The sequence below is a fragment of the Colossoma macropomum genome, unplaced genomic scaffold, assembly GCF_904425465.1.
Source record: "Colossoma macropomum unplaced genomic scaffold, Colossoma_macropomum, whole genome shotgun sequence".
In the NCBI taxonomy this organism is placed as follows: Eukaryota; Metazoa; Chordata; class Actinopteri; order Characiformes; family Serrasalmidae; genus Colossoma; species Colossoma macropomum.
In genome coordinates this window covers 15,404,334-15,475,247 of record NW_023494795.1, presented here as the reverse complement: position 1 = coordinate 15,475,247, position 70,914 = coordinate 15,404,334, and the positions used below count along the sequence as shown (strand labels likewise).

Sequence of the window (70,914 nt, the reverse complement as noted above, 5' to 3'; positions counted from 1 at the left end):
TGCTACAGCGGGTTCCACCCACACAGTCTCAGTGGTAATGACTGTCAGTACGCCATGTGTTTGAAATGTGAAGGCATCCAAGAAACTTCACAATCAGTAATAAAAGTGGCATCTCTCTCCTAATTTTCTGTAAACCTTGGTGGCATTCGTTTGGGTATGTAGTCTGCTGAATGCAATTAATAGGGCGGCACGGTGGCGCAGTGGGTAGCGCTCTCGCCTCACAGCAAGAAGGCCATGGGTTCAATTCCTGGCTGGGTGACCGCGGTCCTTTCTGTGTGGAGTTTGCATGTTTCTCCTTGTGTCTGTGTGGGTTTCCTCCCACAGCATGCCCAATCAGGCCAATTGGACATGCTAAATTGCTCCTAGGTGTGTGTGTGTGTATGTGAATGTATATGTCTGTTTGTCTGCCCTGTTATGGACTGGTGACCTGTCCAGGGTGTTTCCTGCCTTCCACCCTTTGACTGCTGGGATAGGCTCCAGCACCCCCTGCAACCCAGAAGGATAAGCAGCTTGGAAAATGTGTGTGAATGTAATTAATACCATTTTGTGATGTGTGTTTGTTGTTGAAAATAGTCAGTGAGCTTAGTTTAAAAACTATAATTCAGCACGTCACTTAAAATAAGGTAGCGTAATGACTGATACCCAGCTAGCTAGCTGGCTAATCTCAGCCATTCAGTGTGAGCTTGGTATGTACATATAAATGTATATAATGTAAAAGTAACTGAACACTGAATGTTTTTGACAGTCTAGATTGCATGATAAAAAAGGTAGTTTAGTATTTCTGATACAATAGTGGTTGTTGCATTAAGCATTTGATGATTTGCTTTGTAGTTGCTGTCTTAAGCTTGTTTGGATTCCTGCGTGTTATGTCTCCAGTAGTTCCAACGAAAAGGGCATTAAATTTTAGGGGGTGTTTTTCTGTGCTGTTGATAGTTCAACCCCTTAAAATCCTAGGCTTATTATATACTATAGTATTCAGTAACTACAAGGACTTTAAACTAGCTGAGCTATTCTTAAGCTATAGAAGTGTGTAATAATTTTGTATGGAAACAGGCACAAAAAAATAAATTTTGTTTGCTGTGATGAACATGCTCCACTTCCACTGTTAGCTCCAAGCTTCAAGCTAACTGTTAGCTCTAAGCCTAGTTTGATAACTTGTTAACTGGCGTCTGGAAATGATTGAACCTGACAGGAGATGTCTTGTAGGGAAAACCACATAAAACTCAATGTGTTTAGTTTGTTTAGTGCTCCAGCCCTCTGGTGTACTTTCCCACGTTGAGTGCTGATTTGCGTTAGAACGCACTTGTAGCCCTGTAAGAGAGTCCGACTAATCCCTACTGTAAACATCAGAGACCTATAATTCTGCACTTTAGGCATGTACATACACACACAAATGGGTCTCAGTGGAGCAGCTTAAGATGAGCAAGAGATGAAGCAACTAGCTTTCGCTTTTCATCTTCACTCCCTTTGGACGTTTCAGCTCTTAAACAGAGGCCATTAGCTTTCTTTCATCATTCACGTAAAGCACACAGCAAAATGCACGGAACACGCAATAAGCAAGAAGAGAGGATGAGTAAAATGTTCAGCATATATTAATTACACAGAGCCTAACAGCACCCTGTTTTGCCTCAGCAAGTAATCAGTAAATTTAGTAGTAAGCAACAGCATTAGCAGCAGTGTTTGCTCAAGTGTTGGAGTCTATTAGCATTCAGTGCTAACAGGCCTGAGGCTTATCTCTGACCCATCCACCACTCCGTGCACTCCATGTAGCCAACAGCATCTGCAGCACACATTAGAGAGCTGCCAAGGGACTAGTCAAGTCTATCTGTCAGAGGATATTCCCACATCCTTTTCAGTTCCCTTAGATAGCAAAGAAATAGTTATAGCTTGAGCTCATCTCTATTTTAATTGGTTATAATATATGTAGGCCTTACTTACCATGTCTAATTACCAGTGAGTAGGGCTTTCCATTAGATTTTACACTGAAATACCCTTCTATGTTTGCCTTTAGATCATTTTGTTGTTGATATTGGTGATCTCTTCAGCATGGAGAGTAAGTTTAAGCTAGTTAGCAATAGAAATCAAGGGGCACTTTAACCTGCTTGTGGGCCCTGGGGCTACTGGTGGTCCTGAGCCCTATGGATGTAGTTACACACAGTGTCCAAAAACTAAAAGTCTTTGTTTTTTATGAATGTGCACACACTATCACTGACCTCTAGTACTGCCAGTCATCATCTTTCGATTACTTATCTGCCAACTGTGGTGCTACAGTTGCATTCTAACATCTGTGACTGCTGCACCATTTAAGGTGGAACAGAAAAACTGAATAAGAAGCTGGCAAATAGGAAGTCATAGTCAAGGTTTGAAATTTGCTCTGAACTTTAACTTGAGCTTATGTGTGCACGCTGCGCTCTATGTCACATGAAGCTTTTCTAGTAGTAGGTGGTACATTTTAATCTGTAAAGCCATCAACATCACCAAAACATCCAAAGTCTACTACAAGCTATAGTTTATCATCTGACTCAGTGTTGTAGGAAGGAGAAAACCTTTGGATATGCCTATGAAAAAGTGGGTAGGCTAACTTGATAGACACAATTTCCAAATGCATGGACCCAAAGAAGACGACATGAGTTGTGCAAAGACAAGGAAAAACAACACAGCAAACTTAAAAACCTACACCTAATCACAGTAGGTAAAGTATGCTGCCATGGTGGGCATGAAAAAATGTTAATGGTCCATTCTTGTCCTACCTTTGATGCATTGAAGTCATGTCAGATGTTTGCATTGACATTTTCACAAAGCCCATCTGAGCCTTTGTACTAAAATAGCATTGTACATACCAAATTCACAGAAAACTGATGACTACAATAGTAGAAATCTCTCTACTGTTGTCTACCATAGTCACTTTACCATAGTCATCAATTTTCTGTGAATTTTTAAAAATCTTTTAATCGTGTCCAGTTACAACTTTTAACCAAAGCCAGGGCTTCAGGTTCAAACACTGGCGCACTGATAATGAATTGCAATGGTTGTTGTGCACTGATTGGAGGGCTTAGAAAAAAAGGCAGAGCTTGGTGGAGAGCGTAATAATTTGATTGGCTAGAATAGGGTGACAGCACTTAGAGAAGACAAAACAAATTTCATTATCTTAAAAAGTCTTCTTTATAAAATTTCTTTCCACATTTGATTTGGTAGGACTAATATCAATCTAGGTGGACTGTCATCTGGGTAGAGGAAAAAAAACAACACCAATCAGAGGCCCTGAGTTACTCGGTGCCCCTCAGCTTCACCCCAGGTAAGCTTGTGCATTAAATGAAAGGCCAGCACAATTAGGTGATTTACAACCCAAATATAACAGAGCTAACCTTTCTGCATTATTAGACTGTTAATATGTAAATGTAGTCACTCACTGGTTTGATGTGAAATGCTCTGTTTTAGATCCACTTACCAAGTCAGAAGTGTTCACAGTGGTGGTGATAGGAAGTGATTAATGTCTTTAAAAGCTACTTCACAGAAAACTATTACAGGAAATGGTCATGGCCATGCTGCCTGACTCCTGAGACATTGTTTGAAATAAACCTTTGGCTTAAAACATATTTTTAAAGCCATCTAAGGGAGATGAATACATGCCAACTATTAACAAATGTAAACATTTTCTTTTCTTCTTGGTAGGCTTTCTGTTATCAATATTACATATAAAAACTGAGAAGACACATATAGGTTCACTGGTCTTTTGGGTAGTAAATTAAATGGCTATATTCATGTTGTAGACATCATGACCTCTGGTTACTATCACCACCACTGTGAAAAAAATCTGAGTCTATAAGTATTCATTTATTGTACCATTTCATTTCGAACCACACTGAATGACTGAATGAAATCTTTAGATTTAAATAATTTAATTATACAGTTATACATTTTGAAAAATGAGAGCAACTCTTCTTTGAAGCCTTCAGGAGCCTTTGAATATTAAAGCCAAGGGTGCTGGAACTAAACTCTCCATCAAGACAGATCACCAGGACCAGACTTGGGCAGCTAAGGATTCAATCTTGTAATTAACTGATTTGATGAATCAGAAGCATCTAAACAGAGAAATTGCCAAACTATGCTAGACACTGGAAGCTTTCACAACATGCTAGGTAGGGAATGAGTTTAAATAAGAGATCATTCTGAGAAACCACTTCATCACAGATTGTTTTCTCATCTCTTTTTCACCCTTGCAAGTATGGACAATAATGAGAGAAAAAGAGATCATAATCCCTAAAGAACTGGAAATTAATTAGATTCTGAGATCTTTCTGATACCAACAGGCAAGTAAAAACCTGTCTTCTGTGGGATTTGGGATTAAAAGTGTTCTAGTGTGGGAGGGAAAAAACTGCTCAGGGTTTTGTTACAAGCCTCAGAACTCGTATTTGTCAATTTCCTTGCTCATCGGATAATTATCCAGACTGTTTGTGAGCTGAATATTGTATATTGCAGCAGGCAAATACAAAAATCCCTTTGACAGTCGGTTAAAGCAGTTAAATCATTTACCTTCAAATAAATACTCAGATTGAAAAGTCAAGACACTCAGGCTTGCAGAATTAGCAGAACAGTAGTGAGAACTACTCCTATAAAACATGAACTAGCGTACCACCAGCTCTGTCTCTAAGTGAGTAACGGCTGTTGTTGCTGGTGCCACTGCACTGAGAGTTTTAGTAGTGTCGCATGCTAACTCCAGTGCTTGTGTTCCCTGCAGGGCAAGCTGAACTGATGAGGGGTATTAGCATAATTGGCTAAATGTTAGCTGCTAGACTAAATGAGGGTCTGTCGGCCTGGCAGAAATACGGACCTGCAGGCCATAGCACCACTCTCCACCAGACCAGAACAGAGTAGCATGTGAGGAGAGAGTGAGAAAGAGAGCAAGAAGACGGTGGGAAAGATAGGGAGAGAATGCAACACATGATATTCAGCCCATGCCTTAGACGTGGCACTGATTATATAAAGTTTAAATTTGGGTGCATGGGTGAAAAAGATGAATCTACTCAACAAGCAACCTAAACAGTGGGAGAAAAATCATAGAACTATTAAAAGTTATTTGGCCAGACAGAGCGCTAAAGTGATATAAAAACAAAGAGACAATACACAGCATTGTTGTTGCTCTTGGTGTGTCAGATGGGAAGAAACCACTATAATAATGCTGCACACTTGGTTGTTGCAAAGAAAGAATAATAGGCGTTCAGTTTCGTTCAACTCGACTTGTACACATCGCTCTCCTCTATACTAAAAACTTTTTACGACTAATGTAAAAAGTCAGTGCAAGCTGGCATCGTTTTTCCATGGCAGTGGGTTTATAAATGGGTTCTGAACATGTTATCATCATGTTAATGAGATGTACGCATTAGTTAGTTGTTAGTAGCTCAGACATGACTTAAGGATTTGTGGTTCAACTAAAGTGTAGTCTGAGGATATTCTGAAACTAACCAGTGTTAACTAAGGATTTTGTAAAGACTTTATGCACAAATTTAAGTACAAACTAAAATGTAAAAACAGTGCAACTCAGTCCATGTGTTTTAGTATCTTTTAGGGATGCAACAATACACATATTTCAGGTTTTAGACTATTTTTGATTCTAAAGTCAAGATTCCACTCGATTTTTTTTAATATTTTAAATATTAAAAATGTCTTGATTTTACAGAGCTGTAATTATATATTATACAGGCTGGTTTGGCTTAAACACATCAAAGTTTTCAAGTACGACTTTCCCTTCCCACTTTACTCTGATAATATGCATCGAGATGCCTAGGCTGGATGTCAAAATCTCATTAACGTCTCCTCGATTTCTCTCTCCTCCCACCTTTAGCCTGTAACCCAGAAGTCAATCAAAAGCAGACTTCAAGGGCATATCAATTCTGTGAATGTGCTTGAGGAGAGAGGAGAAAGGAGAGAGGTTTCCAGAGCAAGGAAACACACATGCATCTTTCACAGAAGAGTTACTTTTTTTATTGTAACACAATTTATAGGTCAGTGGTACAGTTTCTCTGCCTCTGCTCTGTGTTTTTATTGGGTGATGACCGTTAAATAGGAGGATACTGTGAAAGGTCAATGAAAGTTTCTAAAATTGTTGATGCGTTTAAATTTCAATAGGATGTGAACAGTCAGCTGATAATAAGATATACCTGTGTATTATGAGCAGGTCCTTTAAGCCCAGTAACAAGTGATGAAAGTGACGAGTGAGTGAAGGACATCTCATGAAGCAGACACGCTTGGCATTGATTCCTCTGTCCTCACATCTTATCCTTGCATCCCTTTCTCACAGCCTCGGAGGGAGGAGCCAAGAAGCGAAGAGGGGATGTGTGGAAAAAAAAGTGAGGATGCACAAGTAGAGATATGAGATCCACCCTAGTTAGGCTCTATCTTGACTTGGTCTGGGGTAAAGTGGACCCTGAAATTGTTCTCATGACCAGCTGAGTGTGATGCCTCTGTCTGAGGTAATTTGGCACTGAGCTTTTTTTCTAATTATTAAATATCAACAAAACCTTCAAACTGAATTAAACAGTCCTTTCTCTACACATTCAAATGAAATCTGTTTGCTGCCAGTTGAAGATCTAATTGAACTTTTCCTTGACGGCTTGACTGGGTATTATTTGTTTATTGATGTTCAAACATCCCCTGAAGGCAGGATAGACCCTGGACAGGTTAAAGTAATATAATCATATTTTTATTCAATTTTTATTTAATTATGTTTATTTAATATTATATTTTATAAACATTTTATATTTTTATAAACCTTTACATTACGTGAAATTTCATGATAAATGGACCAATAGAAATGCTCTAAAATGTCTTAGTAATAGAACCTTTAACATTAACTTACATTTAAAGTATTTGCCTTCTCCTGTAAAGTTACTATTTTGGAGATGTATGTTTTTGTTTGGACAGCGACAGTATTATAAAAATGAGGGACCTTCAGAAAAAAGCCAAATGCAGTTTAATTTTTACACTAGATTTTTTTGATATTTTGAAATTTTAATGTTTCTAACACCCATTTTCATTTTTTGATACTGTATTGAAATCATTACATCTTATTTGTTGCTTTTTATCATTGTGTAACACACTGAAAGTGTGTTGACAGAAACATATGTTTTGTTATTATATTACTACGTCTGGCTAAATAAATTTTTATATTCGGGCTCTAAGATTTTTTTCCCTCTTGTGGCCTGTTTGATTCCTGTTTTGGTCTGTACGTTGTTTGCTTTCTTTTGTTGTTAAGATGAGGAGAGTGATGGATAGATAAAGGAAAACAGTGGGAGATGTGGGATTTCTTTTTTCTTGAGAGAAGCTTGAGAACACGCTGTATGTGTAGATGAACTGAAAATTGTTTTTAGTGTGAATAGACAGGCTTGTGTTGCTAGAGGCATGTGTATATGTGTGTGCGTGCGCGCGCGTGTGTGTGTGTATGCGTCAGTCAGATTGGGTTTTGGGTTAAAATCCCAAAGGGATGCAATAATCCCTGCATGGCTCTGAGATTTGAGTCTCTAAGCAAAGCTTTCTCTCTATTTATAAATCTCTTAATCTGCACACACAGCTCCGGGAAACAGACAGATACACGCACACTCACATATGTGCGTGAGAGAAGCACACACTTCTATATATATACATCCCACTTAAAAGAACAAGCTGTACGTATTCAAACAAATATCAAACAAATGAGGAATAGAGAGCAGTTTTAACTAGACGGTCAAGTGTCTTCTTTTTCAGGAGTGTCATGTGTACATTTGCGCTTTTGTGGTAAAAAGCATTTAAACCAGGACATGGAAAAGGTCAAACAGTCTCAGGTTGCTCCTTGGGCCCACTGGGGGTCATGACCCTTAGCCCATAGACCTGCCCAGCTCTTTTTACCCCAGGGTCACAACGATCAATAAGAACAAGGGTGAAAAAGAGAACGCAAAATGAGAACGGAAATAAGAGAACAGTGGAGTTTTTCATGGTACTTTAGTAAAGGCAGTATTTACACAGTGTGATTCAAAAAGATTCATCCGATTTCAAAGCGCCATATTTTTACAAGACTCCTAGGAACCAATCACTTACCAACTGTAAGAGGGGGTCATAGAGTTTCCGACTGTCACCGGAAGATGGCTCCCTTCAGTCTGCGAGGAGATGGAGACCCCTAAGCAGAAAGCATTTGTGTTCTCCACTTCAATAAAAGTGAATCCATCATAACTGTGCAACGTGATTTTCGTCGGCAGTGAACCTCCAGTGAACAGCTCAGAGCGTTCGCCGTTGGGTCCACAACTCTGGATGATCTCCGAAATTGCATTAAAAGAGTCGTGAGGACAGTGACACCCTGACATGCTCAATCGAGTATGGGATGAACTTAACTATCATGTTGATGTTGTCCGTACAGCTGGAGGAGGTTCATATTGAGCACTTATTACAAAATTACATAATAAACTTTATGCTCATTTAAACCATTTACAATTTACTGCATTGTTCTGTAATGATTTACAAGTAAAATAAATCATTTTGAAATCGGATGAATCTTTTTGAATCACCCTGTGTATCAAACCAACATTTGAATGCTAAATGATTCTTTGCAGTTGTCTTTGCCAGAAAAGAGCTCTTTGTGCATTGCCATTGAAAGAACACTTCTGGTTCCCTAAGGAACCTTGCAGTAGATGGTTCTTTAGAGAGCGATTTTTGCTAATGAAGATGAGCGAGTAATAAGAACCTCTTAAAAGTTTAAAGAACCTTCATATAATTCATAAGGTTCTAGGAAGAGCCCTAATTGATATTGAACCTTCACATCATGTAAAGGTTCTTCACAATTACAAATCTCATGGCACAATGGGGTTTTGCTGAAAGGCTTGGGCAAGTTGAAGGTCTCCAGGCTATCCACTACGGCCAACAGGGTGCTTGGCGGGGTTCTCTGTGCGGATGAGGAGCTTTGACTGTACTCTGGTGCTGCAGGGAAGCTGGGTGGAGTTCTCCATGCAGCTTCCAGGCTGTTCCGGCAGAGCGGAGTAAACACCCTGACCCTTTCAGCTGGATAAAGATTCTGGCCTTGGTCTAGCCGGTCATGGTCCTGCTTTCTCCATTGACCACCGTGCCACCAATGATGGCAAGGGAGCTTGTCATATGCGCTGGGGCTCTGACTCTCTGCCTTGATTCTGCCACCAGTTTCTATCACATGCGCTCATCAAAATGCCTTCTCAGGCTGGCTACAAGGCTGTGCCAGGTCACTGAAATATTGGTGGGGAGGCCTAATACGGCCTGCAGGGCTGGGCTGTCTAACACTAATATGGCTAAATGTGCCACCTTTGTCTGCTCACTCCAACCTTCTGCTGATGCAGTCAGCTCAAACTGTTGCACATAAGCTGCACTGACTGCTACATTTGCTGAGTCATGTCTGTGGCTATTAGCCATGGAGGACACAAGTTCAACGCAGAGCTGCCCTATCGACTGTTGCAGGTTTGCTTTTTCTTCAGTTAGCCTGTGTATAGCGGTGGGGTGCTGCAGCATCCTCCACCGGCCTCGCACTCCCCTTGGCATGCCGTGACGAACTCCCAGCCTCAGTTCTTCTGCCAGTTCTGACAGCGAGCTTAACATGAACCATATTTAAACTGAATGAACAGGAATGGTCTGACACCACAGTAATAATAATAATAATAATAATAGTAGTAGTAATAGCATGTATAATCTACATGATGGAGAATATTGTGTATGGTTCCTTAAAGAAACATTTAAAGGGTTCTATGTCACAAAAAAGAGTTCTGATATTCCTTCAAGTTATAGAACCTTTTTATGGCACTATATAAAACCATTGTTGCTAAGATTGGAGCTTTTAAGACATTTTTGAGCAGGTGCATTTATTCACTCGGGCCAATATCTGACCTCATTTAAAAGCAGGAGAATATACAGACTATAATTCTTCATCATCACACATTATCACAAACTGTTGTTTACTTCTTTGAGATATATAATGTTTGAATCTCTGCACAAGGCCTATCAAAACACATACTGCCTGCATTGACAATACAGAATACTACAACCAGCGAAACCGCAAATTTTTGGACTATTATTTGAGGGTGTTATCCCTCCAGACGCTGGTCTTCCTTTTGGATTAATGTCATTATATACAAGATGGCTGCTATGGAGTTTTAGATGTAAAGCACCTTGTGGACCTGGCTTGTAACTCATTCACTCACTCATCTTTAGCAGGTTGGAAATTCTCCACCAGGGAGTGCGAACAGTAGTTAAATAGCCTTTGATTCTTTACAAGAACAACACTTCGCATCAGTGTACTAGATGTCCTCGTTTAAATTCCATCCACACTTGAGATTTACACCCATAGCTGCATTTGATATAGCAAAGTCCATGAAGAAGCAGCAGTCATGTAAGATTGTCATAAGTTTCTATACAGACAGTCAGCTGCAGCTGATAACTCAAAATACATTCTAATATGGTGATATTTAAAAGGTCTGCTGTGTGAGCAATTAGATCACATTAAAGATGAGACATATCTTCATATTTTTCCTGTGCTAAAAAGTAAAAAAAAATGAAGTATTCCTACAATTCATATCACCAGCACCCCATCATCCCCCTAGGAAATGTTTTATGATTCAAACTCTGGGCGAGAGCATTTGGCAAAACCACACCATGAACAGTCATAGCAAACATTCATAAAAGCTGCTGGAAGGACAACAGGAGGTCCAAGCTGTTTCTTTCTGTGTTCTTCACATACACACAGACAGAGTCAGTGTTGTGTGTCAGAAGCGACGCACCATGCAAAAACCCCAGTCAGACTGTGATCACCATCCTGTGCTCCTCTGCGCTCCACCCCCCTCCCCCCCCCACCCCCAAACCCCCCTTCCCCAGCAAGCCCAGGCTGAGGTGCTGCTCAGATTGGTGTGAAATCGACATTTAATGGGAGAGTGTGTGTGTGTAGGACTGGTGTTGCGTGTCTCAAAGGATTTTGGGCCTTTGTGTGTTAGAGGAGATTCGCATTGTGTGTGTGTGCGTGTGCGCCGTTAAGCTCAGATTGGTGTGAAATCATGGTTTAATGGACAGGAAATGGTGTGTGTTATTTTTGGAGCAGAGCAGAGTCGCCTCTGAAACACCTCTCTCATCGCCTCAGAAGCTAATGAGCCACAGTCTCACCAGGAGACCAGACACACATACACACCCACACACACCTCTATATGATGCCCATTTACAATCACATCGCTATCACCTACTACACCTCCTGCCCGATCAACAAAAACTCCCTTAAGTACACTATCATGCACAATTCTTCGTTTAAATACCGCATCACAATTTTTTAAAGTCATTTTGTTCACATAAAGATCCACATATAACTTGGGCAATAATGATGCCGGATATTATAATTGACGACTCACTGTTTTATCAAGCAGTAACACAACATTTAGTTTCACTTAAATTTTTTTATGGCCTGCTACTATTTAAAAATAGTAAGTTTTGTGGGCCATGATGATTAGTTGGTGTACTTTGGAGGGGGTGGACTGCAAAACGTTTACAGGAAACAGAAGGTAGAGATGCAGAGACCCTCCCTTGCAAAATTTCAATAATTGCTTGAAATTCTATTCGCATCTACGCATAACTAAATGTGCATAAAACCATATATCCTAGCAGGTCACTCCTTGAACTGTATCTGGACTATTATTTGAGTCATCCCTCCAGACGCTGGTCTTCCTTTTGGATTAATGTCATTATGTACAAGATGGCTGCTATGGAGTTTTAGATGTAAAGCACCTTGTGGACCTGGCTTGTAACTCATTCACTCACTCATCTTTAGCAGGTTGGAAATTCTCCACCAGGGAGTGCGAACAGTAGTTAAATAGCCTTTGATTCTTTACAAGAACAACACTTCGCATCAGCGTACTAGATGTCCTCGTTTAAATTCCATCCACACATAGCATCATCTGTGCTAAAACATATAACATTTTGAGTCTTATAGCATCATCATCATCATCATCATCTTAAATTGTTGCGGTAGCAGTTAGGAGAGCGGAGAATCCCAGACGACCCTGTCCCCTGCAAATTCCTCCAGCAATTCTGGGGGACCCAGAGCCACTCCTAGACCAACTTGGAGATATAATCCCTCCAGCGGGTCCTAGGATAACCTCAGGGTCTTGTCCCAGTACGTCATTCATACAGTGGTACCATTTACCCCATTGTAGACAGTTCTAGGGACTCCCTGCTCCACACATTTCCAACTATCCCCTGCCTCAACACATCTGACCCAACTAACAAGCTCATGAGTAGGTTTTGGAGTTTTGGGCCAGGAAATATGTCAGACAGGTTTTAGGCATCCCTTATATATTTAAAAGCATTTAAACAAATATATTCTATTTAATGCATGTTATTCTTATAACTCTATTTAAACCCTTCATTTCTTGCTAGCAGCTCCACACAGAGTCACAAGAGTCCACACACAGAGGCAACACACACACTCACAGACATTTTCTAAGCCGCTTATCGTTCTGGGCCACAGGGGAGCTAGAGCCTATCCCAGCAGTCACTGGGCAGAAGGCACAGAGGCAGCAGTTACACAGAAAAAGTATTTTCTTTGGTTATATTAATTAAATATCCGAGATTATTTTTCTATTTTGCAGGTGGAACAGCCTGCAGATAGAGGCTGAAGCCCTTCTAGCATCCAACTGCACAATGCACAAACTATCAGTATAGAATCAGTCAACACTTCAGTGGGTTAATATGCCATGGAACTCTGTGTGTGTGTGTGTGTGCGTGTGTGTGCAGGTGAGGGTTCCACACATAGCAGGAAGTGTCAAACACAATAGTGCCTTTCTACCGCATCTCTCTATAAACTGTGACAGTTCACCACGGAGAGAGGAGGGGGGCTTTCAGCTGGACCATGGAATCTGGCTTCAGACTAGACAAAAATCAAGGTGACCCCATGCCACAGGGTAAACACACACAATGTTACTCTCTTTTCCCTCAGAGGTGCTCGATCATGATCACACACACACACACACACACACACACACACCATATACCAGGCACACTGAAAAACAGGCAAACTAAAAGGCAAAGAAAGTGTTTATTTTTGTCCAAATTCTTCAATTTTGCCTTCACGTCAATAAGGACACAAGGTCAGCATTTAAAAGAACACAAGCAACAGCAGAGAGTGGATCTGTGCCCTCTATAATAAAGTGCTCTATGTGGGGCAGGTGTGTGGGTTTTCAGATGGGCTCGCTTTCATGGCGTGCCAAAGCAGGAGGCAGCATGGTGCCACAAGGACCCTCAAAGTGATACCTGACAGAGAGAGAGAGTTGTTTAATCACTTAACTACAGGCTTATCATATAAACGCTAACTTCATGACATATTCAGTAACTGCTATAGTATTTTTTCTCTAACTATGAATCTAACATGCAAGTCATGTACTGGACAAACACATGTGACATGCGGTTGAAATGTAACAGCTCAGATCCTGTACTGTTACACCCTCAGTGCAAAGTACACACACACACACACACACACACACACACACACACACACACACACACACAGATACAGCATTTACACACTGCAGTAGCTGTGTGATGGTTTAGCCACACAGCTTCACTATCTTATAAACATTAGGTGATTATAAGTCAGAAAAGTCTACCACCTAAAGCAGATCATTCAGTTACCTCACACAAGAACATACTTTCACCCATCAGGCTCTCCCGTAAAGTAAACACACTGCCTCATGCAGACTGACTAAGCTGCTAAAACCCTGTCAGGTGTTTGCAGATACCCCCAAAGTATGTAAAATCCCATACAATTCTAAATAAAGCCAAAATAAACACCTGTTCAGTTTGTTTGTGGTCAGCAATGCATGGTCATCCCTCTGTTTGGTAGTGATCATTTGTGATACACTTAGTAAGTAATTTTCCTGGAACTAGAACTAGAAGCCAGCAGAAGCTTTAAAACATTCAAATGGATATTTTCTGCATTTGATTACTCATTTTTAATTTGGATTCAACAAATACTTGAATGTTGAATTCTATTTCGACAGCTCTAGTAATGTATCAGCTTGATTATGCAGAGAACTTTCATTGGGGCAAAACTTAACAAATCCCAAAAGTGTATGTGCTCATTAGTACCCAAGGACATTCTTCTGATAAACTGCAATCTACATATCATCACTTCTGAAAAAAATACATGTATGTCCATAATAGAAACTTTACAGAAGAAGGCAACAGCCTTTTTAACTTTTAATGGAAGTTTAAATATAAGTGTAAATATATTTTAATCTCTTTAATTTAGTAGCAGTTCTATTTGTTAATTCAGCATGATTTGTAAATGTAATGTAAAGCTTTGCTGTGTTCAAATTATGTAGAAAAATCATGTTTTTACAGATGGAATACAATCTATAATTGTTGAACTACAAAGCGCACCTACATGTCAAGCGAACCCGATAAAATAGAAAGTAAGTACAAGATTTACCTAATATATACAATACAAGGTAACCCTAATAAAGAGACCAATGTGTGTATAGTAATTTTGGACCATACACTTCATGTATGCACAAACTCACCACTGAGAAATGCCTGTTGTTATACAAAATAGCATGTTCTGGTCTCACATGTGGGAATATAAATTCAATTTTTAGTAAGGAGAGAATCAGATGACTCACTACAAACTCAATAATGGCATGTGTGAGAGAGACATGGATAATGTGCTGGGTGACAGAGGTGTGCGTGTTTATATGACTCACATAAAGCGCATGGTGGCAGGTGTGCACTCAGTGTTAAATTCGGCCACAGGCACTCCTCTAGCTGCCACCTGAGGAGCAAACATGGCTGCTGGGTAAACTATGGAGGAAGTACCCACCTGGTGACAAGACAACAGACACACACACACACACACACGCAAATACACACAGATTAAGATGTATTACAGATATTAAGATGCCAGTAGAGTCAACAGTAGAGTCCACAATAGAGCCTAAACCTGGATTGTTAACTGCTTTTCCATAGCCCCCTCCTTCTTTCAGCAGTGCTTACGCTGACCCTTTTTACAGCTTAGTGCTCAAGATCATGAAACCTCATGAGCCTTTTGAAGCCTGTGATCTTCATCAAGCACTACCAAAATCTATTCAAGCGAAATGTCATCCAATCAGCAAAGCCTCATCACTCACCTTACTAACTAGACTAAATTCAATTGAGCATGCAAGCATAATTACACAGTCATTACCATTAAGCACTGGTAAAGGTCCCAAAGATCCGAAATAATGAAACCCAAACTTAATTATGGGTAATAAAACAAGTTTCATATCCGGTGTCATAAGCTACAGTATACTGACAGTCTTTACATAATGCCCATGTGGAATTGCACATTTTTTGTCACTGCCCTACATTACCACTTTATTTTTTGCTTGTTTACTGGGAGTTTGAAAACCTTAAATGTGCAATTTAAATGTAAGTGAATTCAACTCATCCCTTAATGGGAATTGTGTGAAGCAATTATGTGCGTTCTCTCAAACTGTTATATGAAATGCTCCAAAAGGAGAGAAGAAAATAAAAAAGTTCATCACATTTTACTGACTTTACCATACATTTCGCAGGTTATGAATATGAAATGAACCAAAGACAGCTACAATTGCAAATAATGCAGTATTATTAAGTTACAGTCAATGTATTATTAAAATTCCTTTTAATCACTGACCTTAATATTTCTAAGGACCACTGCCCTTTTTATTGACCAAACTGACCTCTCGGATGTAGGCAGGCCAGTTTTAAATCAAAAACTACCATAAAATCTTTACCAGTGATGTACTTCCCTAGGGTGCACATACTTACCACTAAGCAGAGGTCACATTTCTCCAATTCCTGTTCCACGGTGGTCAGAACGTCAGCATCTAGTGTCTCTCCGAACCACACCACATGAGGCCTCAAAAGACCATGACAGCCCCGCCTCTCACACCTACACATACATAAACACACACCCTTTCACATTACACACATCTTATACTCTTACCCATATACTGTAATATCCTTGGTACTTCAAGAAGGCTGCAACTAGAGGTGAGCAATATGACGACATTTTATTGTTACCGTGTTAAATGTTATTATCATGACACACAATGTCCTTTTCCAAGAGCACAATTAGTTCTGTTTAATTGGATTTCGTGCAGGAAAGTATGTGAGAGGTTGAATATAATCATTGTACCTAGAGTTTTGATGGCATATTTTAAATGTGACGTTGCCAATGCATTATGTCAAAGTATTGCAATGTGTACAGTGCAAGGTAAATTGTCTTTAATTATCATGATATGATATTTTTCCCATACTGCCCACCCCTACTGCAATGCTGACACTTGTGTTCCAACAATACAGAGCACAACTTGGTTTAAAGTTTTGGGCTGGGGTTTAAGATAGGGGTACAAGAAGACAGGATTAGTAATAGCATGGTTAGAACCAGTACTTTTAGACACCGCAGTCCTCAGTGGTATCATATTAGCACCAACGATTTAAACATCACATATACATATATCTGCTGCCCCCTTGTGGAGCAGCTGGGTAAAACTTTGCTTACATCCAATAAATCACTGTTGGTCCCATTTTAGTCTCAGCCTCAAATGCTTCATCCACAGAAGTACAAGGACTGTCTGATATTTGTTGTACACTAAGATGGCTACAGCTATTGGAATTCTGTCAGTTATACTCTTACTGGTTATATGTAGGAAAGTCACAATCCAATCCGATCAGAATTAGAGCTTATCTAGGCATATTTTAATGGAATGGATATTAGCTGTATTAAGTCTGATCCAGTTCTGATCCTTTATTTTTTTTAGTTGTAGAGGTGACATAAAAAGGTATTATACACGATCGCATAAGAGAAGCAGGTCTTGAGTGCTTGAGTGCTCCTGTTTAAGTGGAATTAAAACCTGCAGCCACACTGACCCTTTCTGGATAAGACTGGTGACCCCTGATATAGTCATTATTAAAGTTTTTCTACTTTTTTCAAGAGCTTTGAAGCATCTAGTGGCAGGTAGACTAGATATCCTCATGTGTTTCCTGATGCAAGTTACCTTCTTTTATGCTGGTCTTTTTGGGTACAAGCAGTGTTTTGATAACCACGTAGCCTTACACAAAAATGAAATGGTTTGTGTTTGGCCGTTTTTCAGTTCAGTCTTGACCAAATAAAACAGAAATAAAACGGACCCGATTCTGCGATGAGAGGCACTGATTCTAGCTCGTGAGACTATTCCCTCTCTATTCCAATTAATGCATGCAAGCCAGACCACAGAGGTATGTGTGGAAATGGACCTCATGTCTCTCTATAATTCTGGAATATACAACATTTCTGACACACACATACACACACACACACACAGACACACCTGGGCAGATCATTCACTGGAACTCTTGCATCCTTGGCTTCGGGGTCAGGTGCTCTAAGGGGGCAAAAAAAGAAGAACACAAAAAAACTATAAGTGCTGAGAGTTCAGATGTGTTCTCTTGTGCTGTTGTGTTTGTGTCAGTATTTACCCTTTGCCTTCCAGAGCAGGACAAATAGGGCTTTTGTGGTTTTCCCTGACTTCACCACAGCTCATGCAGCGAGTTTTAAACAGACTACCTAGAATGAAAGGAAGAGAGGAAGTCTAAAGCAGAGCATCTGCGAGGAACCTAGCATTAAACTTTATCTGCACACAAGACATGATATTCTAACAATACTGAATACTCCTACCCAATCCATTAATTAACATATAATTTGGGACAACTTAGAGCAAGGGTGTCCAAAGTCCTACACCACAGCCAAATGCAGCCTGCAGACAGATTTAATTGGCCCGTGGCTTCTGTTTTAGAGGGGGTTTTAAGTGGCCACCAGCCAGTAGAGTGCAGTTTTCCCTTTCACCTGAAGGTGGCAGCAATACCATAAAACTTTGGCTAGATGGAAATCAGAATACTTTTCATTGAGAGCCATAGCAAATGTGTGCTTCATGTTTTAAAATACTGTAATGAATTTAATATCAATAGACATGGAACTAAAGCCACTGCAGCTCTCATAAAACTAACTTCTCATCTAAGCAATTTCAGTAGTTTAGTTCATATTAACCCTTTAAGGTGTAACAAAAATGTGGCTATTAATGCTGTTTAATCTGCTCTTCTCGTTTAATAAAGTGATTTCTAAATGCGATTCTGCACTTATTTAACATGTAAAGAACATTAACAAAACTGAAAATGTACATATTTTGGTTCAGTTTATCTCAAATTATTTTTAATAAATAAACACTTGAATAGGAATGTAAATCAAACATAAGATTTTGTATTGTTACTCTAAACAATTTATTTATTTGTTATAAATGCCTACTAATCCAAATTTGTCTGAGCAATCCAACAATACAAGAAGCTTCGTGCATGTTTTATACAGTGATAGGAAACATGGTAGCACACAGAAAGCTCAGATTTGACGTGCTGATATTTTGAAAAAGTAATATTTTGAACAATTTGTGAATAATATTTTGGCCCTCAGGTATTCAGACACGGTACGATCTGGCCCTTTTTGAAAAAAGTTTGGACACACCTGATTTAGAAGCATCTAGCCAACATTAGACGTGCTAAAAGAGCAAAACATCATTTCAACATAAGAAATACACTCCTTCTGCGTTACAGCGACATTTAAAAAAGTCACTGTGTAGAGAAAAAGCCATAAAACTGGGGCACAAAGCTCATTTAGTGCTGGGCACTAATTAGGTACTATGTAGCTGTCTTACCATGGATCTCCAGTATGTGTTTTGAGCCGGCTCGATGATGCAGCTCATCAATGTTCTGGGTGATGACTACCACAGAGCGCCCCTGCTGGCTGAGACGAGCCTCGCATTCGGCTATAGCCAAGTGAGCTGCATTTGGCTCCTTACTGCGCATTACCTGCAACAAGAAATCTGTGTAATTTCACCATAATGTTATTTCACAATGCTCATGAGCAGTGAAAAAGGTGACAAGTTCAGAAACCAATCCCCTGTAACAAGGCCCAGCAGCATGATTTCTAAGAGAAATGTTTTGGGAAAATTTTCTCCTAGAAGAAATGTGTGTACAAAATTTGGCAAACATCTCCTTTTGAGACTCCACATCTGTTGTAAATCAAAGCCAATCTAAAAACTTTGCCCTGTAGATTCTATAAAGTGTGTTGTGCTTGGACCCTGATGATCGCCATTTGCAATGTCATTTGGCTGCATAAGATATAGACTTTGACCTTAACTAGTCCAGAAAAAACGACCTTGAATAGGCCTTGTTTTCACTTAAACTGGAAAAAGAAGAAACAACCTACCCACAATAACTGGTCTCAAAAATAACCTACTGTTATTTAACACTGGCGTGTCCATCAGGCACACTTAATAGCAGGTCAGATAACAAGGAAACCTACTTTTAAAACTATATGGTGCAATACAACTAAATCTAAAATAAAATCAAGTTAAGGAAACCAAAAATTAAACTCTGCTTTATTTCACCCTCTAGGGTCCAACCCACCATAAAATGTCATGGCCAGTAAAGCTACTTTGCAGGCCTGTTAGCTAGTTAAATTATCAATATTTGTTGCTATTTTAATTAATCTTCTAGTTACCGAAATATTGTCAATGTTCCCAGAGCGCTCCCTTACTAATTGTGACCACCTATTGTATTCATTAAACTATTGGAGAGATCAGAAGCACAATTTTGACTAGTAAGAATTAGAATTGTAACTTTCTGCAACTATATTTTAAATCTCAACAACATTAAAGCTATTATGACTAAACCTATGACTTAACTTTAATTGTATACATCTTATTTTTAATTACTACTCATTCTGATGTAATTCCTACTGGTCAAAACGTAATTACAGATATATGTATCTTGCACATACAAACATATAATGTAGTTAACTAGCAATAATTCTACATTTAGGTAATAGCAATCTTATTCTTACCAGGCAAAACAGAATTCTAGATATCCTCAGCTAGACTAGACAAAATGGCTTTATAGATATGTATGCTTGATATTATAACTAGTAAAAATTGCATAGCAGATATAACAGATACATCATTTACTAGTAGAAACTGCATTGTAGATCTCCTGAATTAAATTTTTTCACAAGTAAAAATTGAGTCACGAGTTGTATCTCTGGTGTCGTTTTAGGCTAAAATGGTTTGCCATATGTATATCAGTTTTAGACACAAACTAAGTTGAAGCTGACTGTCTTGGTTGCTAACAATGATACTTTACACATACATTACTTTTGCTCTCCATTTAAAGACTACTGAAGTAAGAATTCTAAATACATAATATATTATTTAACTTCACAATTCATGTGAATGGCACATTCACCATTCAAAGCAGTGAACTTAGCTGAAAGGCAATAGGTTTGCAAGTATGATAATGATAATAGTATTTAAAGGTACTAAAAGTACTGTTTAATATTACATTGAAGTAAAAAGAAATCCATTAGCACATGGTATCACGCAATACCATTAAAGCAACATGTAAGAGTCTTAAAAAGACCCCTATAAAACTGTGTACTTTTAAGACTTGTCAGATATCTTTCTATTCGTGCCATCAATCAAGCGCAATTATTGGCATGCATCAGTGAGTGTATTACAATACATTATATACAAATAAATGTCATTGTGAACATTACAAGATGCCACAACATCCACTGCAATCACCTACCTCTCGTCTATAGTGATAAAACTCCCACACCAGAGAAGGGTCACGGGAGAAGGCACCAGGAGTGGCCAAATCCTAAGAAGATATTAAAAGATACAGTTGTTTGTGAGTGCAGGTACAATAAATACAGGTCAAAAACATACAAATACAATGTGTGTACCATTTGTTACCTGGGCCTGCCATGTCCTCCAGTAACCTCCAGCTCCTCTGAAGGTTGGCACGCCGCTTTCTGCACTCACTCCAGCTCCAGTGATAAATGCTATGTGCTTGGCCTTGGCAAATTCTTTACGAAACTCTGCCAAATCTGCCCAAACAAGCACACATGAAAACAACAACATTATTCAGGAAATGTGGAAATCTGAAACAACTGTTGACAACCTACTGACAATAATATAATGGACTAGAGTGTGAGGCATGTGTGTTCACGTATTTGGATGTCTTACTTGAACTTGGTCTGGCCATCTCAGGTACCCTACATGTGATTCTTACACCGACACACAGGGGAGAGGTCAGTGCCCAGCGGGTCACCTTCCACACGATCATTAGGGGTCAAGGGTCACCCTCACAGCTACAAACACAGACACACCCAAAATACACAGAAAACATTAGGAAGAACTCTTCCCTTCCTTGTTCCTTGTTCTGTGAATAGGTCTTTTTGTGATCTGTGAGCATCAGATGACATCACATGATCCAGCTGTCAAGAGCTTTTCAAACTTCGAAAAAAAGCCTATTCACAAATGAGTAGCATAAACGTATTTTTTTGCAAAAATTAATTGCAGAGCTTATTCATTCATTCCTGGTCCAGCATCATTGCAGATTTTTTAAATGTTTTATATTAAACAAACTAGGGGTGTAACAATGCATCATGATATCCCAATGCAGAACTGTGACAATGCATAGTGCAGAGTGACGTTCTATCAATTACGCAATCTAATGCAACTGTGTTGTTTGAAGAAAGCTTGAACAAGTTCGCCAACGATCAGCACCAATCAACAGCGTTCCTCCTACTTCCTGACCTTAGTGTCATTAGTATTTTGTGTAATATGATTGTAACCATAATTCTTCCTTATTCAATTTTTTCTTCATAATATCATGAATCAATACAGAATTGTAAATCAAATCATGAGCTGACTATATTGTTGCACTTCTAAAAAACTGAGAGATTCTGCTATTACAATAAAACACCAGGTTCCAAAGAACTATTGTCAAAAAAATCAAAACTAACCTCAAAAGGTAAGCTTAAATTATTGAATTATTAATTTATTAAATTGAATTATTAAATTATTAAATTAAAGTATAAATAAGTATAGAAAAAGTAAACGCAAAAAAAGCTTTTTGCTCTTATCTCGGTTCCATCCCGTAGAAGTGGGCATTATGGCAAAAATATATTGTGATACTTAAAGAAATTTTCATGATACATACTGTCACATCTGATCAGTTGGAACTGAGAAAAAAAAGAACTAGCAGCGCTACACTTTAAAACATACTATCAAAAACTTACAATACAATGATTTTTATTCAATATTTTGCATGCTGTGTTGCACTAAATCTAGTGAAACAAGACTAATTTTGCTCTCTCTGTAATGAATCAGGTGGCAGGTGGTCAGTGCTCTACATGTACTGATGATATACACCATATGTGAAAAGCATACTGTATTCTATAGTGATCCAGTTTATTATAATGATATATACTGTCATATTGCCCAGCTCTGCCATCCCACACAGAAATACATGGGCATGTATTTTTAGATGTATGATACATTTCATATTGATTGTGTTATTCCAAAGTATTCCAAATACTAAAGTACATTTTTTCCTACATTTGTAGGTTATACTTCACATCATATTTTTCTGTACGAGCTTCTTCTTCATTTAAAGGGCTATTGACTTAAAACTGGCCTATTTAATTAGTTATCCCCTTTAATCAAATGCGGTGGGAGGCAATATTTTGTGGACGTGAGGAAGAGCTGTCATAGCCCACCACCTCTTAAGACATAAGCTACTGCTTTAAAAGCTCTAGGTTACGTTAAGGACTACACGCTCAGTGACTACCAGTCTGTAGAATTAGGAGTTTTACCTTGAAGTAAATGTGCATTTAAAGTAGTTTTCTTACTCTAGCTGAGTCTTTTACTGTTCCTCAGTATGTTTTATAGCCCTCAGCATTAATGAAAACTAAACTCACCTGTTCCTAACTGACAAACAGCTTCTCACCTTGTAAAAAGCAGCGCCTGGGTCTGTAATAAATATAACTTATTAGTCACTCTAACAAAAATCGCTGATTCGTCACTGAGATCCACAGCGAATACCTCAAATATGTCGCTACATAACAGGTCGACCGGTCTGAAAAATATGTCAGATATATTCTCGGTTCTTACCATCTTCGCTGTCTTATACAATCCCTCGTTCACGAAACATGAACGACATGCTGGTCGAAATGGAAACAGCTACTTCTTATTTCAGCTTTGATCGGTGAAAAGGCTCCCCGCCATAGATGTAAACACAACAGATCAAAACAAGCCCGAAACTGGCGCTTTGAAATGATGGAGCCTCTAGTGGAGAGTCCACGCCACTGCCGTCCTACCAGAGAGACCAGCTGATCACCGGACAATGAATGGACATTTTTATGAGGTGAAATATGTCAATATGTCTTCTTTCTGTTGGTATAGACATTCAGCAACAACTAATGTCTTATTTTAGGGTCATTATCAGTATACGGTGCCTTTGGGACCTCATATCTTTAAAAAACGACTTAAGAGTTTTAATTCCTTTGAGTATTCATCATAGTTAAACGATTATAGACTACAGAAAACATCTGTGTCAAGCTTAACCTCTTATTTTCCAGGGTATATTTTGGTTTTTCCATCTGAATTTACATGACTATATCGTAAGGCAAATTATTCAGTAACTGCATGAAATAAATGTAGATTTTTATTTTATTTATTTATTTATTTATTGTAAAAACTCCCGTCAAATTAACAGAACATGTGTTTTATGATCATACACATATTGCTATATGCTTACAATTTACTGCTGAAAGCCAAAAATCTTAGAAGCTCCTTGTAATTTTTTATAAAAATAATTTGTACAGAGCATCACTGAAGAGACACCATCTGTTCATAGTTTATAGCCCAGATTTGAAAAATGGCTCAACTTTCAGTAGACAAAAAAAATTGTGAGTTCAGCTTCTTTTATTATAAGGGTTTAAAATTACATTACCCATCTACCTGACTGGAAAGAAGACAGTTACAGCTCTCATATGACACCCACACAAAAGGTGGATGTAGCTTATGAAATATGAAAGTTATGAAGAATATGACAAAGTGCATTTTGGAACCACCAGTGGTCTCAAGGAATTGAAAAGGTTAAACAATTTTTATTTTGCCATGGCAATAACGCAACCACAAGTTGCGTCCACTCTGCCACGGAAAAATGCAACACATATAAATTATGTAACTAAAGTATTTTAAATTATAGTCATTCTTAGAGAGATATTGTGGCCCCTCAAAATATTTTAGAGTTATGGATTTTGTTGTTTCTTCCTCCACTGTATCCACATCAGACATCTCACTCCCCCCAAAACAATAGTAAGAGTAAACATCTTTATTACAAAAATTGGAATAAAATTATTATGTTATGTGTAATACACAAATTACAATGGTTTGTTTCCTGGGGAAGAATTACTGATTAGTTTTAATAAAACATGAAGATGATGAGGTGGACAAGGACATGACAGGCTGGCCACAAACATGTGTCTGTAATAAATACCTAAGCTTATATTTGAGAGTGGAGAGTGGCTTTGGGTGAGTAAGTGATGACAGTGATCCACACAGGGTGGATATTGTTAGCTAAAGATAGCATTTGATGAATGCCTGGTTGACCTGCAGTTGCAGGTACATTGAAATGTCCAAGATGACCTTGTTTTGTTTCAAAGATATATTTTGATATTCTAAAATTATTTTAATTAACATTTGACATCGGCAGGGTGGACATCTTAGGTTTGACCTCAGCTGAGTATGAAGACAATGTAAGAAATTTGAAGTGAAATAAATGTAAAACTTGAAGAAAATTTTAAAATGAAAATAAATAACTAAATAAACAAACAGTCATTCAACTTAACCATGCAGCACCATGGACATGTCAAAATCCCCACTTTAAAGAAAATAGCATAAAGTATTATGTCTAAAGTATTAGTGAATTGAACACAGGTGTGCATGTGCACAAATGTTGTATAATCTTTGTAGAAAAGCTGCACACGAGCATAAGGTTACCACACCCGGTGCCAAGTGTGGGCTAGAGAGGTATAAAGCCCCCAGCATTGGGCTGTGCAGCAGTAAAGCTGGAGTGGTAAAGCACCATCTAATACCTTTGGGATGAACTGGTGTGGTGTTTTTGATCCAGAACTGATCATCCAGCATACCTCCCTAACTCATGGCTAAATGTAATCAAATCCTCACAGCAATGTTCCAACATGTAGTGTAAAGCCTTCCCAGAAGGGTAGAGGCTGTTACTGCAGCAAAGGGGGACAATCTCCCTATTAATACTCTTGATTTCAGAAGAGACATTGGGTGAACACATGTCTACAAACTTTTGGAAATATATGTATCTATAAAATTTTGCATGCATCTTTGGCCTCCTAGAGGGACAATCAGCTGGTCTCAAGCACAAGCCTGTGAAAGGTTTCCTTTTTAATCCCATTTCTGAGCAGAATGGTTGTACCTTTATGCTCTGAAGCCAGTTCTCCTTTAATCAGGAAGTGGGCTGAGTCAATAGGTTGGCTGTTTGCATTACTGAAGAAATGAAACTGAATTCTGCACTTCTACAGCTGTTGTTCTGTGTGTAGCTCTACTTGTTTGGCTTACAAAAATGGCTGAGGCAAGTATTTTAGTGGGACAGGATGAATTCTGCTGTTCTGTCTGCTTGGAATTACTCAAGGCTCCAGCCACTTTATCCTGTGGACACAGTTTTTGTATTGACTGTATTAATGGTTGCTGGGATCAGCAAATAGGAACCTCCAGCTGTCCCCAGTGCAGAGAAACTTTCTATCCAAGGCCTGCTCTACGTAGGAACCACATGCTAGCTGAATTGGTGGAGAAACTGAGACAGGCTGGGCCACAACCTACTGCTCAAGGTTATGCTACACCTGGAGATGTGGAGTGTGACATCTGCCCTGGAAGAAAACATAAAGCTGTAAAGTCCTGTGTGGTGTGCCTGGTTTCCTACTGTGAAGCTCACTTTAAACCTCATAATGAATATGCTCCTCTGAAGATGCACACAGTAATTGAACCCTCTGCACACCTACATGAGAAAATCTGCCCACAGCACGGAAAGCTTCTGGACGTTTTCTGCCGTACAGATCAGAAATGTGTTTGCTGTCTGTGCGTGTTGGACGAACACTGTGGCCATGAAGTAGTTTCCATTGTAGATGAGAGAGCAGAGAAACAGGCAAGTGCCTCAAATGACACGTACCTACATGTGTTTATATGCTAGCTGATATGGGTAAAAGTCCTTTTAGACCTTCATAACCATGAGTTATACCTTTTAAAAATGTCTGAACTCTTCATTAGCTTCTTTTCAGGACAGGTTTATTTCAGTTTAAGTTTTGGTACACCAAAAATAATCCTTAAGGGCCCCATGGCCTGCATTTTTTATTTTTGTATTTTATTTTTTCTCCTGAGGTCCATTTATGGCATGTTTTTTGAGGCTTTATGTACCAAAAACAATTCATTTTTACATAACTACTTTCAGACCCTATATCCTTTGGAATTAAACAGGCTGTTTTTGTTTCAGCAAAACACTCCATATAACAGAGTAAATGGGCAGAGCAAAAGTGCTGCAGTGTGATTATATACTAAAAAGTATGTGGACACCTATGTATGTTGGACATCCTGTTTCAAAACCATGGGTATTAATATGGACCATAGTACACCACTCCAGGTGACACCTGGCATTGCGCATAGTGATGTTAGGCCTGTGTGCAGCTGCTGGGCCATGGAAACCCAGCCTATTTCATGAAGCTCCTGTACATTGATCTTGTGCTGATGTTGCTTCCAGTGTCAGTCTGGAAGTCTGTAGTGACACACTATAGGCTACAGCATTCGGCAGCCCCGCTCTGTGAGTTTGCGTGGTCTACCACTTCATGACTGAGCTGTTGTTGCCCATAGATGCTTCCATTTCACAGTAATAACACTTATAGTTTACCAGGGCAGATCTAGCAGGATGGAAATTTCACAAGCTGACAATGTCACATTTAAAGTAACTGAGCTTTTCCATTTGGAGTGTTTTCCATACTACTGCCAATGTTCGTATATTGAAAATGCATGGCTACGTGCTTGATTTTACACACCTGTTAGCAACGAGTGTGGTTGAAACACCTGAATTTAATAATTTGGAGGGGTGTCCATGTACTTTTGGCCATATAGTGTATGTGTTGGTTTTCATGACATAAAAAATACAGTTGATTCCAAATGGGCTGTTTTGAAACTTCAACACTACATCAGGCTATTTTATTTACACAAAATTTCTCTGATGGTTCCAATTATGATTTCTGATATCTACTATGATTTTTAAGAGAACTGAAGAAAGAAGTGTTCAGTTATTCTAAATTCAGTGCAAATATTTCATATGGTGGTCATCTCTTTTATTCACAGAGACAGTTGACGGTGACCCAGAATGGCTACAAAAAGAGAATCCAGGAGAAAGAGGATGAACACCAGGAGCTGACAGAATCTGTAGCGTCTCTTAAGGTGACTGCAAGACCTTTGTGAGAATGTTTATTAAAGTTTTGGTAAAAGCTAAACAGTCCTCATTTTACCCCTTTGTCATTAGCATTCTGCACAGACAGCAGTGGGAGATACTGAGAGAATGTTTCGTGAGCTAATTCAGTCCATCGAGAGAAAGTGTTCTGAGATGACAGAGGTGATCAGAGCTCAGGAGAAAGCTGAATTAAGTCGAGCTGAAAAGCACCTGAAGCAAGTCAAGCAGGAGATTGTTGATCTCAAGAGGAAAGATGATGAGCTACAGCAACTATCACAGACCGAAGACGACTTCCGTTATTTACAGGTAACATGCGTGGCTGTTTGGTTACCCAGAAGCAGTTCAATTACTGTGCTGTTTTTCCTCTTGAATTTATATTGTACATTTCTCTCTTTCCCACTGTAGATTTTCCAGTCTTACCAAGGTCTCAACCTCACTGAAGACTTTTCCAGAATTAAGATTAATATGCTACAATCATGTGAAGATATTAAAATATCTGTCTACAAACTCAAAGAGCAAGTTAACAGTATCAAGCAGCATCCTGATTCATCCTCTCAATTGAAAGGTCAGGAAATAGCATCTCGGTGCCCCCCCTCTGACCAACAACCTGAGCAAAGCAGTTTACCTGAGCCCAAGTTTAACTCTGGCTCCATGTCTAAACCTGCTGCTAAACTCCAGTTCCCATTTGGCTCTGCGTCCATGTCTAAGCCTGCTGCCAAATCTCAGTCCCCTTTTGGCTCTTTGGTCCTGTCTAAACCTGCTGCTGAACACCAGGTCCCATTCAGCTTTGGATCTACGTCTAAATCTGATGCTAAACCTGCTGTTGGACCCCAGGCCCTATTCGGCTCTGGATCTGTGTTTAAATCTGATGCCAAATCTCAGTCCCCATTTGGCTCTTTGTCCCTGTCTAAACCTGCTGTTGGACCCCAGGCCCTATTTGGCTCTGGATCTGTGTTTAAACCTGCTGCCCAATCTGAGTCCCCATTTGGCTCTTTGTCCCTGTCTAAACCTGCTGTTGGACCCCAGGCCTTATTCAGCTCTGGATCCGTGTTTAAACCTGCTGCTGAATCTCAGTCCCCATTTGGCTCTTTGTCCCTGTCTAAACCTGCTGTTGGACCCCAGGCCCTATTTGGCTCTGGATCTGTGTTTAAACCTGCTGCCCAATCTGAGTCCCCATTTGGCTCTTTGTCCCTGTCTAAACCAGCTGCTGAACATCAGGTCCCATTCAGCTTTGGATCTGCATCTAAATCTGATGTCGAAAGTCAGTCCCCATTCGGCTCTTTGTCTCTGTCTAAACCTGCTGTTGGACCCCAGGCCTTATTCAGCTCTGGATCCGTGTTTAAACCTGCTGCTGAATCTCAGTCCCCATTTGGCTCTTTGTCCCTGTCTAAACCTGCTGTTGGACCCCAGGCCCTATTTGGCTCTGGATCTGTGTTTAAACCTGCTGCCCAATCTGAGTCCCCATTTGGCTCTTTGTCCCTGTCTAAACCAGCTGCTGAACACTAGGTCCCATTCAGCTCTGGATCTGCGTCTAAATCTGATGCCGAATCTCAGTCCCCATTTGGCTCTTTGTCCCTGTCTAAACCTGCTGTTGGACCCCAGGCCCTATTTGGCTCTGGATCTGTGTTTAAACCTGCTGCCCAATCTGAGTCCCCTTTTGGCTCTTTGTCCCTGTCTAAACCTGCTGCTGAACCCCAGGCCCTATTCAGCTCTGGATCTGCATTTAAACCTTCTGCTGAATCTGAGTCCCTATTTGGCTTTGGGTCCACATCTAAGCCTGCTTCAGAACCCTAATCCTGATTCACCTTTGAGATTCTGCTGGATGAATTCTATTCCTAGATTGTCACTGGGGCGTCCTCCAAGACTGCCGTTGTCCTCCATCTCAACATAAGAAATAGCTGATGCTAAAGTAAGGGTGCATTATATTTGTTTAATCTGCATTACTGCTAAATATGTATTCCTTAACATCTAGGAGTAGTGCACTAGTTGTGACCTTTAAGTATACACAATATGAACTCCCAGAACTTTGATTACTTTTGCACATAATGACCAGTGTTCCCATTTTTAGTGTGTGTTATCTAAACTGCCTCTGTGGGTAATATGAATATATGGAATGAAAGCCTTTAATGAAATGTAATGAAGTTTCTTGCACTCATTGTACAAAGCATTTATTCAGATGACTGGAGCAAATTAAAGGCTGTATCCTCTTTTCCAAAGAAGGTTTGTAAGATTTGAAAATTAATGACAACTGTTAAGTTATTGCTTACACACACATTTCCAGGTATAAAAATGCATTGCACAGTGCCCAAGTCTTCCTGCATATGCTTCTTCATGAACACCAGTAGTTGTGGAAACTATATGAAAGAGTCATGCATGAAACTATTTGTACGAACATTCTTTAAGTGGATTCATTTTCATATTATTATTATTATACATCTACTTCATAATTCCAGTCATTTCTATCCGATTGTGTTTTTGTTCTTTAAAGGACCCTCAGTCTAGCTGAGTGTACAGATGGTGGGTTAGTTTCAGAGGCAGGTTGTGACAGCCACAACTGCACCTGCCACAGTGCTGTTGCCAGCTGCCTAGCAGAAACTGTACTTTCTCCAGTATTAGTGTGAATCCCTCTAAAAACAACTCAGGAAACAACAGTATTTAAAAAACAACTGAAACTGTTCTGAAGTCTAAGAGTGACCCTGCTTCTCATTAAGTAATTGAAAATTTTATATATGTGACCTAAACACATACAGAACAAAGCACATAAAGAACATAATCATTTAGTACCAGCCTTTTTATTTTTATTTCAATTAGAAAAAGACAGGGACAAAGTAACTTCTTGCGTCAATATTACAGGCACCATAATTATGAATAAATAGCTGACCAGATGTCAGAATGACATCCTCCATTTTTGAATGAACAGTGTGATGTGGGTGCAACACTTAATATCAGAAACTGCAAAAGGTAATGATTTAATCTCTGTTCACCGCTTAACACAATGATTTAACTTTCCAACACCATAAAAAAACCTCTATACCAACATCACCAATACTATGCCTCATTCTACTGAGCAGAATTCATACTGGATATGAATAGTGTGTTCACAAGTGTTAAAAGGGCTTAAATAACATCTGATTCATTCACTTCTATCCATATCAGGCATTTAAGTTACCAACATGGAAACATCTTTCAATAGCTGCCAGCTCATTTTTGCCTTGACAATGTTGATGACCCTAAATCGGGACACACTCAAAGCCTCACCAGCATCATTGCGAAGGAACTTTTTCTGCATTATACTATACAGTCTTAAACAGCGTAACATTACTCATGGCTGCACGGTGCATCATTTCACTACACAGAACTACAGTTACATATCTTAAGCAAAATTAACACCAACAACAATTCAATGGCTGTACTATGCCAATCAGTGTTCTAGCTAGCTAACTAACTAACTCAACTTCAAAAAAATACAGCCAAAGCCACAAATGTACTGTCACCCTGTGTTGCATTGCTGGTGTGGGTGTGCAAAGAACAGCTACTGGCAGTTAGCACAGCTTGAAGAACCTGTACAACCAGATTCAGAGGAAACAAAGATACAAAGCTGGGAAAAGGCACTTAACAATCTGTCACAACCAAAAAATCCTGTTGTGAATGAGGCACTTATGCACAAAAGCCAACAAATCTCAGCTCAAAAGGGCATGCTCTCCACTTCAGTGAGAAAGTGAGAGATTCACTTTGTGAGGAAGGCACTCAGATGGAGGTTAGCAGAATAAGGCAGCACAATTCAGTACTGTCCTCAACCCTGAGATACCAGCTCCAGGGAATAGCTGCTTTATGGCTTTGAACCAAAGCCATATATTAACTGATGCATAAACTGGTCATAGGCAACTTCTAAACTTCATCTGAATTCACATGGAAATTTATAGCACCTAGCGACTGTGTGTTATTACCAACAGAATATACAAAAATGGACATTAGACATTAGTGTCTGAACTACGAGGGGCTGACTAACATACTGGACTTCATTTCATTTTGCGGTTTCAGAAAGTAAAATTAACACATGATCAATCCATTATACAAAAAATGCTTAGAATGATCTACTACTTTTATCATTATATCGTAATATTTGTCATATCTTTAGTTGTAATAAACCCTGTGATGTAGTTTTTTTCTTCTGATGACTAATTTTCCACAAACAGGGCAGTTCATCTCTTAACAAGGCTGGCTTTACATGGTGAAGCTTATATGCAACTAACTGCATGTTGAGAGCTACCTGCAGCATAATTTCTGCACACAACACATTTCAATTCTCCACTAGTTATCCAAACTAGCAGCTTGTATGTTTTATTGATACACCACATCCTTTGCACTATTTGCAGCATTTCAGTATCAGTATCATCTTCATATATATTGTTGGCTGTCACTGATGTTTTCCCTGTATATATTTATATTTACCTATCTATCTGGGGTTCTTTGCTATGTATTTGTTGTTTTGAGTGTAATTTAAGCCTTAATTAATGTCTAAATAGCCATTACAGTTATAGCCTACTTGATGTCTCACTTGTTCTGTTCTAGAAGCACAAGAAACTCACCAAGGGCTGCAACTTTTTCTGTTTTTCTGTTCTGTAAAAATGTTCATCCTTTAGACCCCAAATGAATCAGAGCTCTGTAAAATTAGGGGGAAATCAAGAGAGGAGAAAATTATCTAGCTATATAAATCATGACAATAGCAGATAACTAAGAGGAATAAATGCTGGTGAAAGCAGCACCTTAAACAACTGTTACTGTTAGCTGGCTAGTTAACACAGCTAGTTAGAAAACATTAGCTTCAAGAAACTCACAGTTGTTGTCATGACTCGCAAAACTGACAGAATGAAAAACTACTAATCTTGCTTAAAGTCAGTCAAGAGTATCTCTTTCAACCATACAATAAACCATCTTCTGATTTATTTTCCTGTCTGTTGATCCAGTGAAAATCATTTGAAATCATGTCGTCTGATGTGATCACATGCTGCTGTTTTCTGAAACTTGCTTCACGAAACTGAGACGGTTGGAACTGCTGAGGCTGAGCTTCAAGTGAGTTGCAGGATGATTTACATTACGCAACTCAAGTGCATTTTAGTTTCATGTAAGTTTCAAGCAGGTACAGTTTGTTAAAAGTTTCACGCTGTAAAGCCAGCCTAAGTGTCTATTTTATCTACATATATTAAAGATACACTAAATATTATGATGCCACACAAATAGCACAAAAACAAAGAACTAGCAGTAAGAGATTAGAGCAGACAGGGTTAACAGACAGTACCTGAGCATATTTTTGCTCAAAAAGTTTGTATACATTGACGGCTTTGTGTTGTGTTGCATTGCATTGGGCATGTAACCCTGGCAAGGGGTCAGCTATCGAGATATCACAGTGTACTGAGGTTCTCTGCCAGGTAATAAAGGCTGTAGCCATTACACACAATACAGCACAGGTTACAGAGGGACGACAGCATGTGGTAAAGCCATAGCCGTTTGCTCAGTCGCTTGTACTTGGGGTCTGTGTCACACAGTTTAGAGTAGGCCTCCCGGTTGGATGACAGCCCGATGTCCTGGCCCAGCCCACAGGCCTGCTCAATCATGTGCATGTCTGCCATGATCTCAGAAGTCAGCTGGCCAAACCACTGGGCATTTACCGCTGCCACAGTCACACATACAAAGAAAATGAAGATCTGCACAGCGATAAGGGAGAACACAGGAGGAGGGATAGAAAGAGTTACAAACATTAAACCATGAAGAACTACTGCACTATTTATCAATCAGCAAACTTATTTGGATAAGACAGTTTTGTTTTCAAATAATAAATAGGCACAATCTTAATACTTTGGACAATTCTGTCCACTGAGATGATATCTAATTAAAAGCTACTTCATGGTACAGTTCCAGAAGTACAGAAGGTAGCTGCAGTATACAGCACATGCACAACAGTGTGCAAAAGTTTGAGTGTCCTTGGTTAAATTGCATGTTTTGTTGATTTTCTAAGTGAAAATACGCACCATACACTTCTGCATAATCCAATGGACAATTACTGCTTATTTGTTGAATTTAACATATTGGGAAAATTAAACATAAAATGTGGCCTGGTTATAGCACATTTAACATTTTTTTTTCAATGTTTAATTCAGCAAAGAAATAGAAATTGTGCTCTAAAATAATTTCAGTTTGTTTCCTGTAGAGGATTTGTTCCTTATTTTCATTTAGAAAATGAACAAAATATTTCATCAAGGTTGTCTGAACATTTGCATATCATTGTATTAGCAGTTATCTTAATTACAGTATGCACTTTATTGAATTTAATGCATATCCCTGCAAGACTAAGCACTGCCTACAACTCTCTAATTTATGCTTCATCAATGTTAAAATTACATAATTAACAATCAACTGTCAGATATTCTGATAACTTTATTAGGTTGTCATTACACACTTTCTATATATCAATGCACCAATGCACTGCACATCTAAGCAAGGCAGATGAAATTTAGCTCAAAGATCATTCTGGGACAAACAGGTTGACACTACACTCATACAATTAATGTGACTGTAATGAGATAATAAAATGTATATTGCCTGTCACATTGGGATATTTCACATTATCTATTGTACTATGAAGATTACATTTCATTTAAGTATGGTGAGATTGCCTACAATTATATCATACTCCTTATTGAGTATATCATACTTCACACTGCCTATAGTCTTATACACAATTAAGAGCTATTAGTCTCATAGAAGAACCTCTGTCTTGCATACCTGAAAGGCCTCTTTGTCATTCAGCAGGTCACTGGGATGGTACATGGCAAAAATGGTAAGGTTGAAGAAGGCACAGGCTGAGCCAATGTGAAGGTAGAAGGGGAACAGTCGACTCTGAATAAAGCCGTATGTGTGCCTGTTTAGATGGTTGTCCATCACAAAGCCTAAAAAAAAAAATCTGATTTAAGACCTCACTGTTATGCTGTTACTGTTTACTGAAAAAAAGTAACGTATTGACATTTGCAGAAAATATGGCGTTCACATCATACCAAAGCTGGTTTACATGACAAAAATTCACCTTGTATCTCAGAGTTATTGGAACACATTGAACATGGAATAAGGCTCTAACCAGAGATGAAGGTGACCCATATCTGCATGCCCCAAAAGGTGGAGAGGAAGATGAGGTGAAGGAGTTTAGCAGTGACACATGGCTCTCTGTCTGTGGACATGTTCAGGCCAGACCATCCAATCTCCTTAGCACTGTCCTCTGACGCCAGTTTCTTTCCTGACCTGAAGTCACTTCAGAGGTGTGACAGAAAGTGAAGGTGGGCAAAACTTCAAAATTATAAAATCATGACACTTCAAGCACAATATACTGTTCTTCAGAGTCGTGTGAACAAATTGGAACAATAAAAAAAAGAACAGGAGAAAAAAAAAGTCAAACAATAAAAATTCATTGTTAAGATAATTAGGGATATACAATAACATTGAAATCATAAAGGTATCACCAGATGAGTTCTTGAAAAAAAAAAAACTGACATCAGCCAGATGTTTAGATTTAACCAATATCTGATGAAGTATGTGTTGTACTCTGAAACAGCAGAATGATTAATGCATTTGTGGCCCCATAGAAATAAATGCTATACCTTTTCTCCGTAATGGTAATATAGGTAAATGTAGTTCCAAATTCTACATTTTATAAATGTAGTTTATTTATGGGGATTGGCAGATATGTGAATGAAAAATATCAGCATCGGCTCTCAATTCCCATATTGGTGCATCACTAAAAATAATAGTATAATGTACTGACATTTAATCTACTTAAAGCTACTTATTACTATGCCCTATATACGGTTAGCATACAGCGTTATTGTTATTTAAAGGCTCTCAATAATATGTCTTTTTTGCATGCAGTTGGCGTGGCACGGTGGCGCAGTGGAGAGCGCTGTCGCCTCGTAGCAAGAAGGGCCTGGGTATGACTCCCGACCGGGCTACCAGGGTACTTTCTGTGTGGAGTTTAGAAGTTCTCCCTGTATCTGCATAGGTTTCCTCCCACAGTCCAAAGACATGCAGTCAGGCCAACTGGACATGCCAAATTGCCCCTAGGTGTGTGTGGATGTATATGTCTGTCTGTCTGCCCTGCAATGGACTGGCGACCTGTACAGGGTGTATCCTGCCTACCGATATTGGAACATGATTAATCACAATAACATATGTAGTAACAGAGCCATGGTCCACAACCTGCCTCCTGAAGATCTACTTTTCTGCAGAGTTTAGTTCTAACCTGCAATGTATTTGCTCCAGCCGATCAAGGACGTTTGAAGAAGTTGATGAGCTGGAGCAGGTGTGGTAGGTTGTGGTTGGAACTAGACTCTGCAGAAAGGTGGATCTCCAGGATCAGGGTTGGCTTAACAGACACCACGCCAATCCTGCAAACAGATCGGATGAAACATACAGCCGCTATTAGCCAGTGCAGCAGCAGATGTAGTCGCATGTTTAACCTGCACAGTGACAAATCACACAACAACACACCCTGAAGCGCATTGACAAGGTGGATGAAGTCACCTTTCACCCAGTAGTGACACAGCTAACCTAGCTATAGTAGGTAGGAGAAGATTACTGCAGCAGAACAAACCACTCAGAAGTCACATTTGGCTCGTATGTAACACAAAACACAGTTAATTCGTTGTTTAATACTGCAGATCAGTGAGGAAAGGCGGTTAAGGAAGAGAAAAGCAACGTTAGTTAGCATTACGAAGACGTTACACTCCAGTCCGAGCTGCCTAATGAAAAGCTACTTCTTGACTCAGAGATTTAAAATGTACGTTAACATTAACGTATTTATAGTTGGCTAAACAAATCCTGTAGCTTAGTTATCTTGCAAGAAAACATGCTAGCTACCCGCCTAGCTAAACATTAACTGAGGTAGGTTAGGTTATTTGCTTGTCTAAAAGTGTGTTAGCCAGCTAGCCCACTTAACCCTTTCAAAGAACCGAAAACTCAGCGCATAATGAAACGAAGGTAACGTAACGTTATAACTATATAAGTTACCCAAGTACACAGTAAAGTGGTGATTTATACAGATAGCGAACAGAGTGACAGATAACATGCCGTACATTTTACTAAATATAGCCAGAGGACTTACCCGGGTTAGTGTTCTTGGTTAGCTCGTGTTAGCTGACAAGCTAAAAACCTTCCTGTCAGGTTGAAACTTTGCGAGCTGGGCACGTCAACAATGTTTTAAAAGCACTCTTAGCTACATCACAGTGACGTTGTTCCTTAAAGGCATATGTTACCACATCGCATTCATCTACTAATACAACAGTTTTTCGTACTTTGTGAAAGAACCTACCTGACAGTCCACCGTAGCTGCTTCCAGCTCCTGTAGCTCCTCTTACAGCCCAAAATCACAGCTCCAACCAGCCCGGGCTGCTTCAGGCCGATGGGCGGGTCAGAGCCTGAAAGACGGAGTTCCGGGCTCTGAGAGACACAGCAGTAAAGCAGTGAGGTGGAAACCTGCATGTTAAATAGCTTTTAATAAACCTAGTTAGAACAGGAGGACAGGACAAGTACTTATAAACAGTCTGGGGTTAGATATTTTGTTTGAGCAGCTGTTGGAGGGTAAGAAAATGACATTTTACAGCATTTAATTTTGCTTTAGTTGGTGAGCATCCCCTTTTACCAACAAAACCAGAAATAACAGTCAGAAAATGCATATCTTTTAATGTCATGTTATGTTGGTGGACCAAAAATATTTCACAAAATGAATGCATTATTCTGTCTAGAGGTATTTTACACCAATCATTTCTGACGGTTTTAACCACCTCCTTCAACTTCTAAAGGCTAAAATCATTCCAATGGTTTTTGCTAGTAGCCAACTGTTTGTACCCTAAATCAATAGCAGTAAACAATTCAATAGACACATTTAGTTCTGGCTAAAACTTTAAGCCTTGTGAAAATAATTTTAATAATATTACAGAACCGTGTTCGATTTGACTTCAGCTGTGTATCCTAATGTCAATTTTACAACTACAAAAAACCTAAAACAGATCTTTACCATGGCTAAATAGACTTACATGGCTTCTGTTTATCAGAAGAGAGTCATGAATCTCCAAATGAGCCAAATCAATCCCCTTCTGTAGGAAGGACACCATAATAATAATAATAACATGTGCCATATTACTTTTTTCAACATCATTGCAATATTAATTTTCAATATCATGCGCAGTAAGTACTATTTATTACTTTCAATATCATTGATAATATGACTTTTAATATCAGGTGAATATTGCTTTTCTACTTTTCTGTTTTAGCTTATGTAATTTTAAATTAATCTTAGTTTTATTGTTATTCTATTAGGCACTGGTGTTGAATTTATTACTTTATTGTTTTATGCTATTTCTTAGGTTTTAATTTGTCTGAACGCCCTCTGGTGCAAGAATTTCCTCTGAGATGAATAAAGTTCTATCTTATCTTATCTTTTTTGAATGTCTAGTGTGAGCTGCCTGTGAAAATACTGGAGTGAGTTGTAGGAGTGGAAACCTGAGATCAGGGGCTCAGTCAGTGAAAATGTAGCTAAAGGCTAGCAGCAGGTACAGAACTCTTTGTTGCTAGGAGATGATGTATTAATTCTTTATCACGTCATGTTGTCATAGACACAACGTTCTCAAATACACAGGGGGGTCCTGTCCTGTGTGATCTCTGCAGGCAGGACAAAACCTAAAATGGCAGAAAAGAAGTTCAAAGGGGCTCCCTTTGGTACACAGTCAGCCAGGTAAGACTAAGACAATTGCTTATTATTAATATTATTATTATTATTACACTTTTTCTCTCATAGGAAAATTTCTGCATTACAGGTTTGACGTGTCAGGAGTCCATCCTGCCAGCAAGAGGGTGGGAACATACACCCAGATCCCCTACTGCAAGAGATGGACAAGTGACCTGGTGAGGACTTTACAAAGAGTTGCCATCAGCAGTGAATCAGCTAATTAATTAGTTAGCACTAGAAGGTTTAGTATGTGTCGAGTAGTCAGTCTAATCGGCAGACCAGTTGTGTTCCTGAGTCACTCCTGTGTGGTGAAGCGTGAGATGATCTAAGGTGTTCTTCATTGTCTGCATGCCGCTCCCCCTTCTTTGGGATAACACTTCTTTACAGTGCATGGAATTACAAGATTATACCAATTATGTGCAACTCAAGGAGTTAGTTAGTGTTTCCAGTGGGAAGACCTCTCGCTAACTAAGAGGTACATGCTCTGAGTACGTGTGTGTGTGTATCAGGAGAGGAACCTCGGGCCTGGCACATATAATCCAGACACTGGCGACTTCAGTGCCCGGGCAGTGCAGGAACGAGCGAAGGGTCCAGGCTGGAAGAGGGCACAAGAGGTGGCCCGTCTGGCTCAGATGCCTCACCTGCTGTACCGGGATGCATGGGAGAACAAACAGTTCCTGGTAAGTGAAAGATCATTTGGTCCCCTGAAAGATCAATGGTCATTTGTGTACGACTGGGACAAGTGCCAGCCATGCAGCACAACAGCACACATGAGTACTTTTAGCGAGTCACATTCAGCATAATTCTACTTGTTTACCATATGTACAAAAACTGTAAGTGTTATTTATAAAAAAATAATAATGTACAAGTTATGCCACATTTGGAATTAAGATCCAATACATGGAAATTATTTTTGTTGCCTAGTTGTTATAAGAAGAAATTCAACAGCTGTGAAGATAGTGGTGTACAACCCCATTTCCAAAAAAGTTGGGACGCTGTGCAAAATGTAAATAAAAACAAAATGCAATGATGTGCAAACCGTTTAAACCCTGTATTTCATTAAAAATAGTACAAAGACAACAAATGTTGAAACTGAGAAATTTTATTGGTTTTTGAAAAATATATGCCCATTTTGAATTTGAAGCCAACAACATATTTCAAAAAAGTTGGGACGAGGGCATGTTCACCACTGTGTTTCATCACCTCTTCTTCTAACAACACTCTGTAAGCATTTGGGAACTGAGGAGACACTGCTGTAGTTTTGAAAGCGAAATCTTTTCCCGTTCTTGTTTTATATAGGATTTCAGCTGCTCAACAGTTCAGGATCTCCTTTGTTGTATTTTTCATTTCATAATGAGCCAAATGTTTTCAGTGGGTGGCAGGTCTGGACTGCAGGCAGGCCAGTTTAGCGGCCGGACTTTTTAAATATGGAGCAATACTGCTGTAATACAGCCAGAATGTGGTTTAGCATTGTCTTGCTGAAATAAGCAAGGCCTTCCCTGAAAAAGTCATCGTCTGGATGGCATACATACATTGCCAAAACATGTATGTAGCATTCAGCATTAATGGTGCCTTCACAGATGTGCATGTCACGCCATGTGCACTAATACACCTCTATACCATCAGGAATACTGGCTTTTGAACTGTGCACTGATAACAAGCTGAGTGGTCTTTAGCCCGGAGGACGTAGCGTCCATGATTTCCAAAAAGAATTTCAAACGTTGATTCGTCGGACCACAGGACACTTTTCCTCTTCCCCTCAGTCCGTTTTAAATAAGATAAGATAAGATAAGATAATCCTTTATTAATCCCACAACGGGGAAATTTGCGGTGTTACAGCAGCACAGAAGACAGAGTAGCAGGAAATATACAAACAATATTTAAATAGAATAAACAATAAAAGTATAAAGATATATATGTATATGTACAAAGATTATAAGAAAAATATACAAAGTATTAAATTTAAATTTAGAAATGTAGAAATGTATGTATTGTAGTGAGTATTGCACAGTGAATAAAATAGCAAATAAATAAACTGTAAATAAATGGAGAAATATTGCACTTGACATAATTGCACATAATGGTGGTAAACATGTTGACAATGATCCGCAGTGAATATACTATGCATGGTGGATTGAGATATGAGCTCGGGCCCAGAGAAGGTGGCAGCATTTCTGGATCCTGTTTATATTTGGTTTTGTCTTTGTGTTTTAGAGTATTAAATTGCATTTGTGGATGCAGTGATGAACTGTTTTCACAGACAGTGGTTTTCAGAAGTGTTCCTTAGGCCATGCAGTGATTTCCTCTACAGAATCATTCCTGTTTTTAATGCAGTGCCGCCTGATGGCCCAAAGATCACAGCTAGCCAATACTGGTTTTTGGTCTTGTCCCTTGCTTACAGAGATTTCTCCAGATTCTCTGAATCTTTTAATGATATTATGTACTGTAGATGATGAAAAGCAGAAGTTCTTTGCTATTTTATGTTGAGAAATGTTATTCTTGAATTGTTGCACTATTTGATTGTGCAGTCTTTCACAGAGTGGTGAACCCCTCCTCATCTTTAATTCTGAAAGACTCAGACTGTCTAAGATGCTCTTTTTATACCCAGTCATGTTACTGACCTGTTGCCAATCAATTACCAGGTGTTTTTTTTTAGAATTACACAACTTTACCAGTCTTTTGTTGCACCTATCCCAACTTGTTTTTGGCAGAAAATTCAAAATAGACATATATTTAAAAAAAAATATTTTTTTTCAGTTTCAACATTTGATTTGTTGTCTTTTACTACTTCCAGTTAAATACAGGGTTTAAATGATTTGCACATCACTGCATTTTGTTTTTATTTACATTTTGCACAGCGTCCCAACTTTTTTGGAGCTGTACATTTACTTTAATGAATTTGTTTGTCAAGTTAAGGACAGCATATTTTGTGATACTTTTAAGACATATTTAGCATATCGTCAATGTCCAAAAAAAAACACGAGCCTCCATTTTTGTTGACTTTAAGCTTTTACATTGTGTAAACATTTTGGGACCTATAGAAATGCTCCAACATTGCATGGAATAAAATCTCTTTACATTAACTTACATTGAAAGTAAAAAACGTTTTTGTCCTTTCCTGTAAACTTAACATTTTGGAGACTCTCCATGTTTTGGAGACTTGCTTTTCTTTGGACACCAATAATATACAGAATGTGTTAAACCAAATAGCACAAACCCTGTGCTGTTAACTGTTATTTTGAGATTCTATGCCATTCTGAATCAGTGGTCTGTTTGTGCTTTATATTTCATGTTCAGAAAACAAAGGTTGGCCCAGGCACATACAGGATAGCTAGTTTCATTGAGGAGCTGGAGAAGAAACCTGGCAGCTTAAGAGGAATTTGTGAGACCAGAGAGGAGCGCTTCCAAGACTGCCAGGTACACAACTGAGCCAGCAGAGGGAGGCAAATGATTGCCATCTGAACAAGAGTGCCTCAAAAGCCTGTTTTTCCTTTCACACCACATAGTGAGACCTTGAACAGTTGAAGTAGATGTGGGTCATAAATCTTGAAACATTTTCTGTAATATGTTATATTTCTGAGTGACACATGGTCTCACAGGGGTCTCTGAGCTAGTCTCTGAGTGTCTTTGCTTGATGATAGGTGGGGTGGGATAATGAGGTAAAACATGATGCTATTGGTTAATATTATTTTGTCCAAAATGTCGTTACATTTTGATGGAAGATTAGTGGAGAGCAAAAATTGTCTTCTAAATGATATGATGAATTTTAAACTGATATTTAAGTTGAAGAAACTGGTCTTGCTTTAAGTTGTCATTCTGGATAGTTTATTTATTTTAGGTTAGCCATTTCAATGTGAAAATGGCTAGAGTGGAGACTCGGTTCTAGTTAGTTACCTGGACTTGTCACATGAATGCGTATGTGGGCACAAGTATGCAATATTTAATGTGTGTTCCAGAGTTCTACCCCAGGTCCAGGAACTTATGGTAAGGGCGGGATCCCTTCAGCAGCACTGGAGGAGAAGGAGAAGAGGTCTGTAGGAACCTGCCCCTCCATGGACTACAGCGCCAGCCTGCAGCGCTTCCCTACAAACACTGTGGTAAACCTATTATTTACTTCTTTTGTTCTGTCTCACTGAGTGATTAGGAAACTATAGTACAGTTGCTAAAGTACAGTATAACAAAAATCCAGGCACTGGATAGATAAGTTTATAGTACATACAAAATGTTGGGCCATAGCCAAATTACATATTTTGTTGATGTAAATGAAACCTCTGCAGAAAACTTTTTTTTTTTTAAATAACATTTTCTGTAAATTATAGTTGACAGTTATTTTATATTTGATTAACTTACAAAGTACAACCCCAATTTCAAAAAAGTTGGGATGCTGTGTAAAATAAGAATTTGCAAATCTCATAGACTCTTCACAATAGAACATAGAACACATATCAGATGTTGAAAGTGAGACATTTTACCATTTCATGAAAAATATTAATTCATTTAGAGCTTGATGGCGGCAACGCATCTTACAAATTTGGGACAGGGGCAACAAAAAGCTGAAAAATAATGTGGTACTAATAAAAAACAGCTGGAGGAGCAATTTGCAACTCACTCACATGACTGGGTATAAAAAGAGCATTTTAGAAATCCCTGTACACAACAGAAAAGGCTGACGGTCAATATTGGATGCTCATGATCTTCAGGCCCTCAGATGGCACTGCATTGAAAACAGGAACGCATGGGCTCAGGAACAGTTCCAGAAATCATTGTCTGTGAACGCAGTTCGCCATGCAATCCACAAATGCAAGCTATATGTTAACATGATCCAGAAACACCACCGTCTTCTCTGGGCCAAAGCTCATTTAAAATGGACTGAGGCAAAATGGAAAAAAGTGTTGTGGTCAGATGAATCAAAATTTGAAATTCTTTTTAGAAAACCTGCATCTCTGATGGTATGGGGTTGCATTAGCGCCTATGGCGTGGGCAGCATACACATCTAAAAAGGCACTATCAATGATTGGAATTGGGGTTGTAGAAAAAACAGTATTGTTGTGCAGAAGTTTGGATATCCTTCCTGTTGTAAAGTCTCAGATCTTAATTAACTCATTAGGCCTTAATTGATTCATTAGGATTGGACATGCAATTCAGGAATTGTCATTAGGATGTCTTTAGAAGCTGATGACAATTTTAGAGCTTCAAACCTTGTGTTAAGACTTAACAATCATGGGCTCTTCTAAGCAGCCGGCTGAGGATCTGAAGCTAATTGATGTCTACAAACCAGGGGAAAGCTTTAAAAAGCTATCAAAGTGCTTCCATGTCACAGCTTCCTTCTTTTGAAATGTCATTAAGAAATGGCAGTTAAGGGGAACTGTGTAACTCAAGGCAAGATCTGGACCCAAGAACACTCTCAGAACTGCTTGTATGCTGCCTAGAAAGGCAAATCAAAACCCGTATATAACAGCAAAAACGTGAAGATTTAGCTGACATGGGAGTGCAGGTGCACTGCTCTGCTGTGCAGTGTTTTTGCACAAACATGACCTGCATGGAAAAGGCATTACAAAGTAAATGTACCTGCAACCTAAGCGCAAAATTTAAAATCTGAAGTGTGTAAAACACATAGATAACTTAGGCATTTTGAAAAGAGGTGCTGTGGACTGATGAAGTTAAAACTATTTGGTGACGATCACCAAAGCTATGTTTGGAGAAAAAAGAAGAAGCATTTGATCACACGAAACACAAGAAATGTTGTACAAATAGGTAGAAGAATGGATTCCACTAAATATCAGAAAAAAATATTGAAGAAAGAAACTGAAGCTGAAAAGAAGCTGGCTTCTACAGCAGGACAATGATCCAAAACATGCCTCAAAATCCACTGTGAACAACCTCAACAAGTACAAGCCCATTCAAGTTCCCTGACATGAAAATAATTGAAGATATGTGAGTAGGTCTTTATCATGCTGCGCAAGACAACCCAAAAATATCACTGAACTAGAAATAATAGAAAAACTTTTTTTTGGAGTAGTAGCAGTAGTAGCAGTAGTATCTACTACTAGCACAGAAATCAACAAAATATGTAATTTAACCTGGGATGTAGTGTAAGAGGTTGGTTTAAGTGGTTTTCAATCCCAGTCCTGGGGACCCCCTGCCCTGCACAGTTATCTATTCCATGCCCCAAAACACCTGATCCAGCTCATCAGGTAATTATCAAGCTCTTCATGGGATGGATCAGATATGTTGGAGGCAGAAAATACATGAAACTGTGCAGGGCAGTGCATGGACTAGGACTGAAAACTGCTATTATAGTGTTTACTGCACTAATTCTAGACCTAGAGTGCTGGTGTCCAACACAGTTTGGCGATTATAGCTGGCAATTAGCAGATAAGTTGAATCAGGTGATCCTCAAACTGTACTGAACTCTGGCCCTCTAGGATTGGAATTGATGACGCCTGTCGTGGTGTCAAAAGCAGAGATTGTATGCAATTGTAAAATATGCAATTATATATATATATATATATATATATATGTATATATATATGTGTGTCAACCTACTGTGTATTAAAATGCAGAGTGCATATTTATGTTCTTTTTGTTTGTATAGCAGGACAGTGGTTTGAGTCCAGGTACTTACAATCTGAAGAGCTTTACTGACTTGATCCTGAGTCGCAGAGTCAGTAAGAGAGGCCCCTATGACCTGTTCACTAGCCGCAGAAACAAACCCGTTGTCTGTGGCTACTTTGCCGTCCCTGTAAGTACATCAAGCCTTTCAATAGGAGGAGGAGGAGGGGGGTAGGCGGTTAAAATTATAAAACAGATCACAAAATTATTTTAATGGATACAACAATGCCTAGTTTGGTGATTTCCAAAGACTCTCACCAGATAATTACCAGATTTAGTAAACTCAAAAAGGATTTATTCAAGGGCTCTTTTGAAAAGTCAGTGGTTACATGGAACCAAAGGAACTCACAGAACAAGTGTTTTTTGCATCATTAAATGGTTCTTCCCCATGCTGGAGAACCTGTTGTAAAGAACTACTTAAAAAGTGGTTGATTATAGCACCAGAAATTGTTCTGTTATTGTTACATTTATACATCCTAGAACCTTGACACTGCATAGAAACCTTTTTTCAAAGAGTGTGTTAACCATATTCGCTGTCTTCAGAAAACAATGAGTCTGAACCCGGGTGAGTGCACTAAAGAGGTACCCAAGTTTGGAGAGGAGCTGCAGAGACCTGAGAAGAAGAAGCATGGCGTGTTCAGCCGTCTGCAGCAATACCCTGCCGTCCCTACTGAGAGAATCTACCTCTCCAGCCTGCCTCAGTGTCCACGGCCTGCGGTACACACACAGCACATTTACTATTTGTTCAGCCTCTTTGATTCAAGAATGCTGTAAGAGGTATTATGATGAATTTACGTTCAATAAAGAACAAAGATCAGTGATTATGTAGTGCACTGGGCCCATTAAAGGAGAATATTACAGATTTTTCAAATTTCAGCATAATTAAATCTACAAGAAGTTAACTAATTCATTCAGAGTGGTTTTAATGTGAAATGGTGCATTGTAGAAAAACTTACCAACTTGGTGGTGAACTAGGGGTCGGGAGGTCTACAATGCAATAAGTAGCTGTTTTATTTACTAAAATAATCAGTGAACTTGCACGTCTTCTTTTTTCATGTGTAATATTATCACGTATGAAACCTATTACAATGTGTTTATATAGTACATTATATACATAAACAGTGATTGTGCATTAAAATGTGCAGAAGTGTATTCACTATACAGTACGTTTACTTATTTTCACTTAATCATTTTGTTTATGTTTTAAAGATCTGATTACAGAGATTTTTTTTAATTGGTGGAATTCCCTTTTAACATAGTTTGCTAAAATGACAATTTACAGAATTGTGCACATTTTGGTTCTTCTTTCTCTGTCAGACATTTCCTGGTCCAGGCTGGTATGATGTCACTCCTGTGACACCAGGGGGCCACTCAAGGAGTGGTACACCAGCGCCCTTCCTCTCTTCCGCCCCCAGGTTCAGCAAGAGGACAGAAACAGTGCTGAATAAAAACCATGTAAGAAACATTTCATGTCAGAAATATCACTGCCACAAAAACAGACACATATGTATATTATATAGCATGTCTTAATGTCCATATATAGACACTGAATTACCCAGTATGTTAAGTAATCCAACACAAGGACTGCACCCAATGCACTTGGACCAGCGCAACACCCACATGCCACTACCATGTTGGTATCACCACTGTGCTGAGAATGGTCTACACTACAAAAAGAGCTTCAATCAGTAACTGAGTATGCTACCATAGTTATATGCTACTATATATATCTAAAAACAGGCAGCTCAGTGTGCAGTCATTGTGAAAACTGACTATTACAGTATTCTAAAGTCTGTGGAAACAATAATCTTCCAGAAAACAGGGCTATTTTTTTTCCCTATTCCAGTTTGATAGAGTTTATCCATTTCATCATCTGAGCAGTTACGGTAAAGTAAAAAGTAATGGAAAGTGCCATTTTAACATACTATAGACACCCTTTTCTATTCAATATAGTTCCTTAAAATTGAAACAACATCCTTTACAGATTGTGTGGAACAGATTTCAGGTACTGAACATATTTGAACTGTCACATTCTGTCTGCTTTCCACAGAACATGGTTGGGCCTGGCCGCTATACCATAACAAAGACAGGTCAGAGCAGAAGTGCAAACGGTCACAGATCGTCGTTCGTGTCTGGCACTCAGCGCTACCTGCACTGCCCTGCGAGAGACAAATACAGCCAGTAAGAGCTGCTATATCTTACTTAAAGTTTTTATAGTGTTCATATTTAGCTGTGTCTCTAAGAAGTGGTTCAGTGAAACTCATGACACTTTGTGAAATACAAATACAAATTACAAGAAATACAAATTATACCTGCACATCCAAGTGCATTCTTTAATACTGCATGTGAATTCCACTGATGTTTCACAGTTTCTGCATAGATAAATTGTTGTAAACAATGTCATTCAGAGAATGAAGTGCACCATGCTAGAGAAACATACTGAGTCAGAATTGTTCACAGTGGTAGTGAAGGGAACCAGATGTCTGAAGCGTTTAAGGCCCTTAAAGCTCCCTCACAGAAAGTTAGTACATGAAATGATTAGAAATATGCTGGCTGATGCCAAAGACATTGTTTCATGATGGTTTTAAGATAAGGTTTTGGCCTAAAATATATATTTGCATTGTAGACATCATGACCATTGGTTCCTTTTCCACCACCATTAAGAAAGAGTATCTACAGTGCACATTATCTGTGCTTCACATCTAATCTGAATGACTTTCTTAACATCTAAACACTTGAATTATGCAGAAATGTTGAAAAAACGATGGAATGCCACTTTGACGTTTTACATATAAGTGAAGTGCCTTCCGCAATAAACTACTGACAACAAGTATCCAAAAATAGTTTAGAAACCTTTATATATAATACACTGTATGGACAAAGGTATTCAAAAACCTTTCCTAATTATTGTGTTCAGGTGTTTCAGCCACACCCATTGCTAACAGGTGGATACAATTAAGCATATAGGCTTGAAGTCTTGCTAGACAAAGACTGGCAGTAGAATGGCTGGTACTGATGAGCTATAGGGGCTTAATAACTAATGCATAAGCACTGAATAACATTTATAATTCAGTACTTGACATGAGGACTTTTTTTTTATAATATTGTTATGAATCATCATCATTCCCACATAACTGAACATATAAAGTACAGGCTTAATTAAGAACACTATGTGTCAGTTTCACTGAAGATTCTGGTTCCCTCAAACCTGCAATCAAAAGTTATAACAGTTATGTAACATTATTTTGATGAACAGTTCTATGGAGACCTGTGTGGTTGCAGAGATGAAAAACAGAGGTTTTTGTTTATGTCTGTGGTCACATGTCTCCTTAACTCTACTTCTGCACTTTGCACAGCAATATGTAGATCTGATATATGGGGTTCTTAATTAGGCCTCTGGCTTAAAAGTTTCATTACACAACATTATGAATGGAACAAATGTAGGCTCTTATTTCAGTTCAATGTAATTTATTTTTTACATATTCAAATCTTGCTTAATAAATGCATTTTTCAGCGACTGTGCATGTGTTATGAAGCCTCTATGTAAGTAGTCTTCTAATAAAATGTTACTCTTGTTTCTCTTCAATGCTATTTATTTATTTAACTACTTGCTATACAATTTGGCTCTTGTTGGCTCCTTTAGAAATATAAGGCCTTCTAAACACACCTTACATGCATGTGTATGTTCATACTGGCCACTTTTCACAGATTATCATAAACTTCAGATTGTCAGGGGAAATAATGTATTTATGGTTTTGATTATATTCAAATAGCTGCAAAGTTTTGGTACCAGGGTTGAGTAAAACACCACTATCATCACAAAAGGAAGCTTCTTAGAATTTGTATTTTATTATCTGAGATGGGTACAGATTTTTGGATGGCTAAATGCATCTGTTCTTAGATTCAAATCTGAAAAGTGAAAAGTTGGCTTAATTTTACAGTTACAATCCCACAAATGGAATCACTTTATGAATACACAAACTTACTCACAAAGTTTCACTATTCAAAGTGTTGAATGGGTCATTTTGTATAATAATAATGAAACGTGTAGAATGTATTATAATGTGAGGTCTTTTATTGTTTGTTAGGGAGAGACTCAGGCCCGTCAATGTTCCTTTGGATAGGAGATCCTTCCTGGTGCAACCTGAGGGCCCCTTCAGAGGAGGACAAATGTGCTCTTCAGCATAGTTTACACTTACTAGCACCCTCAAACACACATCCGCACAGTTACTACCTAAACACGTTACTGCCTGAATTAGTCATGTTTATGCTTAAGAAGCCATTTGTACCTTTTAAAAATACATTAATTTCCAATGCATCATATATCAATGTGTTTTTGTTATTTGTATAACTCACTGACCTAAAAAGATTGCCAGCTTGGAATTTTATTCTTCTACATATAATCACCATATCTAGAAAAAAAAAACTTTAAAAAGCAATGAAGATGCCATGAGGAATGAAACACATCCACATCCCTGGAACTGGTCCTAGAAACCTGAGGATGGTACAGTCTGTGAGAACATTAAGCTTCACATGCCACATGAGAAAATCTGGAGAAAACAAACAGTGAACAAGATATGCTGAAAGAGGGGCACATCAACAAACAACAACAAAACAAACAACAAAATCAAAACACTAAGAGGTGAAAGAGGTATACTGGAGGACTTACGTATAACACAAGGCTATAGCCAAAAAAAATCCATTATCTCCAAAGAACAAAAGAGTTTTGAAGACATTCATGGCTGGAAAGTTGTTGAAGTGGTACATTATTTGTCCAAAAGTATCCAGGCACCCCTCTAATAGTGAATTCAGCTTCTTTTCAGTGCACCCCAGCATTGGCTGTGGCATAGTGGAACTGCATTCTCTGAAGTGGTAGAGCTTGAGTGGTGTTTGTGATCCAGAACTGATCATCCAACATCAGTACTTGACCTCACTAATGCTCTTGTGACTAAATGCAATCAAATCCTTACAGCAATGTTCCAACATCTAGTGTAAAGCTTTCCCAGAAGAGTTGAGGCTGTTACTGCAGCAAAGGCAAAACCCCCTATTAACACCCTTGACTTTAGAAGAGACATTGAATGAGAAGGGGCCCTGGACATATAGTGTACATTAGAGTTGTGATACTGGGGAGGGAACACACTCAGACACAAAAAGTTGATGTGTGTGTGTTTTAGAATAACTATGAGGCACACTCAGCCAGTCTGTAATTTGACTAGTTTGGTCATTTGTAAAAATTTAATTAAGGAGCTTTTATGGGTGGCACTGGAAAAACAGTCCCCTCCTATTGACAGAGGTTCCAAATTTGAGTATTTAGACCAGTATTGGCCACACATTGGAAAACAAACTTAAGGCAAATGCAATACATTCAAAAATCTTATTAGGGTGACAATTTAGAAAAAGGAAAAACATTGTATTATATATTAATCACTATATATCTATCTAGTAAAAAGGCATCACTAGAGACACAGAAAAGAACATCCACAGTGTAGGAAAATATTTAGGAAAATATGTATGAAAGCTTTTGTTTTTAACATTTTTGACAAACATACTGTCTGTATTTTGATCACAATATGCTTAAAGGGGCACTCCCACCTAGAGCAGCTAACTAATCAATACAGATGTCTTATTTAGCTTCTAGCTATCTGGCTTCCTTCTGCATTAGCCAGCTAGCAGTAATAAAATAACATTTCTAACAGCCTGCTCTAAAGTACCCACCCTAAAGCAGTTTTTCAAAGGTTCTTCCCAGCTCCAAGATACATCATCAAAAAGTTTTTCTAGTCTTTAAAACTAGAAAATCTCACTCTGTTGAAACTGAAGCAATAAAGGATGCTAGGATGCTGGATTACAACAGATGAAGCAATGGTTACATTTCTCATTGTGTCCAGAGTGCCCCTTTAATACATATTTTGAATGTGGACTAATTTTGTGTTTGTTGTATGCTAAAAGGCTCAAAAGCAGTTGGCTGGTTGTTTCAAAATAAAAAAAATATTTGATTTGATTGAAAATTATTAATATTGCATTTTCCAGAGGTGGGAAATACTAAAGTAAGTGTACTGTGTAACTATTCTTAAGTATTATTTTGGAAGACTTGTACTTTACTCAGGTGTAACTGAAATTGAATGCTTGTATGTTTTACTCAACTACATCTCCAAGAAAAAAAAACCTTTTTTATTCTAACATTTTCATTTAAACTTTCAAGGTACTCTAATCTCAAAGGCCAGGAGACTTTTCCTCTCCAATTCTGGAGCATTATTTATATATTTATTTTTTATTACATTTTTTAAAACATTCAGCCACATTCAGAAAAAATGTAATATAAAACTGCTAATCCATCTTTGTGTGGACCAGAAACGTCTCATTTTCTTGTTAAAAACATTTACTTTGTACTGAGTGTGTTAACTTTGACTAAACTGTGATTTTTGCTCCACACTTCTGCTATTATTTGAGTGCTTTTAGATACAGCACTCATACTTTTACTTCAGTATAGTTTCTTTGTGCTTTTTCCACCCCCTTTTTTTTAGCTTACTCAGAAAGGCCACTTTTGAAGTCGTGCTTTATTTCAGTGAGGACTGAAATCAGTGTCTTGCAGCTTTGCAGATTTTGTCATAGACTTCAGGAAATGCCTCCTTGCAGCCCAGCTCCTTCCTGAGCTTATGATACAGGGTGCCATCAAACATTTCCCAGAATTCCTGCCGTTCCATGTACACATCAGCATAAAGCATCTGGAAACTAGAGAGTGAATGCAAGTATGTTAAGGAAAAGTACAGTGGGTGCTGCAAAATCACACTGTGTGCTAATCTCAAATGTATCTGAGACAGAACAGTAAAGAGAACCAAGAGAAACAAAAAAGTCCTTTTTAACTGACCCGTGAACATCTCTCACAAACTTCTCGAGCTGGCGTGTGGAGGCCTGGGCCTCGAAGTGTTTGACTTTGGGCTCCCCGTATGCTCCAATATCCACATACAGCTCATCCTCATCTCCTTTGGGGTGTACCATGCCTGGCTGATTGGGCAAAATGAATGGACACAGCCAGAGGGGATACACCTACCACGCAAACACATACAAACAGCAGGTCAAAAGTTTGTGGACACAATGCTTTGTTTTTAATACAAACTAATATGTTTTCTTTAAGCTTTAAGGTTTCCAAAAATGTCTGCCACTGGCTCTACGCTGCGTGGGGAGCTTAGGGGGCATGGCCATGCAAAGTGGCTCTCCAAGCTTGCCACACTCCAGGTTAAAAAGGGGCTGTTGTTGTTGTGTGGGGGCTGGTTGTAGTGTGAAGTTGTGTTTATTGGAGTAATTGTGTCCGAGGAGGGTGGGCTTTGTAGTGTAACTAGTGGTTAGAAGTGTCTGCCCTCCTCATATGTCGTGCCCCTGCATGTTTCATGCTGGGGTAGCACTAGCCTGTCCATTTCTTGCCCCTGTTAAAGTGTCTGTTTAAAAATAAAAAAGTGTTTGCTTGTACGTGTGATGTTGCCCATATCTTCTTCTGCACTGACGCTACAATATTAAAGACTAACGTTTTTTTTTTGGGGGGTGGGACACAATGCGACACATATATTTGTGACAGTAATAGCTTGGGAGATAAACACCATAGACATGCATTTTATCCCTTTGGTCCAAAAGATGTTCAATATGTGCTTGGAAAAGTACACTGTCTAATTATTCATCCACACTTCATACCAAGGAAGACACTTTGTTGTAGCTGATGAAGCTGAGTGCTGATAAATATGCCCAAAATATTAGTAAACAGCTGTTTTATGTGAACCAAACCTAACCTGAAGGCAATATCAATTCAATTCAATTTAAATAATGGTGTTCTCAAACTTTTGGCAGATAGTGTATGTCAGTTGTGGAGTCTATAAACTGTGATGTTGGTCACAGTCAGGATGAAAGCTGCAGTTTGAGGAAAGAGGTGAGATCTTACGTGAATGTCCTGGTGGAAAGCGTGTGATGGCTGTCTTGATGTGCTTCATGGGCACCAGCATGTCCTGCACCACATGGTGCTGCTCGTACAGGCGGCGGATGGTCTCTCCCTGAGTGAGTTTCAGCAGAGAGATCTTAGGAGGCACCATCCAGCCAAAGAAGTACCTGAACAACGGGTTATTCCCAAATGGGATGATGTCCTGAAAACAGGGACAAGGGAAAGAGTGAGAGAGCATTGAGGGGTGGAAGTGGAGGTTGAGAAAGAGATTTTTTTTTAAAGGAGCTCTACATATGTTTGGGGTCTCTGGTGGAAATACTTAATTGCGAGCAACATGCGGAAGAACGCTTTTGCAATGTCAGTTGTGTTGTGGCCACCTCTGATGAGCAAATTAATCTAGGCACCTGGGAAAGCATTTAAACGCATCCTCCATGTTCAACAAGCAACTTAAGCCAGCTGTATACTGTAAACAGAAAGATGTGCAGCTTGTGATTGTTCAAATGTGCTACAGTAATAAAATATTACTAGTGTGAGGATCTGTGCATATTAGCAAAACGTAATTTGATTAGGGGCACCTAAACCTTTGCATATAACTGTATATAAATGTAAAAATATTTTTCCTCTACCTATTCAGTAAAGTATGGAGGCCCATTCCCACCAGGCTGAGAAGAAAAAAATATTGGAAAAAAATGTTTCTGTCCTCCTTCTCTGTTTCTGACAGGATTATGTCAAAATATTGACTTAGTATCTCAAAATATGGCTTTTTTTTTATATTTTCTCAATATCTCAAAATAACTCAGAATATTGACTTAATATCCTGACATAATGACTTATTTTGATGAAATAATTACTTAATATCTCAAAATTACCTATTTTCCAGAAATAATGACAATTTCTCAAAATGATATAGTATCTCGAAATTGTTTTCTATAAATACTGACTTAATATGTTGACATATTAAGTCAATATTTTACAAAAATTGCAGGTTTAAATTAAAGTAAATTGAGTAAATAAGTAAACAAATAAATACATATTTCACAAAATTAGGTAATTATTATGAGATTATACGTCATTATTTTGACATAGTAAGTCATTATTTCAGCATAAGTCAATATTTTGAGAAATTAAGTCATTAGAGATAAGTCAAAATTATAACATATTACTTCCAGACACAGAGAAAGAGAAAAAGTTTCGGGAGCATGATTTCTCCTCTGGTGGGAAAGGGCTTGCATACACTGTCGGAAAAGAAAAAGGTCACTGTGCAGGTCCATTTTTCGTTCGTCAAGGTACAAACTATGTAAACGTATCCTCAAAGCTACAACAGTGGCTTTAGGTGTCCTTTACAAGATTTTCAAAGTCAAAGGCACATATTTTCATAACTTATTGTTTTAAAACAGAAAAATTAAATGGCCAAAGACAAGCCAGGGTGTATAGAGTCAATGCAACTCAAAATACACTTACCTTCCTTTACTTAAAATTCTGAAGATGTACCCTTGAGGGCACCTCCCCAGTCACAACACAGGTACTGCCCCAGTGACAGTTTGGTATCTTTATTTCAGAGAGTGTAGAAATGCTACGTCTCCATTTCTAATAAACATCGTACAAATACTTTAACTGAGCGAGAGGAAAAAAATGATAAAACGAGAGGGAAAAATAAATATGCCGCAAGCTAAGGGAAGCTAACAGAGAAGAGCAGACCGATCAATACTTCCCCTTCACATTAAAAGCGTACATTTTTTACGTCATGCCACTTTGCTGTGATTATTAGAAAACTGCCTGTCAGGAAATGTGTGTGTGTGTGTGTGTGTGTGTGTGTTTGTGTGTGTGTCTCCATGTTAAAAAGATAAAATATCAGGATATGCTGACAGACACACAAACACTCACCCCTGCCCAACACATGCAGGATCAATCCTTCAGAAAAAAAACAACCTGCATAATTTATCAAGTAATTTTAGACTGCAATAATTACCACATATGACTTCCTCTATCTAATGGCAGTGAGGGAAAGCATTAGTGGATGTAATGCAGAAAGATTGTGTGTGTGTGTGTGTGTGTGTGTGTGTGAGAGACAGAGAGAGAGAGAGAGAGAGAGAGAGAGAGGGGGAGTGAGAGAGAGTGAGACAGACATACAGACTGAGACAATGATGATATGACAAAGCGGGAAGAGGTAGAGATATTCACCTAATTCTAATGCATTAAGGGAAGAGTCGGCGGACAGCATTAAGGCTAATGGAACGTTTGAGAGGAAAGAGACCACAGTGTAAGAGCCTTAAACACACACCATCCAATTACCCATCAAAAAAAATGTGATTTCTACTCAAACTGGTTGAGAACAGTGCCTATTTATTAGCAGCTGATATGAGTGATAGATAGACTACATAATGACACCAGACATGGATTAACTTTGGTATGTATTCACGTTTTTATTTATGTGCTACCTCCTAACAGATGGATGAATCCATCTCAGATCACCAGATTTCAGAAAAAGTTAATAACTGGCTCTTTCAAAATAATGTATAATGTCACTGTGCCCTGTAGATAGTGTGCCAACTGTAAGCTTGTATCTTCGTTACGTTCTGGGAACTTAAGTGTGATGTAGCTTTAATTTTTGGCCTTAAAACAAGTGTGACAGAAGAAGATGTGTCATTAGGTTTAAACTCTTGAGGCTACTTGCATGACATTTTTGAGGTTTACCTATTGATTTAAGGTGCGTTTGACTACTAAACTAAACCAAAGATTCAGGTTAGCCTGCCTTTTGGCTTTCCAAACCACTGCAGAAAAACTGTCATTTTGGCCCTAAATATTGTCAAACTGAAATACACACAATCATTAAAACGTTGGTATATATGACTCATAATTTAGTACATGCTTGGTAAGACCTGAGACCATCAGTTGGAAGGCCTTCAGTGATTTCATGTGGACTGACCAAGACTATTCTTACAGTATGTTTCCCCTGGTTTACCTGTAGCTCCCAGAAGATGCTGCGTGTGTGTCTGTGGTAGTAGTGTCTGAGTGGGATGTACTCCACAGCACCAGAATCCTCCTTCAGAAACTTCTCCACATGCTTAAAGAACCAGGGCTTGTAGTAGTGGCCAATGCGGTTGATCTATCGGACAAAAGCATGAAAAAATTATATCAAGTCTCAGTACAAAAGCTCGCATTTTAACTTTTACAGAACAATATTACTTTAAAAAGATAAGGTCAATATTTATGACTGATTCATTTAGCTGTGAGTGTGTTTGTGATGAGCCTTTTTGTGACAGTAGTATATTGTTCCTATCGAAATTAAAACCTTTTACCTTTTTTAGGGTTTTTTTGGGATTTATTACACATTTGGAAACTACATCTTACCTTTATGTCTTTTATATAAAGACTACACCAATATAGATGGTCTAAAATTACATGGAATGCAATCATTTTCCTACAAAACTAATTTAAGAAAGGGCCTCATTCACCAACCAGATTCTGAGATTTTACATGACATTCACTAATGTCATGGGATTTGTTCTTAGATAAGAACACAATCTACACACACTCAAGAGCACAAACCTGTGAACAATTCTGTGGTTTATGAACACGTCGAAAATCTGAGGAAGATATTGGTGAATAAGGCACAATTTTATTTTACCTTCTACTATAAAGTTACCATTTCATACAAGAGTTTGGTACAACAGCAGCAATGCGGTTGACTACAAACTAACCAGGAACAAAGGTCAGAATGAGTGTAAAAAACTCAACTAAAAGTGCGTCTAATCATCTCTGAAAATGATCTTCTTTAACACATAAGGAAATGGATGAATTCAAGCATATTTTAAGCAGAAGAACACCTGTGATCTGACCTTGTCAGGCTCTGCATTGTCAGTCATGGTTCCGGTCATAATCACAGCCTCGTTGAGTGAATACTGCAGCCCCTCCACAAACTGGTTCTCCTTGTTGGCTGACTCCTCTGCAAACGTCTTACAGATCGCATCCAAACCATGCACAGCCTTGTAGCGCAGCTTCACCCACTTCCGAGCTGGAATGATCCGGATTTCAGCGGCCACAAGGAAGCCCAGGGTTCCACAGGACCACGGAACCGAATAGAACAGCTCAGAGTTCTCTTTCTGCCCACAACCAGAACATATACAGTTAATAATCTCTTACTTACTAATACAGCAAGCACAATGCAAATCTTTCAGCTTTTTAGCAGCTAAAAACTGTGTAGAGTCACTTACAGAAAAACTGAGAAAGCTGTGACTTGGGTAGAGCCAGAAGAAATAAGAAATGATCAAATTTTATTATTACTATTGATCCAATGTTTGAATTGCGTCCGATATGAGCTGATGGCTTGTCATCTCATTTTTGCTCCTGCATGAACTGCCGAATAACCTGATATAGTCATGCTCTGATACTACATGTTGAAATGTTAGCAGTATTTCACAGTTTTAATGGAGCACAGCAGAACTGCAGCTTTTTTAGGAATCAGCCTTAATTAAAGTCTGAGTAACCAGCCTTTAGAGTTGAAAAAAAAATAGTAGCTATTGGTGTCATGAATGGCCACAACAAGTTGTTAATAATTGGTTATCATGATCGGAAACTCCATATCAGTGCATCCCTTTGCTTTTCACAATTTATAGGAGCAATGGTGTTGCTGGTATGCTTAGCTGCTTTGTGGTTAGGTTTTCAGATGATTCTGCAATTGTAGCACAAATGAAGGAGGAGGATAAGCCAGGCCTTTTTCAGGATAGTGTGCACAAATGAGTTCAGGTTTGTGAGCAGAACTCTGCTAAAACAAATGAGATTATTTTGGAACACCACCACAGATTCATGCAGCCCTATGATCAACCCATTAAACAAACAACATCTTTAAAATATGTGGGTGTGTATGTGGATAGTGCATTTACTTGGAGCTATCACAGTGACCGTGATTGTAGTAAAATACAGCAAGGGATTTATGTTTTGAGGTGGCTAAGACCCTTTGGAGCTTGTAAGGAAACCCTTAAATCCTTAACCCTTTCTTTTGCTCCACCATTCAACGTATCTTGCTCTATGGAAGTTTGGTCTGGTTCAATGGCCTTACAATCCAGCCTAAGGCCAGGATCTTGTAGCTCCTAGACATCAGCTCCAAAGTGGTGGGTGAATCCAGGGAACACTCATTCCTTTAAACCGTCACAAATAATACCCTTAGATTGGCTGATAAAATCGGACAGATTTTTATCATGCTTGGTATGAGGAGTTTCAGTCACTTCCCTCATGGAATTGTTTAGAGTTGCAGGAGGAATAAGCATAAGATCTGTAATTTTGATATTCTTTTGTGTACCTTTGATTGGTTAGCGCAAGATAAATTTCTGTGAAAACAGACAATAATGTCTTATCTCGTCTATCTAATCTATTTAGAATGGTTATTGATAGTGTTGTTTATGAGATACAGACAGTAAATAATGACTAAATGACATAATAATGAAAAAAAGTGATCATGTATCTTACTTCCCCTTCTCCTCTTACATCTCTCTTTTTTCTGCCTCTTCCCGCGTCTTTCTCTCTTTCTCAAAGCTGCAGAGCCATGAGCACGAGAAGCAGATGGTGTATAATAAATGCCTTTTTTACTTTTTCAGACTAGGCTTATATGTAAATGTTGCACCCACATGAAATGTGTGGGCAACCGGATACATGGAAACACAGCAGACATACATATACAAACACAGACTTTAAATAAGATTCAAACCTCAGTGCAGCGGACCAGACTGCCATCTGCCAGCACAAGCTCATAGGCCACGCAGATGTGCTGGAACAGCCCATAAATATGAGAAGAGGACTCAATACCCGTGCCCATTACCAGACCCCCTGAGAGAGAGAGAGAGAGAGAGAGAGACAGAGAGAGAATTGGATGGGGAACATAAAAGCTGATATATACAGTACTATGCAAAAGCCTTAGAAGAACAGAAGAAGTTTGGCTTCAGATGTCTTCTTGATTCACCCAGCCATTGCTGAGATTTGTTCAACAGCATAGATGATTTAGGGGCCCTTATCCCACATTTTTCTTGTGTTTTATTGTTTCCCCTTAAGATCCACTCATAACATTTGTGTGGTATCAAAAACAGTCACAATTTATTTACTATTTACTATGACTATTTTTCAACGTCTCTTCATCCCTTAGAATTCAACATGCTGTTTTTGTTACTGTTCCTTTAAAACCGATGTGAGATAAATGAGCTGTTCTGATGTATCAACCAGAGCAGTAACATGCATCAATCAAAAAGCACTCAGAGCTAAAACACTCTTTAGAACTTCAGTGTGAATGGGTGGAGCTAAACTGCTGTAGAATAAGTGAATTCAAAATGGGTTTTTGCAGCATTGTTTTCATATCGCTGTTGTCCGAACAAAAGCTTGTATCTGCATTTTTGGTGTTTTTCAGTTTTTGACATAATCTGAAAATGCCTGTTGCCCTTTACATTGTGTGTGTAAATTTCATGATGAATGGACCAAAAGAAATGACCCAAAATGACTTGGAAAAAGGTCTGGTTCCACTGACTTACATTAAAGTAAAGTATGTTTTGTCCTTCTCCTGTAAAGTTATCATTTTGGAGATACAAGGTTTTCTTCCGACAACAGCGATATGTGGACTGAACAGAACATGTGGCAGTCTTTACATAGTGCTTCTCCTCGATTTCAAATAGCAAGGGAAATTTGGTTTTCCATAATAGCCCTTTAATGAAGCATTGATTTGTCAAAGTAGATACTAGATAATAACTACAATTGACACTGGGCTGCAACAAGTAGAGGTATAGAAATAAGCAAACACATTAACATTCTCCTTACCATATTAAATGTTACTTTAGCCTGATACTGATGGCTTTCAGAGCAAATAAATACTTACTCCCCAATTAAACAGCTTTTGTAAACACTATTTTCTCAGATGCCTAAGCTTTTGCACAATACTATATACTTAATGAAAAACAGTGCACCATGACCATTTTCACCTTCCTGGTGCACAATGTCTAAATCATTGTTAAAGAACAACATTCAAGTAAAGCCACCTGGATACAGGAAATGAGAGAAAAGCTTTTCTTCTTTTTTGTGAACAAAGAGGTGGACAAACTAATATGGAACCGTCACATAATGGTTATGAAAGAGCTGTGTAGGTCCCAAGTTCAAATAATCTGAACTTTGACTCCAGAGGCACAGTTCCACACACTGTCTCATCCAAGAAACACCAGCTTGAGTGACACTTTCGGTATACATGCCTTTCAGTGCCCGACTGGACAAAATCAATAGCTCAAATCCATCAAAAAGCATTTATGGTGTTATAGGCCTCTGTATAGTGTACGTGTATACGAAAATATGATAAAACAAACAGAAAACAATTCTCTCACTTCCCCACACAGCTGCTCTCTGCAGGCCTCCAAATGAATTTGCCGCAGCAGCGACGGCAAAAAAACATTACCTGGACGGCGCACACATTTTCTGCTACCCATAAACGCTTTCAGTAGAACGGCCCATTTCCGCAGCAGTCTGACCTAACCCACTGAAACAGAGCCATTACTCATCCATAACCCAATTAGGAGCGGCCTCTGATGCACCACACAAGAAATACAATATCGACCAGCAAGGAATATTGCATGTAAATGCTCCACTTAAATCCGTGATAGTGCTTAGAGTCATTAAACTGAAGTCTGGTGAAAGAGAGGGGGAAAGAGGGAGGGAGAGAGAAGATGAAATGCAGCCTACAGACTTTCTCTAAAAATGGTAAGGGACGTTATGAACTAAGACAACAACAGAAGGTTTGAGGACCTACCTACTGTGAGATCATCAAGCTCAGGCAATACAGGCAGTGTCCAGCCAATGGAGTTTAGCAAGGCTGTCACTTGACCCATGTTTGCCAAGGGCTCCACACGTACCACCTTAGGACACAGAGACGTTAAATCACACACTTAGCAAAAAGAGTCCTATACTGTACTAAAAAAGTTATATGGCTGGTAACTGTAGCAGAACCCTTTTTTAGTCATTTCATAAGAGATCCAGGCTGTCCCTCTCAGACACTATACTTAATAATCACACAGACACACACACATCATCTAAACCGCTTACCCTTCTGGGTCGCAGGTATACTTACTAATAAAAATAATAATACTTTATGCAATAGAGAATGTAATAATTCATCATCAACTGAGTGGAGAAAATTGTAGCATAATTAAAATGTCACACTTTAAAAGAACTGTTTTCTGAATAGCAAAGAACCATTTAAAGGTGCATTTCTTTATTTTTTTATTACTTGTACAAATAACCTGGAAAATATGTAGAACATAAAAAAACATTTGTTGTGGCAGTGTTTTATAAGAAACCTTGTTTTGACCCTCCCCAATACCGCATTACACCCCCACCTCTAATCCGTCTGTTCGGCTCATGACGGTCCTCCTAGACAGGTATGTAAATGTATGTATGAGTTGAACTTCTGAATGGATAACTTTACATAACAAATCATGTAGATAAGTCTTTAATCAGTCAGAGAGGCGGGTAAAGTAATGCTTTGGATGAACCACCTTCACAGTGATGTATGTAATACTAGTCGAATGTCTCAAACTTCCATGCAGGTACCAAAGCAAACTAGATGAAGCTGAAGTCGGCTTCTTAATCAAAATTTCCGTTCTACCTTAAATTCTGCTGTAGAGACAATTTTTGCCTCATTAAAGCTCATTACAGAGAAAAACAGACACCAGGGGTGTCAAACTCAACCACTAAAAGGGCCATATTAAAAACTCCGTGGGCCAGCTGTGTTTTTATTTTATTTTTACATAACGTTTTGCCATGACCCAAACAGGCCATTGCTTATTCAAAACATCCCAAAACTGCAACAGCAAAATAGGTCCTGAATACATATTCAAAAATGCTTCTTTTCTTTTTGTGTAACTGCTGGCCCATAGATTGTTGTTGGGGGGTCAGAACGCACACTATGTTGCAGTGCATGCTGGGGACTGTAGTGCATCTCAGAGTAAAATGGGCTAATAAGAATTGAAAATTAAAATAATTTCGCAGGCAGAATAGCATGACTGTGTCACAGGCCTGACTTGGCCCACAGGCCTTGTGTTTGACACATGGGCTTTGGACCATTCTCAAGCAGCAAATCAGTATGAATCAAATGCCAAGTGTTTACAGGCTTGTAACTTCAATGCTCGCTATGGCCAAAAGTATTTGGAGAGTATAATTAGATGAAAAGTCTCTCTGAATAAGTGAAATGTAATTTTATGTCATCATAATTTACCAAGCAGAACAAATCAATACTCTGCTGGGGAGAGAAGTATTGTAGCCCTCTCTTTATGCTTATATCTTTCAGGTAAGTTCCTGGAAGCAAGCACAACCACCACAAATGAGCCAACTATATCAAAATATATCAATATATCAAATATTTTGATTTTCTCTTTTCGTAACATTAACTTAATGCCATACTTTTATCATCTATATCTAAATAACAAAAAAACAGGCAAAATCCTTAATAAACAGCCTACCTCACCGCTAGAAAGTAAAGTCATGACATTGCTTGCTAATGCTGGCAAACTCTAAATGAACTCGACGGTAGGAACAGTCAATTCTACGAATGTGATTTGTGTTGATGGGTGAGAACAGGAGGTTGTAATCCAGTGTTGTTGTAGTTCACCTATTTAACCACTAGAGGTTCACATCTTCAGTTTTGACTAAAGCACCTTTAAGTATTCAAATGGTTCTTTAAGTTACGTTTCTGTAAATAACCATTACTTGTACTAAAGAACTATTGAAGAACTTTTTAAGAGTGCTCTTTTTAAAAAGGGTTCTTCAAGGGTTCATTAGTATGCAATCCTTAAAGGCCTTTCTAATTACCTGATTAAGTATATTAGATCAGGAAAACACTGAATTGTCCAAGGTTGGAGGCCAGTAGGACTAATCCTGAATACCACAGGATTAAATGCAAAACCATATAGCCTACATTTAAAATTAGGCCATTCATCATTTGCTTAAATTGTCCGATAAAATCGCACCCAAAATTCCACAAAATGCTGTATTTTTTGTCCTGTAATGTTGCAGTTTGATCCCACCTGTCTTTTCGTGTCCACCTCCAGAATGTCCATCATATTGATCATGATGTTCTTGTGGGTCTTCTTATATTTCCCCACCCTCAGAGACACAGTGAGCCAACCAGGACGGCCTGTGCACATGCGCGTCTTCCCTCCCTCTTTCTTCCACTCACGAACCTGCAAAAAACAGAAGGGAGCGTTATCATATGTAGTGTATTCTATCTTATAATAACATGCATAAGGAGAGAAAATTAAACTATGCCGTCTCCTTTTCAACACACAAAACAGAGATTTGAGACAAGCCAAAATTAAATCATATTTTTCTTATCGTCACTGGTATTTCATATAAACACTCTGAAGGCACACAGAGGTTCACTGGTCATTCTGGACAGTAAATAAAATGGCTGTATTTGTGGACATTGTAATACCTGGTTCCTATCCTATCAGGTTTCTCTAGAACACTGCATTTCACATCAAACCACTTTGAATTACTTTGTTGACATTTCAATGATTGAATTAGGCAGAAGTTTTGAAATATTGGTGCAATTCCACATTAATAAAGTTTCAACACTGAATTTGTGGTCATTGGAATGAATAACCTTGTACCTCTCAGGTGCTCCAAAGGTCATTTCTAGGGATGCACTGATATGGGACTTGCTGATATCCAATATTTTTCATTCACATTTATGTTAATGCTGACATGCACACATTTAAAAGGTAGAAACTGGAATCACTTAGATTGGCATCATGGAAGAATACAGTGTCTATTCTTATTAAGGTTACAAATAGAGCAAAATTCATAAACTGCAAGACTTTTAGCATAGTAGCCCAGCATCTCCTAAACTAGTGGTCACTAACCCTCCTCCTGGAGATCTGCTTTCCTGCAGAGTTCAGTTCCAGCCTGTATCTGCAGATTGTGGTTGGAACAAGACTGCAGGAAATGTAGATCCCAAGGACCAGGGTTGGTAACCGCTGCTCTAAATGTTCTGCTCTTCTAATTGAAATAAATGCATCAGAAAATACCAGTTTGAATCACTGGCTTTATTAAACGTTGTGAAATCTGCTCAGATGTCTTACGGCATCTTAGAGAAAAATCTGGAGCAACAAGTAGTTGCAATTTCTGAACAGAATATAAATTTAGTGGCTTCCTTCACAAAGTAGCACACACTGACCAGCCATAACAATAAAACTACCTCCTTGTTTCTACACTCACTGTCCATTTTATCAGCTCCACTTACCATATAGGTGCACTTTGTAGGTGTATAATTACAGACTGTAGTCCATCTGTTTGTCTGCATACTTTTACCATGTTCTTCAATAGTCAGAACCTCCACAGGACCACCACACAGCAGGTATTATTTGGGTGGTGGATCATTCTCAGCACTGCAGCATCACTGACGTGGTGGTGGTGTGTTAGTGTGTGTTGAGCTGGTATGAGTGTATCAGACACAGCAGTGCTGCTGGATTAGGAGGTGGTCTTAATGTTATGGCTGATCAGTGTATATTAGAAAAGTGTTTCCCATTTCAAGCACAGGAGGCCCATCTGCACTGCATAGTTTCATGTTTGTCCTTCCACTCGTTCAGTCATGATTTAGGGGTTTTGGAGCAGGCCAAGCATAAAACTGTGCAGTGCAAGAGGGACTTCCAGCATTGGAGTTGGGAAACCCTGAACTGGAGGGGGATCTGGAGGGAGGAGCTCCAACTACGTCACTCCAGTCAGGACCTTCATGGAGGAATGTAGATCCAAGCAGACAGAAAGATTTACAAAGAAAAACACAGCATACAGAAGCCGACAGGGACAGCCAACTGACTGGACATCCCAGCCAGGAATAGCCACAGCCTGTGCAGCGTGCTCCTATTTTCTTTTTCTCCCTTTCTCCTGAAATCCCTTCTGGAAGAGATGGATTAGGAATGGCCATTTCCCCTGAGGAGATCCCACCAGTGAGCCCACACTAGGTGAGACTTAAATACACAGACAGGGGCTCTGAGATTAGAGTGACCTGCAGCGCACGTGGCTAGAGAACCACGACTTGTGCAAATGTCCAGATCTACTCACCTGCCTCTGAATTTCTCTGACCCTCTGGTCGTGCAGCTTTGGCGCAGAGCACATCTTGAAGATGATCCAGGCTCGCACATAGTAGTACACATCAAAAATGACGGATAACGGCAGGAGAAACAGGCAGACGAAGATCCAGCGCTGGTGAATTATAACATAATCTAGACCTTTGACTTTGATCCATAACAGAAACAGAATAACCAAAACTCCGAGATACAGCAGCGGATCCATTCCAACTCCTTCCTTCCTTTTCCTTTTTCCCTCAAAGTACAAAAAAGTATGTTTTTTTTCTGACGTCCCTTGAACGGTGATACCGTTGTCGAATTAAACGTTAAAACGTAATTCTTGCATATAATCTGCCTTACTTAAAAAAAAAAACCTTTCCCCTGCTTAACACCGTGCAACCGCAAATTTTGTCACCTTAATTTTATTTTGCATGAGGTTTAGTTTCAAGAACCTGTCTAGGTGGCCCAGTTAGCCCCGCCCCTACTCAGCGCTGATTGGCCAGTGGCGCGTCAATTCTGTCGACTCCAGTTGTTGCGTGGAGACTTTTTACCCAATCAGAAAGAGGGAAGACCGTCACACCATTGACTGAGTCGGGCGTGCTCATTAGCATTCACCCTGTAAACGGAGGCAGGACATCAACCAGCGGGATCCCCAAACTCTTAAAGCGACAGCTTAACGCCCAGTCATTCATATAATAAAACAAGTTATCCACCATTCTTTCACACGTTACGTAATCATTAATATGGATTCCGAGTCTCTGTTGTGATCGAGATTTTGCAAGACAAACCAGTTCATTCAAATTGAGCCCCTGTGGGTTTGATCAGTATTAATCAATGGCGGTAATGGCAGCGTCTCAGTCTCCGTCTGGGAGCGCGGCTCAGTCTACGACTGCTGGGTGGGGCGAGTGTGTGGATGCGTTCAGCTCACTTTGAGAGGAAAGCGGACGGCAGCTACTGAAGCTCCTATGCACTCAACTAGGACTTCAATGGCACATGAACTGACTTTCAGCTGTTTTTACAGCAGTTAAAGGTGGAGTCGACGAGGAAGCATGGAGCCGTTCAAACGCTGCGATTTTTCACGTCAAATCAAGACAATCAATGGATTTGACCGAACATGCCACAAGAATATTCTTGAGTCTAAAGATATAACAGACGCGCTCTGCAGTAGATTGAACTATACTGCAAACCACGCTTCTCCTTCAGTGAATGGAGTTTGCGACTTTTAAAGAAACTTGCGCTGCCAGGGCATCTCTCTCTCTCTCTCTGTGTGTGTCTCTCTCTCTCTCTCTCACTCTCTCTCAGCGACTCTAGTGAGCTGGTGAGCGGCGTGTGTGTCGGCGGAGTCTCGCCATGCCTTCCCTCCACCACGGGGCCGTTTTCATCGGCGTCTTTCTCATCGTCACCGGCGGCTCCACCGCCTTCCTCACGTCCAGCCAGAGCAGACTGCAGGCGTTCAGCCTGTGCTGCGTGGTGCTGGGAGCCGTCATGCTCATCCTGGGGCTCTTCTGGGCCATGAACGGCAAAAGCAACCCCGTCACCTACACTGCCGACTATACACACGACTACAGCCATGTCCTCTTCACCCCGCCGCCCGGGAGCCGCTTCCCTGAGTCACAGTCCGTCTTTCTGAACAGGTAAAAAGTTCATGGTTGAGACTCTGCACAGGTTTAGCAGAAGCATGTGGCAGTTCATTCTACCTCTGGCATTAGTTCACCTTTATGCCGTTTTAGAGTTCATTCTTAAAGGACTGGTTCACCAAAAAAGTACAGTTTCCCCAAAAGTGGAAATTTACTTCTTTAGTCTAATATAATAGAATATAATAGTCTAATAAAGTAGAATATAATAGAAACCCAAAAGCCTTTTAGGCAGCATAGACTTCAGATTCCCATATGGAAGAAAAACAGATATACACATATGTACTCATTAAAATATATAGGCAATATATTTGATGCTTTAAAATGTAGGTGCTAAATATATTTAACTGTGCCATTTGTGAATATTTAAATGTATACACGTGTAGATGAAAAATATGTATTAGTGTCGCTTTGTAAAATATATATGGCAAACATTTGGAAAAATATATTACAGAGTTGATAAACATTTTGAAATGTATATGAAATATATTACCTTTGAATATGGATTTGCCTCACATATACTGATTGACCACATTTGACTGAGTAGGAAAAGGCATAAATTAGGTTTTTCAGTGGACCATTAGTTCAGTGGTGGCAACCTGCAGTCCTGGAGGGCCAGGGTCCAGCAAAGTTGGATGACATTCCTGCCCTTAACATGTCAACTAAACCCTAGAGTTAACTGATGAGATGAATCAGTCAAAATGTAGGAAAATCACCAAACTGTTCTGGACTCCGGCCGCCAGGACTGGAGTTTGCCACCCCTGCACTGTTCCACAAAAGAAGGTTTCTTACAATACTATTCATAATATTGTATGGATAAGATTTTTAAATTGTCTCAGTCTGTAGATATAAGTCCCCTTTGAAAACAAATCTGTAGTTTTTAATTAATTTGTTCATTTTTCCCCTGTTGTGATTTGTGTAAGTGTGGCTGTTTCTATTTATTTCTCTTTATGTTGAGTCACTCTCACTGTTACTGTATGGTTCATTACACACACAGCATGATGTGCAAAAGGACACCGATTTCAAGTACAGGTCCGAACTGTCTGGACAGGGTTTCTATAATGTGACATAATGATGTAGAGACATAATTCTTGTGATTTCCACAGTAATGCAAAAATGTAAAAGCAACAAAATTGATTCGATAATTGGTGTGTTTAGGAAAGCGGACAGCAAAATCTGATTCAGTGATGAATTAACACTTCAGTCTCTCTGTTCATTTGTGCCCAGACTGGGTGTTAATTCAACACAGAATGAGTTCATTTACCAGTGAGAATTTTGCTGTGTGCAGTCTTATTCACCTCCTTATTGACAGTAGATTGGCAAATAATACAGTGTCAGCCGAAACTAAACATGTCTTGGTGGACTTCATTTGGGGTAAGGGGAAATCTATGTAAATTTGATTTTGTGCCAAACTATCCCCTTAATGTGATTGAGCAACTCGACATATTAATGTGTATTTATGAAGAATGGAAAAATAATATTTATAATCCAGCTCTGAGCAGCAGCCAGTTGAATGCATCTAATATACACTTATAAGGATAGATGAGGTGTCAGTTTATCAGTTTACCAGTTTACCAGTTTACCCCCCCCCCACACACATGAATGCACACAAACTAGGTACACTGGCTAAACACACATGCACAGCTGACAGATCTACAGAGGATTATGGGAGTCATTAAACACAATTATTTGTAGGAGTATAATTCACTCAGTGGAAAAGCAAATACAACATGAAGTATGTACTCTAAGGTGAGCTTCTAAATGCTGCCTCAATTTAAGTTGCCTAGTGATGCCCCCTTGTGGTACAAAGTCTGGGCATTTCTATGCAGTTTCAACCTTCAGCTCATTCTTCTAAGGAGTTTTATTTGGGCCAAGCAAACTGCCTCACATTCTAAATTATGAAGTGGCATTTAATGTCCCAATGTAAAGGTAAAAAAATTTTCTATTACATTTTCTAGTCACAAAACCATGTTATTAGTGAATTATAGCTTTTGAAAAAGACGGCATATGAAAAAAAATTGTGTATCTCCACAATGGTAAGAATTCAGGGAAGAAAAAAAAATTCAGTATAATTTTGGGCCATTCATATTGGTCCTATCATTATGAAAATGTCGCAAATGGCAGCTGGAAGTTATTAATCATTTAATTGAGAGGGGAAAAAAGGAAAAAAAAGAAGATTTAAGTTTTGTCCCAACAACGACAATGTGTTTTAATTGTTTTAACTAGTAGCATACCTCAATGTAGCTAAGAACCTCTTTTGCAAAGATCAAAACTTGGAAAATGAGCTGTGAGAAGGTCAATTTTTAGTTTTTAGTATTCGAAAAAACGGACTCTATACATATACATTGTGTGTTTGTGTGTTCACTAAGAACTCTGGAGAGGCACAGACGAGGGATGTACAATGAAGACTTTGACTACCCTCCCATGGAGACCACTTGCTTCAGTCCGTCTGGTCGAGGACAGCCCCCCCACTGGGAGATGGAGCCACCGCCTCCTTATGAAGTAGCCATCAAAACCACATGCAGCTCCACGCACCTAAGACGCAGCTACTCGGACACTCTGCTGCCCACCGAGCCGCTCTTCAGCCGCTCCCGAGAGATCAGCTTTGAAGTGTAACAGGGCCCTGACTGCCAATCAACCCCTTGGCCCCGCCCCTTACTGATACAGACAACCAGCATTGAGGAACACGTCTCAATGATGTCAACCTAAGCCCTTTGCACTGCAAATACATTTTTTTATCCTTACTCATTCTGCCCAACCTCATTCCATTCCAAGTATGGTCAAAACAGTTTGCCATACTGATCTTCATCTTAACGATCTTTGCTATTGCTAATGATTCGAAATCATGGCCTAATTATCAAAGCTAAGAGGTTCTGTCCACATGCAGCTATATCAGGAGATACTGATTAAACAAATTGCCCAGAATGTTCTAGAAAAAATATGCTCCTCCCACTGTAAGTCATTCACAGATTTCACCCAGAGTAACATGATGAATCACAATCACTGCTTGAATTCGCTGGTAAAGAGCACACAGATTTGCTGGTGGCACAAGTCGTTCTTAAAGGATGTTCAGATTGTGTTTGCTGGACCAGTGAAAATGTACTTACATTCACTTGCACAATGCAAACTCAAAACAAGATTTAGGGCCAGTTTCCCAGTCGCAGATTAAGCCTAAGCGTAAACTTCCAAGATCTCCAGTAGCGATTCACTATTAGCATTGAAGTTTAGACCAGATGTAATCCTTGCCATAGAAACAGACCCCCAGTGTTTAATAAACCAAATCAAAAAATATTCCTGCTGAATCAGAAGCACATGTTCCACCAGGCCATAAACAAACATAAGACAAACATTTTTGGAATTGTACCAATTGCTATTCCTTGTGCTTTGCTGCTGTTAGTAGCATTGAATTGACTGCTGACATGGTGGCAGGGCCCCTCCCAATGGATCATGTCTCCTTGTTCAGACTTTTGCTGAGAACTGACAGCCCCTCCATGGAACACATTAGGGCAAATGCAATCCAGTGTACAATTAGGTTTGTCACAAATGGGCTTTTTTTTCCCCTGGAGGAAATGGACAATGTGAGAAACTTTGATTTGTGATGTAATGTAAATGTAGACCAGTGTTTGGTAATGGAAAGCATTGCTGATCTGATCTAAAATGACCGCAGTGCATTACCAGATTTTCTATTACTCCAGGGACCTCTTAGGGTTGTTTTTTTTTACACTGTCAAACGAGACACTTTCAGTGACTGCTTCCTCTGACAACCAAAGTTACATTAAAAATATGTGCCTCCATTATCAAATACACTATAGGTGCTTTGCACATATACTATGCATTCCTTTTGCAGAGAATATGCAGGATATATGTGGTGCATGTACCCAAAGAGTCTGCTTAGTCACTGAGGTTTCTCCTTTAATTTCAATTAAATAAATTCATAAATTAATTCAGTTTCTCATTTAATAACAATTAAAGGGGAAACAGCAACTATGAAATCATATTACAGCAATAGTGTTTTATTACCTTATGATGTACACATACACCCACAATTTAAGATCAAGACTCCAGATGAACATACTTGATGTGAGTGAAGGTCAAAGATCATTAACATCTGTAGAAAAAACAGTAATGTTACAAAAACGTAAACACAACAGTGTCAGGAATTCATTGTAGTTTATCTATAATGTAAAATATTTATACATAACTGTTAATACAGCTTATTGCTTAGGTTAGCTTTCCCAACCTCAGGCTGAAGACCATTTAGGAAGGTTTCTACTCTTCAGTAATGTAGAACAGAACCAGCTGGTGAACTGAGAAGCAAAAACAGCTCAGCTGAGAGCAGTAGGCCGCACAAGCTCGCAGAACATCAGCCCAAGAACTGTTCGTCAGGAGCTTCATGGCTGAGCAGCTGCACAAAAGCGCATGATTACCATGCACAATGCCAAGTATCAGCTGGAGTGGTGTAAACCACACTGCCATTGGACT

General features: G+C 39.0%; 6 protein-coding genes across 16 annotated transcripts; 3 read left to right on the top strand and 3 right to left on the bottom strand.

The window, feature by feature from the left end:
- Positions 1–13,041: 13,041 nt before the first annotated feature.
- Positions 13,042–23,195, bottom strand: sirt5 (sirtuin 5). 3 transcript variants are annotated; one of them, XM_036581607.1, is made up of 11 exons: positions 23,028–23,195; positions 22,835–22,886; positions 21,096–21,220; positions 20,823–20,956; positions 20,656–20,727; positions 18,726–18,879; positions 17,500–17,587; positions 17,352–17,405; positions 15,808–15,931; positions 14,724–14,839; positions 13,042–13,275 (listed from the first exon to the last, which is right to left on the bottom strand). In XM_036581607.1, exons 3-11 carry the CDS (start codon positions 21,193–21,195, stop codon positions 13,203–13,205), a joined length of 915 nt encoding a protein of 304 aa, XP_036437500.1. In that variant the 5' UTR covers positions 21,196–21,220; positions 22,835–22,886; positions 23,028–23,195; the 3' UTR covers positions 13,042–13,202. The 3 variants fall into 3 exon arrangements, with proteins under 3 accessions (XP_036437500.1, XP_036437501.1, XP_036437499.1); XM_036581608.1 differs by having other exon boundaries at positions 22,864–22,886; XM_036581606.1 differs by lacking the exon at positions 22,835–22,886 and having other exon boundaries at positions 23,028–23,193.
- Positions 23,196–25,416: 2,221 nt separating this feature from the next.
- LOC118815464 (E3 ubiquitin-protein ligase TRIM47-like) lies at positions 25,417–29,697 on the top strand. The gene is made up of 4 exons (XM_036581592.1): positions 25,417–26,094; positions 27,300–27,395; positions 27,478–27,711; positions 27,811–29,697. Exons 1-4 carry the CDS (start codon positions 25,516–25,518, stop codon positions 28,909–28,911), a joined length of 2,010 nt encoding a protein of 669 aa, XP_036437485.1. The 5' UTR covers positions 25,417–25,515; the 3' UTR covers positions 28,912–29,697.
- Positions 29,698–31,885: 2,188 nt separating this feature from the next.
- si:ch211-121a2.4 (transmembrane protein 205) lies at positions 31,886–36,911 on the bottom strand. 4 transcript variants are annotated; one of them, XM_036581602.1, is made up of 5 exons: positions 36,761–36,851; positions 35,693–35,837; positions 34,538–34,707; positions 34,189–34,352; positions 31,886–33,110 (listed from the first exon to the last, which is right to left on the bottom strand). In XM_036581602.1, exons 3-5 carry the CDS (start codon positions 34,635–34,637, stop codon positions 32,808–32,810), a joined length of 567 nt encoding a protein of 188 aa, XP_036437495.1. In that variant the 5' UTR covers positions 34,638–34,707; positions 35,693–35,837; positions 36,761–36,851; the 3' UTR covers positions 31,886–32,807. The 4 variants fall into 4 exon arrangements, with proteins under 4 accessions (XP_036437495.1, XP_036437497.1, XP_036437494.1 ...); XM_036581604.1 differs by lacking the exon at positions 36,761–36,851 and adding an exon at positions 36,554–36,741; XM_036581601.1 differs by lacking the exon at positions 35,693–35,837 and having other exon boundaries at positions 36,761–36,911.
- On the top strand, positions 35,844–49,362 carry LOC118815466 (lymphocyte expansion molecule-like). 6 transcript variants are annotated; one of them, XM_036581598.1, is made up of 11 exons: positions 35,844–36,066; positions 38,064–38,182; positions 38,265–38,352; positions 38,686–38,856; positions 41,474–41,593; positions 42,133–42,273; positions 44,772–44,918; positions 45,332–45,505; positions 46,106–46,243; positions 46,839–46,969; positions 48,877–49,362. In XM_036581598.1, exons 2-11 carry the CDS (start codon positions 38,133–38,135, stop codon positions 48,974–48,976), a joined length of 1,260 nt encoding a protein of 419 aa, XP_036437491.1. In that variant the 5' UTR covers positions 35,844–36,066; positions 38,064–38,132; the 3' UTR covers positions 48,977–49,362. The 6 variants fall into 6 exon arrangements, with proteins under 6 accessions (XP_036437491.1, XP_036437489.1, XP_036437490.1 ...); XM_036581596.1 differs by having other exon boundaries at positions 37,904–38,182; XM_036581597.1 differs by lacking the exon at positions 35,844–36,066 and adding an exon at positions 36,379–36,429.
- dhcr24 (24-dehydrocholesterol reductase) lies at positions 48,842–65,024 on the bottom strand. Its single transcript, XM_036581593.1, is given in 10 exon segments — positions 48,842–51,517; positions 51,654–51,832; positions 52,716–52,739; positions 52,741–52,914; positions 55,675–55,818; positions 56,552–56,815; positions 58,417–58,535; positions 60,487–60,592; positions 62,759–62,914; positions 64,794–65,024. Coding segments are annotated over 10 exon segments (1,551 nt in total). The 3' UTR covers positions 48,842–51,363.
- Positions 64,978–70,324, top strand: si:dkeyp-51f12.2 (uncharacterized protein LOC100151460 homolog). Its single transcript, XM_036581605.1, has 2 exons — positions 64,978–66,432; positions 68,802–70,324. Exons 1-2 carry the CDS (start codon positions 66,149–66,151, stop codon positions 69,046–69,048), a joined length of 531 nt encoding a protein of 176 aa, XP_036437498.1. The 5' UTR covers positions 64,978–66,148; the 3' UTR covers positions 69,049–70,324.
- The last annotated feature ends 590 nt before the right edge of the window (positions 70,325–70,914 follow it).

Excerpts from the sequence above, each read along its gene's own strand:
- si:dkeyp-51f12.2 (XM_036581605.1), top strand. The coding sequence starts at position 66,149 with ATGCCTTCCCTCCACCACGGGGCCGTTTTCATCGGCGTCTTTCTCATC. Across the intron at positions 66,433-68,801 it reads CAGTCCGTCTTTCTGAACAG|AACTCTGGAGAGGCACAGAC; the intron begins GTAAAAAGTTCA and ends GTGTTCACTAAG.
- LOC118815466 (XM_036581598.1), top strand. The coding sequence starts at position 38,133 with ATGGCAGAAAAGAAGTTCAAAGGGGCTCCCTTTGGTACACAGTCAGCC. Across the intron at positions 38,183-38,264 it reads TTTGGTACACAGTCAGCCAG|GTTTGACGTGTCAGGAGTCC; the intron begins GTAAGACTAAGA and ends TCTGCATTACAG. Across the intron at positions 46,244-46,838 it reads CAGTGCTGAATAAAAACCAT|AACATGGTTGGGCCTGGCCG; the intron begins GTAAGAAACATT and ends TGCTTTCCACAG.
- si:ch211-121a2.4 (XM_036581601.1), bottom strand. The coding sequence starts at position 34,637 with ATGTCCACAGACAGAGAGCCATGTGTCACTGCTAAACTCCTTCACCTC. Across the intron at positions 34,353-34,537 it reads ATGGGTCACCTTCATCTCTG|GCTTTGTGATGGACAACCAT; the intron begins GTTAGAGCCTTA and ends TTTTTTTTTTAG. Across the intron at positions 33,111-34,188 it reads ATGACAAAGAGGCCTTTCAG|ATCTTCATTTTCTTTGTATG; the intron begins GTATGCAAGACA and ends ATCGCTGTGCAG.
- LOC118815464 (XM_036581592.1), top strand. The coding sequence starts at position 25,516 with ATGGCTGAGGCAAGTATTTTAGTGGGACAGGATGAATTCTGCTGTTCT. Across the intron at positions 27,396-27,477 it reads AATCTGTAGCGTCTCTTAAG|CATTCTGCACAGACAGCAGT; the intron begins GTGACTGCAAGA and ends CTTTGTCATTAG. Across the intron at positions 27,712-27,810 it reads ACGACTTCCGTTATTTACAG|ATTTTCCAGTCTTACCAAGG; the intron begins GTAACATGCGTG and ends TTCCCACTGTAG.
- sirt5 (XM_036581607.1), bottom strand. The coding sequence starts at position 21,195 with ATGATCGTGTGGAAGGTGACCCGCTGGGCACTGACCTCTCCCCTGTGT. Across the intron at positions 20,957-21,095 it reads GATGGCCAGACCAAGTTCAA|ATTTGGCAGAGTTTCGTAAA; the intron begins GTAAGACATCCA and ends TTGTTTGGGCAG. Across the intron at positions 15,932-17,351 it reads CCAGTGAATGATCTGCCCAG|GTGTGAGAGGCGGGGCTGTC; the intron begins GTGTGTCTGTGT and ends ATGTATGTGTAG.